This window comes from Nuphar pumila, chromosome 11 (assembly GCF_984573655.1).
Source record: "Nuphar pumila chromosome 11, dmNupPumi1.hap1.1, whole genome shotgun sequence".
Classification (NCBI taxonomy): domain Eukaryota; kingdom Viridiplantae; phylum Streptophyta; class Magnoliopsida; order Nymphaeales; family Nymphaeaceae; genus Nuphar; species Nuphar pumila.
Window position 1 is genome coordinate 75,576,861 of NC_143259.1, and position 72,089 is coordinate 75,648,949.

General features: G+C 38.5%; 1 pseudogene; it reads right to left on the reverse strand.

Moving 5' to 3' along the window:
- Window positions 1-21,117: 21,117 nt before the first annotated feature.
- LOC149822432 (putative alkaline/neutral invertase F pseudogene) lies at window positions 21,118-33,000 on the reverse strand (annotated as a pseudogene).
- Window positions 33,001-72,089: the final 39,089 nt, after the last annotated feature.

The window sequence follows — 72,089 nt, forward strand, 5'->3', positions numbered from 1 at the left end:
AAGTACTTCAGGAAGCTCATAGTAGCAAATACACTATCCACCCTGGAGGTACGAAAATGTTTCGAGACTTACAGAGAAAGTACTGGTAGAGGGGTATGAAACGTGATGTGGCTACGCTTGTCTCAAAATGTTTGATCTGCCAGCAAGTAAAAATCGAGCATCAATGACCTGGTGAAAAAATACAATGGATCGAGATTCCAGAATGGAAATGGGAAGGCATTATGATGGATTTCATTGTTGGATTGCCTCGATCCAAGAGACAACATGACTCGATTTGGGTGATTGTGGACAGACTCACCAAGTCTGCTCACTTTCTGCCAATCAACACTCGGTATTCGACTGAACGATTGACAGAAATTTGCGTTCGGGAAATCGTCAGACTCCATGGAGTGCCGATATTGATCATATCTGATCGTGACCCGAAGTTCACCTCTCACTTCTGGGAGCAGCTTCAGAAAGCCCTGGGGATGAAACTCAAGTTCAGTACAACATTTCATCCCCAAACAGATGGGCAATCAGAACGAACCATACAAACTCTTGAAGATATGCTAAGAGTCTGTATGCTGGAATGGAAGGGTGATTAGGATTCCCATCTAGCGTTGGCTGAATTTGCTTATAAGATTAGCCACCACGCTAGCATTGGGATGGCACCGTATGAAGCCTTGTACGGGCGACCCTGTCGATCACCAATCCATTGAGGTGAAGTGGGTGAGCGAACCTTGGACTCGCCCATTGTGTTGCAACACTACACTGAGCATGTCCACATGATCAGAAAGAAGCTACTGACTGCTCAGAGCCAACAGAAGAGCTACGCAGATCAACGGCGTAGGGAGCTCACTTTTGCGGTTGGAGATATCATTTTTATCAAGGTCTCTCCAACCAAGAGTGTGTTTCATTTTAGAAAGAAGGGGAAGCTCAGCCCCAGATTCGTTGGTCCCTTCGAAATTTTGAACCAGATCGGAGAGACTGCCTACCGAGTAGCATTACCACCACAATACGCTCAAATACATGATGTATTTCATGTATCAATGCTTAGAAAGTATGTTCATGATCCTTCTCACATCATTCAACATGAAGATATTGGCATATGAGAAGACATGACGGTAGAGGAAAGGCCAGTAGAGATCATAGACCGACGGGAGCAAGTGCTAAGAACGAAGGTCATTCCACTTGTTAAAGTGAGGTGGCAACATCATGGAATCGATGATTTCACTTGGGAGCCCGAATCTGATATGCAGAATAAATATCCTGAACTCTTCACTTTGTACTCTTAGCTGAATTTCGTGGACAAAATTCCTTTAAGGGGGTAATGATGTAAGACCCGCAATTTTTCAAAAAATATCTGAATAAATTCATGAGGCATTTTCCCAGTAAAAATAGCAATTTTCTTAGAATGCGAAACGAATCAATTCCTGCGAGCCAGTTATACTTAAGATATTCGTCGAATCACGAATATATGCTAAAACACTCTGGAAGCCATAACTTCCTACTTGAACGAAATCAAAAGATTTCCTCGAGCCAACTTTCTTAGTTATGTCAATACGAAGAGAATGACGCACTCAGAACTTTTCGGAAAAAAATCGCCGAAAACCCAAAATTTTTGCGGGACCAACGAAAATATTGGTGGGACCCACAGAATCATTTCTCAGAAAAACATTCTAGAATATTCTAGAAAGTTCCAGCACCTTCCAGGACCTTCCAGAGCCTTCCAGCATGTTCCAGCACCTTCCATGGATGAAATTCTCAGAAAAGCCAGGGGCATTTGGGTAAATGGGGTTGCTTAGCCCCTAAGCAACCTCCCCTATAAATAGAGGACCCCCCTCCTTTAGAAAATCACCAACCCCTCTCTCTCTCCTCCTCTTTCTCTCTCTAGAACCTCCCCTACCTAGCCTAGCCCACTTGAGTCCACTTGACCTAGTCTGAGCCTGCCTGATCTGATCTTAGCCTGCCTGACCTGGTCCTAACCCACCTGACCTAGGTCTGAACCCACCTGACCTAGCTCAAACCCAGTTGACTTGACTTTGTAAGACCGTCGATATTTCTGAGAAAATTTGATATGAAATATGTTTCAGTGTTGGTAAATCCTTGTATTATTGAGAGAATTGCTCGTAATTTATGTATTTATTGCTTTCTGAGGTTTTGAATCCTGTAAACTTGCCTTACGAGGCGATTCAGGGCAAACCACGATGAATCAAACCTCGATATTACTAGATTAGATCTATAATGTATCTAATTAGACTTACCTCGAATTTGGAACCTAAACAAAAAAAAAATATCTCGTTATTTCATGTATTTTGGTGAAAGGGGTATATCGGTAAATACGAGTCGGATCGAGGCCCGAATTCGTTGGAACTGGAGATCTAAATACGTAATATTGAAATTTAGGTCTTAAAATTATGAAATATAATTTGGAAATAAAGCATTTAAATTATTTAAATCTAACTTTTAAATAAGAAAGCAATTAGGGGTTTTAAAAAACTAAATAGCAATTTTTATAAAACCTAATTGAGGTTTTTCAAAAAGTTTAAAGGAGAGCTTGTCTTTGGCATTATTAGAAAATGGTTAGCATGGGGCCCACCTCAGCCTATGCTACCTTGATTTAAATTAAAAAGAATTTCAAAAAAGTGCACTTTGTTAAGTGTTTTTGAAAAGTATGCAAAAAACTCTTTGAAAGGTTGGTTTTTGGCATTTTGAAAAGTAGTTGGCTAAAAGCCAACGTCTTTTCCATGTGGCTGGGCAACCCTTAGGGTGTAGCCTTGAGCTCCATTTAATGAATTCAAATAAAAAAAAATGAAATTTTAATGGAGCCTCCTTTGACAAGTCAAAGGAGACAACTCCCCTTGAATCAAAGGGAGTTGTTGAGAGTGGTTGGCCCCTCAAGGCTAGGCCTTGAGGGGTAGGCTTTGACCAAGGTGAGAAGGGTGGGGCGTGGGGCTGGAGAGTCTCCCATCTCTCCTCCCCCATTTACTCCCAGCCCTCCATCTCCTTTGCCTTCTTTTTTTTAAAAGGGGTAGAGGAGGGGGATGAGAGAGAAACAAAAAGGGGCGACACCCTTTCTTCTCTCTCTCTTCTTCTTCCCCCTTTTCTATTTTATTTTTTTTGTTGTTGTGTGGCTGTGCTGTGTGTGTAAGAGTGGCTCAGCCCCAGCTGAAGAAAAACCTCCATTGTCTTCCTCAAGGTGAGTAAAGCCCTCCTTACGTGTTCCTTTCTTTGGTAAAATGTGAATGGTTTAGGTATGAAATCCGGTTTGCACTTGCGAAGTGCAAACCGATCCATGGTGATTTCATGCCATGGTTGTGCTAAGCAAGCACTAGGATTGCATTTGAAGCCATATGATATGCAAAAGAAATTTTTTTATGGGTTGCCCTTGAAAACGTAACTAGTTGATTGATTTCGTTTCTCGTTTTTACGAGTTGTCAAAGAACCCTCCGGTAAAATAAGCGTATCTCCCTGGATACATGTCGGATCGGAGAGTTCTTAGGCATTTAGGAAAGCCCAGACAAATTTCCACAACTTGGTAGTTATTTATTTTTTCTGGTTCGGCTTTCACAGCCGACTAAAATCAGCATCTTTGGCTGACATGTTGTTCCGTCAGCAACCCAGGAACGTCCTGAGTGACATCTGGTTTTTTGGCGATATCTCCTGAACCGTATGTCGGATTTCTGATTTATTGGATTCTGTTGAAAGATAACAAAAATCTCTACGAGTTTCGTGTTTGAAATTTTTTACAGAACAGTGTGTAGACTTCCGGAAAATGTCAGCCTTTCGACTGCATTTTTGGAAAAAAATAAATATATATAACTACTTTGTTTTGATTTGGTTCGTTGTTTCTAACGCTTCCTTCACTTTTTTTTTTAGGACCGAGCTACCCGTTCGGTCAGCACCCACATGGGGCAGACCCAACTAGGTGCACCTTGGTCTGAGCACAGGCTCGACCAAGTGCACCCAGCTGGAACCTTTGGCACGGCCGATGGGCGCTAGCCTTACCCGGCTAGCCCAGCCGGCCTGGGCGCCTGGCTGTGAGCTGGTTGCCCCTAGTTCGAACTGGTCTGAACCATAAGTTCAGACCAGTGTGTCGACTTGGCCTGGTGGTCTGGTCCAACGGACCAGACCCCAACCCGTTTCTCCTTTTGGCCTTGGCACGGTGGTGGGTGTCGGGTGCTAGTGCAGCTGAGTACCCTAGCCGGCCCCGTCTCCATTGACTCAAGCCACCCTGCATACTGAGTGCAGTGCCTGGTCTGAGCCTTGTGGGCTCAGACCAGGGGTTTAATTGATCTCGAGGTCTGATCCCAAGGATCAGACCCCGCCCCTTTGGCCTTTGCTCTGGCACAATAGTGGGCTGCGGGTGACTCAAGCAGGCCAGACTTGGCCACGAGCTGAGCTGCACCAAGGGTACAGTGTCCTGGTCTTAGACCAGAGCCCTAGGTGACCCTTGCGGTCTGGTTTGACAGACCAGACCAAGTGGTCCAGCCCGTTTGCCTCCCATTTTTGCCGCCAACCAACAAAACGCGAAAAATCAAGGAAGAAATGAGGGAAAAGCAAGGAAAGGCAAAAAGGAAATTTTTGGGACACCGTGTGCGCTGTCTAGCAGTCCCGGGGAGTACTCTTGGCACTGATGGTGCATGATAGAGATCCGCAAATGTGGCCTTATGGGCCGCGGTTAGTGTTTTGGACACTTTGGCACTTTGGTTGCCGTTTTGGATTTTGCCTAGCGCTTGGTCGGTCCAGAGTGATCACCATGGCCTTCCTTGCCTCGTCATGGCAGTATTAAAGGGTATAGCGTGGCGAGCGGTATGCTGCCAACGTGTCGATAAATGACTCCTACATGATGGGTTTTTCGATTGTTTCGTCAAACCCCATCATTTTGGTATTTTTGAGTTTTGCAAGCGCAGTGACACATCGTGGATGTGCAAATGTAATTCCCATTCGGATGGGATTGAGTTGGATCTTGCTCTCGACACACTTGGGTGTCGATTCCGCGGCAGTCCTTCGTCGAAGGCTTCGTTATGCGAGGTTCGCCGCACTCTGGGGGATTGGAGTACGCGTATTTGGGAAAATACGTATTTCAGGGTCTGGACACTCCTCGCATATACAATGGCTATAGTATATACATTTTTTTTAACCTCGTGCAGCTCAAAAATAATGAATTATGCCATTTTAAATATATTGTTTCGGATCGATACTCGTGCGATTGATTGTGTCTTCGTGACTTTTCTAGTTTCGCACATGCACGTTGACACATCTTGTCCGTCTGTCACTGGCTATGGTTTGTCGAGTGTTACTTGTTGTTTGATTCATGTTCGTGTATTAATGATTGTCTTACGTACCAGAGGCGTGCTTCACACAAACCGTAACATACACTTGAAAGTTGAAACACCATCTGGATATTAACACAGTTTGACCCGTTGAGGTTTGGGACTTGGTTGGAGTCTTTGGGTAGTGGCCCACGATCGTGAGAGAGCTCACGTACTGTGATACCCTAGAATGGAAATGGTAGTGATGTGAGATCGCTTTCACCGGCAACGTGCTCTTCTTGGGTCGGGTGAAGCCGAGCACGTGGGTGACATGGCTAAGACCTCGCTTCGTACCCCACGGGACAGCGAGGCATTTGGAAAGTTTAAATTCGTGCAAGAAGGCACGGGTTGGGTACGCTTGTAATGTTATAATTGTAAATATCGAAATACGATCACTTGTTACTGCTGGGTGGAATGCCACTTAGCCCTTTCAAGTGTTCACACATGACTAGGAGTGAGATATGTAAATATTAACATTTACGGTTGATGGTTGGGCAATTTTACCTCGCAGTTATCGACATGTATGTCATATGGATTGTATGCGACGTCAGTACGCATACGTATGCGGTGATTCATCCTTGGCATTGAGCTAATGCTTATCACATCTCTGAGTGTCATATATGGTTATCGCCTGCGTTGGCAAGGCCCTTTACTATGCTAGTAGTGTTGGAACACGTAAATGTCTGAGTGTGATCTCGACATTTCTGCCCGTGTTGCCCTGCGGGGAACACCAGGCCGGATGGGCCTAAGTACCTCGGAAGGAGGAATTGTGACTGGATACGCATAATTATGCCTAATTGTGGTTTGGTGTACACGATAATTTTCATCATCGTAATGGCTCCTTTAATTAAGTACTTTACTGCTTAAATGTCTGATTAGTTTTGTATGCATATTCTTTGGGCATACGACTTACCTAGTGATCCATCTCGTAAGTACAAAAGGGACTTGTTACGTATTTTAGAAATATATGCTTGTTTGAGACGGATTTTTAGAGGTGATGAACTCCGTGGCAAGTTCTTGTGGGCGATAGACCCATCTCGTGAGTTGAGCTCACCTGTGCTAAGGACGTGTGGTTACACGTATTTTTCCCTTATAAGTATATCCTGTGTGCCTTGGATATATAATTAATGAACATTCATTGTTGCCCTGGAATGTGAATGCTAACCGTTTGGTCATGATAGCGCTGCTCATCCTTGTTCGTGATGCTAGAGTTGTAGCTTCTTTGCTTACTCGCTTAGATGGTTGTCGTCACTGTCTATGTTGTTCCTGTTCGACACTGTCACTTATCACTTAGCAGTATTAGCTACCTTGCTTACTTACTCAGATATTTGACGTTACTGTCTAGATGTTTTAAGGCTTGACTTTGTCGCTCATCACTTAGTATTATTTTTACTTCACTACTCGTGTTAGTATCGTTCTTGCGCTTGTCTTGTGCTTCGTTCCTTAGTTGTTTGTTGTTCAGCAGTTGTTTGGCTCAGCCCTTTGTTTTGCTTAGTTCCCTCGTCTCATTGTTCAGTAGTTGCGTGTTTTGTTTTTCCTTGTTTAGTTCGTTATAGTAGTTGTACTTGCTACTTTCACTGTTGCTTAGACTTGTAACACGTACACTTGCTTGACACACGCACTTGTACTTTGGTTTAAATGTCTCTAACTGTTCCATCATGTTAGCAGTAGCCTGTTACTTGTAGTTTTCAAGCATGACATATCTGTATCCTGTTTCATGCTTTATACCTTATGTGTTTCCTTAGAAATGATAAATGTATGGATGGTTTATCTCACCAGCTCGCAAGAGTACTGACCCCGTTTTATGGGGATACAGGTGTTTGGCTTCTAGTGGTGCGATGGAGCTCGATGTGCGGCGGAGGACTGAACCCACACTCTAGAACTTGAAGATCCTGGCAGTGGTCTTTGGAAAAAGGGAAATGATGTATATTGCTCACGTATCAATTTATAATAAATAAAATGTTTCTTCTTGTTGTTTCTTCTTGTGACCCGCTCAGAATTTCCAACTGTTTTCCCTTGCCAGTTTTCCTTTTTTGCGCAATGCTTTCAAAAAAAAAATTTACTCTGAAAATTTAAGGATTTTCCAAGTTGGGATTTTGGGGCGTTACAGATCTTGGTATCAGAGCTATGTTTTATGAGTGTGGTTCAAGTCTCTGCACGCATCGACCATCGCACTGTAAGTATGCCTCATTGAGTGTAATTGTGATTCTAATGTTTAGTTGTCTTTCCTGCATGCTGGTGGTAGACTTTTCTTAAAAGGGTTTGTGTTGCGCTTGTGGATGTGGGTTCCCGAGCTAGTTCATGATTCTTTTATGTTTTCCAGCTTCATTGGATATGTTCGTAATTTTATCCTTGTTGGAAGATATGTTTTTGGGAGCGATCTTTCGGACAAAAGGTTAGAGCCCTGTCTGTGCTGATTGAATCTTTGTGTTCCTCGTTGGAGGATGTTGTTGTTCCGAGTTGTTCTTGGTGATGAGAACATGTGCACCTAGCAGTGGCTTTTGCGTTGCCAATGATGGCAATCGACTCCTGAGAGGGTCGTCGTTGGGAACAACATAACACTGAACTTCAGGGTGTTTTTGCTCTTGAGGGAAAGATGTGGGAGTTCTTGTCTCCCAACCACAGTCGAAAGGAATTGTGGTGTGATGAGTTGGCTTAGGGTGGTGATTCTCTAAGTGATGATACTGAAGTGGTGACTCTTCAGTATTGCCGTTAGAGTGGTGACTCTCTAACGATGCCGTCAGGGTGGTGATTCTCTGACGATGCCATTAGGGTGGTGATTCCTTAGTGATGCTACTGAGGTGGTGATTCCTCAGTATTGCCGTTAGAGTGGTGACTCTCTAACGATGCCATTAGGGTGGTGATTCCCTAGTGATGCTACTGAAGTGGTGACTCTTCAGTATTGTCGTTAGAGTGGTGACTCTCTAACGATGCCATTAGGGTGGTGATTCCCTAGTGATGCTACTGAGGTGGTGATTCCTCAGTATTGCCGTTAGAGTGGTGACTCTCTAACGATGCCATTAGGGTGGTGATTCCCTAGTGATGCTACTGAGGTGGTGATTCCTCAGTATTGCCGTTAGAGTGGTGACTCTCTAACGATGCCATTAGGGTGGTGATTCCCTAGTGATGCTACTGAGGTGGTGATTCCTCAGTATTGTCGTTAGAGTGGTGACTCTCTAACAATGTTGTTGAAGTGGTGACTCTCTGACGATGCCATTAGGGTGGTGATTCCCTAGTGATGCTACTGGGGTGGTGACTCTCCAGTAATTCCGCTAGAGTGGTGATTCTCTAGCGATGCCATTAGAGTGGTGATTCTCTGATGAAGGTTGTTGAAGTAATGATTCTTCAACAATGTCATTTGAAAAATGACTCTCTTGTGATGATGTCGGAGTGGTGATCCTTCGGACAACATGTTAGAGTGGTGATTCTCTAATGTTGGTCATCAAGAATGGTGATTTTCTGATGACAGCGGCCCTATGTGGCGTCGCTTGAGATATTGCGCAATTAGATTTGTGTTGTGACATTGTTTGATTATGCATCAAGTACTCAAAACTTTTGAAAAATTGTTGTGGTTATTACTAGGCGAACATGATTGCGAAACCTATCGCTTAATAGCTGTTATATATGTTTGTCTTGATAGATGGCCTGGGAAGCCAGGTGCAATGATATCATGGGTACTGTGAACAACCTTGCGAAGGTTGTGCAACAGCAAGTGGTTGCGATGCAACAGATGGGTGCGAACCTTCAGCAGGTAGCCCATGATAGGCAGAACGTTGGTACAACCACCTATAAGCGCTTTATGGAAATGGATCCTCCTGCTTTCTTGGGTAAGACAGACCCTGAAGCTGCCGAGTCATGGCTACGAGAGATTGAACGTATTTTTCGCGTTCTGGATGTTCCAGAGGAGCAGAAAGTGAACTTCGGCACCTATCGTTTGAAGGACCACGCTGAGAACTGGTGGGACACGATCTCTGCGGTTAAATTCCAAAACAGGAATGTTGCGTGGGATGAATTTGTAGAGATTTTTAACTCTGCATATTTTCCCAAGCATGAGCGGAGCAAGAAGATGCAAGAATTTTTGGACCTGCAACAGGGGACGATGACCCTGTCTGATTACATCACTAAGTTTTGATGTTTAGAGCGATATTGTCCGAATGTGTACGTCCTGGAAAAGGATCGAGCAATGAAGTTTGCTCGTGGGTTGAAGCCAACTCTGAGAACCAACGTGTTCACTAATGGACCAAAGTCACTTGACGAGGCCATCGAGGTAGCAACACTGTTGGAAGAAGCCCAGATCGAGGAGCAGAAGAACCAGTGGAAGGGAGCCGGATCACAGACCAAGATTCTCGCGTGTACCAGTGAGAAGGATCCCAGTGGAGATGAGTCCACACCGCCTGCAAAGAAGCAAAAGCGTTAGGAAGACTACCAGAACCGCCAGCAACGAAGTCGATCTCGACAAACAAAGTGTTCAACGAAAGTGTAGACGGTGCAACAAGGATCATGCTTTTGTTGTTTGCCCTCTCTATGATGGCAAGTGTTTCAAGTGTGAACAACCCGGGCATATTGCTAAGTTTTGTCCGAAGGGGTCTATTGGAGATCGTGCTTATGCAGATTAGACTCCATCGACAAAAAAGGACGTGATGATGAACGAGGAAGGCTACCCCAACTTTTGTGTTTATGATTTCACGGACGAAATCCTTTTTAAGGAGGGTAGGATGTAAGACCCTCGATATTTCTGAGAAAATTTGATATGAAATATGTTTCAGTGTTGGTAAATCCTTGTATTATTGAGAGAATTGCTCGTAATTTATGTATTTATTGCTTTCTGAGGTTTTGAATCCTGTAAACTTGCCTTACGAGGCAATTCAGGGCAAACCACGATGAATCAAACCTCGATATTACTAGATTAGATCTATAATGTATCTAATTAGACTTACCTTGAATTTGGAACCTAAACAAAAAAATATATATATCTCGCTATTTCATGTATTTTGGTGAAAGGGGTATATCGGTAAATACGAGTCAGATCGAGGCCCGAATTCATTGGAACTGGAGATCTAAATACGTAATATTGAAATTTAGGTCTTAAAATTATGAAATATAATTTGGAAATAAAGCATTTAAATTATTTAAATCTAACTTTTAAATAAGAAAGCAATTAGGGGTTTTAAAAAACTAAATAGCAATTTTTATAAAACCTAATTGAGGTTTTTCAAAAAGTTTAAAGGAGAGCTTGTCTTTGGCATTATTAGAAAATGGTTAGCATGGGGCCCACCTCAGCCCATGCTACCTAGATTTAAATTAAAAAGAATTTCAAAAAAGTGCACTTTGTTAAGTGTTTTTGAAAAGTATGCAAAAAACTCTTTGAAAGGGTGGTTTTTGGCATTTTGAAAAGTAGTTGGCTAAAAGCCAACGTCTTTTCCATGTGGCTGGGCAACCCTTAGGGTGTAGCCTTGAGCTGCATTTAATGAATTCAAATAAAAAAAAATGAAATTTTAATGGAGCCTCCTTTGACAAGTCAAAGGAGACAATTCCCCTTGAATCAAGGGGAGTTGTTGAGAGTGGTTGGCCCCTCAAGGCTAGGCCTTGAGGGGTAGGCTTTGACCAAGGTGAGAAGGGTGGGGCGTGGGGCTGGAGAGTCTCCCATCTCTCCTCCCCCATTTACTCCCAGCCCTCCATCTCCCTTGCCTTCTTTTTTTTAAAAGGGGTAGAGGCGGGGGATGAGAGAGAAACAAAAAAGGGCGACACCCTTTCTTCTCTCTCTCTTCTTCTTCCCCCTTTTCTATTTTATTTTTTTTGTTGTTGTGTGGCTGTGCTGTATGTGTAAGAGTGGCTCAGCCCCAGCTGAAGAAAAACCTCCATTGTCTTCCTCAAGGTGAGTAAAGCCCTCCTTACGTGTTACTTTCTTTGGTAAAATGTGAATGGTTTAGGTATGGAATCCGGTTTGCACTTGCGAAGTGCAAACCGATCCATGGTGATTTCATGCCATGGTTGTGCTAAGCAAGCACTAGGATTGCATTTGAAGCCATATGATATGCAAAAGAAATTTTTTTATGGGTTGCCCTTGAAAACGTAACTAGTTATTTGATTTCGTTTCTCGTTTTTACGAGTTGTCAAAGAACCCTCCGGTAAAATAAACGTATCTCCCTGGATACATGTCGGATTGGAAAGTTCTTAGGCATTTCGGAAAGCCCAGACAAATTCCCACAACTTAGTAGTTATTCATTTTTGCTGGTTCAGCTTTCACAGCCGACTAAAATCAGCATCTTTGGCTGACATGTTGTTCCATCAGCAACCCAGGAACGTCCTGAGTGACGTCTGGTTTTTTGGAGATATCTCCTGAACCGTATGTCAGATTTCTGATTTATTGGATTCTGTTGAAAGATAACAAAAATGTCTACGAGTTTCGTGTTTGAAATTTTTTACAGAACAGTGTGTAGACTTCCGGAAAATGTCAGCCTTTCGACTGCATTTTTGGAAAAAAATAAATATATATAACTACTTTGTTTTGATTTGGTTCGTTGTTTCTAACGCTTCCTTCACTTTTTTTTTTAGGACCGAGCTACCCGTTCGGTCTGCACCGACATGGGGCAGACCCAACTAGGTGCACCTTGGTCTGAGCACAGGCTCGACCAAGTGCACCCAGCTGAAACCTTTGGCGCGGCCGATGGGCGCTAGCCTTACCCGGCTAGCCCAGCCGGCCTGGGCGCGTGGCTGTGAGCTGGTTGCCCCTAGTTCGAACTGGTCTGAACCATAAGTTCAGACCAGTGTGTCGACTTGGCCTGGTGGTCTGGTCCAACGGACCAGACCCCAACCCGTTTCTCCTTTTGGCCTTGGCACGATGGTGGGTGTCGGGTGCTAGTGCACCTGAGTAGCCTAGCCGGCCCCGTCTCCATTGACTCGGGCCACCCTGCACACTGAGTGCACTGCCTGGTCTGAGCCTTGTGGGCTCAGACCAGAAGTTTCATTGATCTTGAGGTCTGATCCAAAGGACCAGACCCCGCCCCTTTGGCCTTCGCTCTGGCACAATAGTGGGCTGCGGGTGACTCAAGCAGGCCACACTTGGCCACGAGCTAAGCTGCACCAAGGGTACAGTGTCCTGGTCTTAGACCAGAGCCCTAGGTGACCCTTGCGGTCTGGTTTGACAGACCAGACCAAGTGGTCCAGCCCGTTTGCCTCCCATTTTTGCCGCCAACCTACAAAACGCGAAAAATCAAGGAAGAAATGAGGGAAAAGCAAGGAAAGGCAAAAAGGAAATTTTTGGGACACCGTGTGCGCTGTCTAGCAGTCCCGGGGAGTACTCTTGGCACTGATGGTGCATGATAGAGATCCGCAAATGTGGCCTTATGGGCCGCGGTTAGTGTTTTGGACACTTTGGCACTTTGGTTGCCGTTTTGGATTTTGCCTAGCGCTTGGTCGGTCCAGAGTGATCACCATGGCCTTCCTTGCCTCGTCATGGCAGTATTAAAGGGTATAGCGTGGCGAGCGGTATGCTGCCCACGTGTCGATAAATGACTCCTACATGATGGGTTTTTCGATTGTTTCGTCAAACCCCATCATTTTGGTATTTTTGAGTTTTGCAAGCGCAGTGACACATCGTGGATGTGCAAATGTAATTCCCATTCGGATGGGATTGAGTTGGATCTTGCTCTCGACACACTTGGGTGTCGATTCCGCGACAGTCCTTCGTCGAAGGCTTCGTTATGCGAGGTTCGCCGCACTGTGGGGGATTGGAGTACGTGTATTTGGGAAAATACGTATTTCAGGGTCTGGACACTCCTCGCATATACAATGGCTATAGTATATACATTTTTTTTAACCTCGTGCAGCTCAAAAATAATGAATTATGCCATTTTAAATATATTGTTTCGGATCGATACTCGTGCGATTGATTGTGTCTTCGTGACTTTTCTAGTTTCGCACATGCACGTTGACACATCTTGTCCGTCTGTCACTGGCTATGGTTTGTCGAGTGTTACTTGTTGTTTGATTCATGTTCGTGTATTAATGATTGTCTTACGTACCAGAGGCGTGCTTCACACTCACCGTAACATACACTTGAAAGTTGAAACACCATCTGGATATTAACACAGTTTGACCCGTTGAGGTTTGGGACTCGGTTGGAGTCTTTGGGTAGTGGCCCACGATCGTGAGAGAGCTCACGTACTGTGATACCCTAGAATGAAAATGGTAGTGATGTGAGATCGCTTTCACCGGAAACATGCTCTTCTTGGGTCGGGTGAAGCCGAGCACGTGGGTGACATGGCTAAGACCTCGCTTCGTACCCCACGGGACAGCGAGGCATTTGGAAAGTTTAAATTCGTGCAAGAAGGCGGGTTGGGTACGCTTGTAATGTTATAATTGTAAATATCGAAATACGATCACTTGTTACTGCAGGGTGGATTGCCACTTAGCCCTTGCATGTGTTCACACATGACTAGGAGTGAGATATGTAAATATTAACATTTACGGTTGATGGTTGGGCAATTATACCTCACAGTTATCGACATGTATGTCATATGGATTGTATGCGACGTCAGTACGCGTACGTATGCGGTGATTCATCCTTGGCATTGAGCTAATGCTTGTCACATCTCTGAGTGTCATATATGGTTATCGCCTGCGTTGGCAAGGCCCTTTACTATGCTAGTAGTGCTGGAGCACGTAAATGTCTGAGTGTGATCTCAACATTTCTGCCCGTGTTGCCCTGCGGGGAACACCAGGCCGGATGGGCCTAAGTACCTCGGAAGGAGGAATTGTGACTGGATACGCATAATTATGCCTAATTGTGGTTTGGTGTACACGATAATTTTCATCATCGTAATGGCTCCTTTAATTAAGTACTTTACTGCTTAAATGTCTGATTAGTTTTGTATGCATATTCTTTGGGCATACGACTTACCTTGTGATCCATCTCGTAAGTACAAAAGGGACTTGTTACATATTTTAGAAATATATGCTTGTTTGAGAGGAGTTTTTAGAGGTGATGAACTCCGTGGCAAGTTCTTGTGGGCGATAGACCCATCTCGTGAGTTGAGCTCACCTGTGCTAAGGACGTGTGGTTACACGTATTTTTCCCTTATAAGTATATCCTGTGTGCCTTGGATATATAATTAATGAACATTCATTGTTGCCCTGGAATGTGAATGCTGACCGTTTGGTCATGATAGCGCTGCTCATCCTTGTTCGTGATGCTAGAGTTGTAGCTTCTTTGCTTACTCGCTTAGATGGTTGCCGTCACTGTCTATGTTGTTCATGTTCGACACTGTCACTTATCACTTAGCAGTATTAGCTACCTTGCTTACTTACTCAGATATTTGACGTTACTGTCTAGATGTTTTAAGGCTTGACTTTGTCGCTCATCACTTAGTATTATTTTTACTTCACTACTCGTGTTAGTATCGTTCTTGCGCTTGTCTCGTGCTTGGTTCCTTAGTTGCTTGTTGTTCAGCAGTTGTTTGGCTCAACCCTTTGTTTTGCTTAGTTCCCTCGTCTCATTGTTCAGTAGTTGCGTGTTTTGTTTTTCCTTGTTCAGTTCGTTGTAGTAGTTGTACTTGCTACTTTCACTGTTGCTTAGACTTGTAACACGTACACTTGCTTGACACACGCACTTGTACTTTGGTTTAAATGTCTCTAATTGTTCCATCATGTTAGCAGTAGCTTGTTACTTGTAGTTTTCAAGCATGACATATCTGTATCCTGTTTCATGCTTTATACCTTATGCGTTTCCTTAGAAATGATAAATGTATGGATGGTTTATCTCACCAGCTTGCAAGAGTACTGACCCCGTTTTATGGGGATACAGGTGTTTGGCTTCTTGTGGTGCGATGGAGCTCAATGTGCGGCGGAGGACTGAACCCACACTCTAGAACTTGAAGATCCTGGCAGTGGTCTTTGGAAAAAGGGAAATGATGTATATTGCTCACGTATCAATTTGTAATAAATAAAATGTTTCTTCTTGTTGTTTCTTCTTATGACCCGCTCAGAATTTCCAACTGTTTTCCCTTGCCAGTTTTCTTTTTTGCGCAATGCTTTCAAAAAAAAAAAATTTACTCTGAAAATTTAAGGATTTTCCAAGTTGGGATTTTGGGGCGTTACAGACTTGAACCTGGTTTGGTTCAAAGTCAAAGTCTAAGTCCTTTTTCGTCCGAAGTTCAGAGTTGATCCTTTTCGAAGTCGAGCCTTGTTCGAAGCATCGAAGTACCCTGGAGTCATTTCTTCCTCAAATCGAAGTAAGTTCGCTTCGTTAATCCATCTCTCTCAAGTATTTGATTGTTTGTATATAGTATATACTTTCTGAAATAGTATCTTGCTTTAGTTCTTGATTGAGCCCTTTTTGTACACTTCGGTGTTCACCCGCTCGTCTTGTAACTGTCGTCGGATATATATGTTCAAATACGCAGTATATGCGTTCTTCAAAATGGTATCTCACCTTAGTTCTTGGTTGAGCCCTTCAGAACACTTCGGTATTCACCCGCTCGCCTCGGAACTATCATTGGATGCGGATCTAGGTGTATATTTGTTGATTCTACCGACGCGTCCTATATCGCACAGGCTATGTAATTTACCTTTGTCATCGCGTCGTATGATGCCAAGGCTCATGCTTTCTGTAATTTCCTATTATGCATTTACTTATGCCGTCGTGTTGAATGACAGCAAGGCTCCTGCTTTCTGCAAATATATATGTAGAATATTTCGTTCGGTTAAACACCCTGAACAATAGTATATGCATTTCTTTACGCCGCCGTTGTATAAAGCACAAGCTTCTGCTTATACTACTTATATGGCGCGTAAATGAACGTTCAAATGGAGATCAGCTCTAAATCGCCAATGCGATTTCCTTACCGCTCCTCGTTCAAGATTCTGCTTGATGAATGAGCCCCTATTGGAAAGGCTTCGCTTTTTGGCAAAATGCTCTTTACGTAAAGACTAAGTCAATTACGTATGGCCTGGCTATGGCCCAGGGTTCCTGCAACCTTGATGGATGCAAGGTAGGCACAACGGTGCACATCCATTTCCCGAGTTAAGCGTAGCGATTTCCCGCCAAAGAGGGGAGATGCCACTGAAATGGATAAAAGAAACGCATGCTTTCTCCGTTAAAGAGAGGAAGTGCTGCTGAAATTTCTAAAGAAGCCAAGAATGGCTCAGAAAGAACGTAACAGGATACTCTGTCATACAGCAGAGTGCTACCCAGTTCATGGAATGCCTTCTACAACATAGAAGGGTTTGTCGCACCACTGTAGATAGAGCAGGGGAGGTGCTGACGAAATGGTTGGCAAAAGAGCTGCCGGAACCAGTTGAACGGCATAATGATGTCCGTTGATGGAACGATGCCAGAACGACTCGTATCCCTGTGCCTGCAAAGGCACCTTGCTCATAAGGGCCACTGAGCCGGAGTAGAGGTTGCGCCTTGGCTAGGTTTGGACTCGTTGCGTAAAAATACGTCGAGTAGCCGATCTATTTAGATCGAGTCATATGCATGCTTATTGAGAACGGTTACGCAACCAGACTCGTAAGGGCCGAAGAGCCAGAGTGTGTTGTTTCCACCCAAAGAGGTGTGATGCTCGTGGTGGCTGCAGTGCCAAGAGTGGTGTTCTGCATGCATATGAATAAGACTTAAGGTCGCACATACCCCGCGGTTGAAAATTGTGTTAGGGGTACCGCCTCAGTTAATGACTGTGTTGGGGCGGACTGAATGGGGTCGGGTACATACTCCCGTCCAAGTAATTGTAAGGCACGGGCTGCCTGAATGACATGCTTATATCTGTCCAAGTAATTGTAAGACTGACAGACCCCTTTAGGAATTATGCTCACTATGGAATGACAGTGATGGTACAACCTTGAGTGATACATATTTTTCTTTGGACCTGATAGAGTCCACGATGGCCTTAGTCACTCATGGGTTTTGGGGTCATGGTTATCCTTAAGATCTAAGGATTGAACCCAACTACTGCAAGTAGAGGATGCATCCGAATATGGGCCTAGTAGGGTTCTCCCAGTTGAAACACACTGCCCTACTATGGATAGGGTCAACAAGACTCTAAGGTATCTAAAATACATAGAATAATCAACTCCCAGAACATCGAGTTGATGCCCGGACAATTGCTTCGCCTGCGTACCAAGAGTGGAAGAGGTTAATTATCGAAACAATGCATTAGCTTAGGTTCAGCGATACTTGAATGTATGAGTGAATGGACGTTGTTGAGTCAGTCCTGGAGAACCTTTGTGAAGGTGTCATGATCGGTATATGACTTAACCGACTGGGCAAAGACCCGTGTTGTATTCGTACGACTAAGCGAAGCTCGATGAGTTGTCCTTAGATGCGTGGGATACGGATGTGCCAATTATGAAGACTTGAGCTAAACATCCCTTTGAGGCCCGAAAGAGGCCAAGGCTAAGTCGTGGAGACTTAAACGGTTATTCGAATCACAACCTTCAAGAGGCTTGCTCTAAGTCATGAAGACTTGAGCGGATGTTCAACTCATAGCCTTGAGGAGGCTCTTGCGATATACGCTAAGTCTTAAAGGCTTGAGCGTCGTTATTGCGAATTGCGACCCTGAGTGGTCATCGTATGTACTTGAGTTGAATGGATATGTGATTGCATGCTTACCAGACCATCAGTGGTTTTGACTTTGTTTAATGGGGATTTCAGGTGTTGTACCTGCGTGGCGATATGCGGAGCAAGGCGGCATCAAGTTCCAAGGTTTCTCTAGACAGAGTTGTGCTGCTTCCTTTTATTGAACCTATACTACTTTTCCAAGCAGTGATGTTGTAATAAACATGTGGTTTTCGATAAAATGGAACACTTTGATGATCAATGAGTGACTTGTTCACATATCTGTAATGCGCTAGGGTTTTCTAAAACTGACGACTCATTATCGTCTGATTCCGCTGCTAAAAGCTTTTCTAAGTTCCACTGCAAAGAAAAAAAAAGAAATTCATGAAAATTTCAACTTAGCTTTGTTTTGGAAATCTGGGGCGTTACAGGGTCGATAGCCACAATATGATCAACAAGATCCACGCTGGATCACCTGGTCTGGGAAACATACAACCTCACGAGGATTTACCGCCCTAGATGGTTTACCTGGTCTTGGACAGTACACTTACTCACAGTTCACCGTCTCCACGGCTACCCGGTCTTGGACAGTGTATATCCTCACAGAGATTCACCATGTTGTGATTATCGCAAAATTTTTCCTCTCGTTGGTGTTTCTCTCTCTTCCTTTCTCTTTTCCTTTCCAACCTGCATTTTCTCCTTTTTGAATGAAGAAATGAAAAGACAGAAAAGAAGAGAGAAGAGAAAAGAAAAGAAAAGAGAAGAGAAACTCTTTGCGGGGTCTCACTTGACCTTGATTTGAAAATATTTAAGAAAAAATACTCGCCTTCATTTTTTAAATATATTGTGGGAAAATGGAGAGACGGGATTCACTCGTCGGTACGAGGTTCGACCATTTCTGGCACCTTTACCAGGGGTAATCGAACCAAGGATCGAATTTATGCCTTTTTGCTTTGCCTAAATATCATCTAAGAATTTATCCTAAGTCTTAATGCACAAAGAATCATGCTTGTGCAATGCAAGGATGTATGCTCTTTTGAGAAAATGTTTTGAAAATTTCCAAGTTTTGTGAGATGAACTTGATAATGGGGTGAAGAAATGATTTCTGAATGATTGCATCTAACTTAGAACTTTGAGATAGATTAGGAAGGATATTTTGAAGTTCTAAGTCTTTGAAATGATCAAAGTTGGGAAAATAAATCTTTGAATTTGAAAAGAATGATTGGAAGATGAGTGAAAAGGAAATGAAACTTCAAAGTCATAAATGGACTTTGAATTTGAATTTTAAACTTAGATTTAGGAGAGGAAATGAATATTTTAAGTTGAATTGAATTCTAGATTTAAGGTTGGAAATTAGGATAAAATTTGAACTTGAGCAATCTAAATGGAATTTAAAAATAGAAATAGATTTAAGAGGTCCAGATTGGAGTGAAATTGGATTTAAAATCTGGGATCTAAGATGGAATTTGAATCCAAAGTCTGAATCCTAATATGGAATTTGAATCTGAAATCTGAGATCCAAGATGAAATTTGATCTGAAATTTGGATCTGAAGTCTGAGATCCTAAGATGGAATTGAATTCTGGATCCTAAATGGAATTTGGATCTGAAGTCTGAGATCCAAGATAGAATTGGATCCTAGATCCTAAATGGATTATGGATTTGAAGTATGAGATCCAATCTGGAATTGGATTCTGGATCCTAAATGGATTTTGGATCTACAGTCTGAGATCCAAGCTGGAGTTGGATTCTGGATCCTAAATCGAGTTGGATCTGAAGTATGAGTTCCAAGATGAAATTGGATTCTGGATCCTAAAATGGATTTTGGATCTGAAATCTGAAATCCAAGATGTAATTTGGATCTAACTTTGGATTTGGATTCTGAAAGTCCAAATGGGTCTTTTGAAGATGGATCTGGGTTTTAAGAACCCAGATTGAATTTAAAATTTAGGAAGGGTCAAGCTTTGAGATTCAGAATCAATCTCAAACTTTGATTTTGAATTTGAAGATAAGAAGATAAACTTGGTTTTGAATTTGAAGATGAATCAGAAACTTCAAAGTTTAAATTGAACTTTGAAATTGAACTTGGAAATGGAATTTTGAATATAAAATTGAATTTGAAATCTCAAAGTCAATTTGGACTTTGAAATTGAAATTTAAATCTTTGAAATAAGATAGAAGAATGAATTGAAATAGAGATTGAAGAAAGATATTTGAGATCACTTGGAGTTTTGGAAAGACATTTTAACGATATGATGCAATTCTATCCAAAATGATGAATGAATTTAAAGAATTTAAAATTGGATTTTGAAAAGCATATCTTATTCTTTAAATGAATTAAAATAAGATTGAAAATATATTACATTTTTTACTATGGTCATTGAATGTATTATATAATAATCTATATTTAAATTCAGGTGAAGAATAAAACATATTTTTGGTGCTTTTATAGAGTTTAATATGAAATTAATTTTCAATATATCCTGACTATGACCATTGATATATGTATTGAATCAATTTTAAACTAAACTCTGATAAAAGAGGAAGAATATTTGAAAATATGATGAATTTTGAAAAGGATCCAGTGTGGATCCAGTGTTATTTTATAAAAGATAAAAATCCTAAGTTTTGTTTACATCCTGACTATGGCCATTGATGTAAATCATCAACTTAGGATTACCTCTTAAAAAAAAATGGTGCACATGCCATTCATGGTCCCATTCATGAATTTTTGAGAAATAATAAAAGAATAATGTGAAAAAAAACAAATAATCACATAAAAATGCATGTTCATACATTCTAGGCTAGAGCAAGAAATATAACTATTCTCATTAATTCCTAGCTATTACAATATTGAATTTAATAGTACAAGAGTCTCTAACTAGAAATGGACATTTCCATGTGTTTCCTGCAAAAGATGAGTTAGTACATGATGTGTATAGAAAATGATTTACATAACATCACCTTGATCTTATGGCATAATTGATGAAATATTTATACATGTCAATGGAAATGCAATGACAGAATATGCACTGAATGATGCTTGGGAACTAATGAAGGATAGAGATTGCAGTGAAAACATTGATGTAAAGAGATGAAGGAAGAGGCTGCATGCCTGGTTGCTGGTTATGGTCCCTAGTTGAGTCGACAGAGGCAAAGAAAGAGAGCTTCTCATACCAAATGTAAGTTACTTGTGTATAGGTAGATTGGACCAGCATAAACCATTGCTTAAGCAGCTCGCGAAAAAAAAATCCTGTTTGTATGTGGCTCAACAACAAAATGTGGTCAACCGAACAAGTGAAAGTTTGATCTTCTCCTCCTCAAGTGAGACCAAGCTCAGATAGGAAGGATCTTCAACCATCATCTTGGAGACCAAATAACCAGCAATTGACCAGATTTGAATCTTGCGTGATTGTTTGCAAATATACTGACCAGTTTTTCCATCATAATACTCTGGCCAGCCATCCTTGTGAAGCCTACCTTCAGCAAGCTCAAGAGTCTTTCTTGCTATGTCTGGTCTCCCTGTTTTAATGCAAGCTGCTGTGAGCAACCACAGAAGAACTGGCCAAGAGCCACCATTATGATAACCTGTGACTATCTGCCATTCATGACTCTCCAGAGCTGGATAGGTGACCTTAAGAGGCATTTCACCAACAAGATCCTCCCATCTCTTCTCAATAAGATCCATTATAGCCTTGGATTGTTCATGAGTAGTTAATGAGGACAAAATTGTTATGCAGTTCCCCAAAGTGAACCATCTGAAATGCATTCGAGCTGGACTGACATTCCCAATGAAGTATCTACCATTTGTTGGCATGAAGTCAAATAACCAATCTGGGATTGATTCGGGATTAACACTGAACTTGTTAACAACAGTATGAGAGTATTCTTCAGTCTTGTAAAAATATTGTTTAGTTGGTGAAAATCAAGTCAGAAATAATTGCGCAAATGATATCTGAGAGCATGTAATCTTTTGTCTATCACTGCTATGAATCCTTCCCCACCACCTTCTGCCCTTAGAAGCCGACAAGCACACCTCAATGCCATAAAGAACAATGCTTGTATCTCAATAGGATAACCATAAATACCCATTCTACGGTCAACCATACAACAACCATCTGCACAAAGAAGAGTTGGAAAAGTGTCAAATCCCTGAGAAAGGGCAAAGCGATAATATCAACCTCATTCCTGTTTGGTAATCAGGCATTTCTATTAGGGAATGGTCTCATGTAGCTTTTGTGTAAACATGCAACATGAATATCCACCAAAACCCAGAATCAACTGGTGCTACTCTTCCAATAGTAGTTCCTCCAAAATCAACAATTGTTGTGTCAGTACCTCTTGCATGATTGTGGAGAATCTTGAAACTTGCTAGCATAACTCCTTGCCCAAGAGTGAAGCAATCAACATGCTTCGCCAATGACTGAAGTCCAAGGGTCCTCAAAAGGAATTTTTTTTACTATTGCTGGTTCATTAATCATCAAGAAAGCTAAACCACTTGGAACAAAATCTTTGACAAATACCCTCACTTGATGCACTTAGCATCCAACAGTGCCTTGCCTGCAAAAGGCTCTTCTGGGATCATCCAGAGGATTGATCTCCTCACAGCCACTCTTGGCCATTTGATGACTTATAGTTACTGCAAGCACAATACTGGACGAAGGATGCGAGAGCAAGCTGGAATACATCCCAGACATGGCTGACGGAGCTGGAGGGAAAAGGCATCATGCTTTGCATATTTTTTAGCATGCTTATTATGTGAAAAGTCATCAATCTGGTTGCCATAATCTTCTTCTCCCAATGCTCAAACTGTTGCTGCCAAAAATGAGGAATTACCAGCAAGTCATATATCACAGTTTCATCTAAGCCTGACTTAACTTGTGAATCCGGATTCAATAGCTAGAATTTGGTGGTCATAATCTTCCTTTTCCCAGTTAACATCATGGACAACCTTTTCTTACGCTTGCAAGGGATAGTCATCATCATAATAATCATCTTACGGAAATGAATGATCAATATGTAACGTTAATGCTGAAAATTGATGCAGAAGATGAAAATGCATGAAGATGTGAAACAACTGGACAACAGTTTTACAAATGGCCAAACAAAAGAGATAAATGGATGAAAATTCTAAACATGATAAAATAAAAATAATGGAAGCTATAAAAAATTTTAGACTTAACGATGATCTGTTCAAGCAAAGGAACCCCCCATGGACTAGTCCTAAGCATTCTAATGAGGAAAAGAATAGTTGCAATGTAAAAGAAATGTACAAGTTGCTTCTTACAGAATGTTTGTTGAAGTCAATTTGCCTCTCAAATACCTTGGAGTAATAGAGCATCAATTCTGGAGTAGATGAGAAAACAAATGAAAAGATATCAAACTTCCAAGGTGGAATTTTCTGAAGACATCCTTAAGCTTCGGCAGAATGCTCCCATCTGGATCCTATATCTTATAGGATTAGCTTTGTAGTTTGATTCCAGCAGCTCTCTGCTCTTCCACAGCTCGTGAATGCATATTTCCACTTCGATGACGAGTATAAGTGCAAAAGTATGAAGTTCATGTAATCACACAACTTATACAAAAAAAATAAGAGAAAGCAACAGACTAAGAGAAAGTTGAATTTGTTGTTTGTTGAAACATAGTAGGACGCTAATCCTGTAACAATGATTTTGACACAATGATTTCGACGGTCTGATCTAGTACATCAAATCACTAGTAATTTGGCTATTCAAATTCAGAAATTAATAAAAGAGAAAAAGTAAAGAATATGTGCTTACCTCGATTCCCCAGCAGTCATTCTAGACTTCTGAATCATGAACATGCATCCAGACTCAGCTTCAAGCTGTGGGATGTGTGTTTCCAGTTACAGAGATGCAGATCTGTAATTTCTGGGTTCAAATTCTGAAGCAAACAGGTCTGATGGTTCAACTCTCCTTTCTTAATGATATGTTCCACAACCAATCCAGAGTTAATGATCTGCTAATAAGAAGACGCTCAGGAAGGTCAACCGCAGATATTTAGCTTTTTGAATCATATAGAGGGAGATATGTGGGTTTTCTCCCTCAAGTGGACATCGCAGTCACGCCCAACGACAACTAGTTTGCTCAGAACCTTAACTGCCTTCAGCAAATACATATTAATAATGGAAAGGGGAATACGTAGGCATCAATGCTTAGCTGCTAATCAAAAATATAGTTGCAGATATCTGACAAGATATTATTATAGCCATAAGACTCCTCCAAACATTAGAGCATGAAATCAGAAATTTCTAGACTTTTGTAGTAAAACATTAAAATTTCAAGGTTAATTATTCAACACTCATCCACGAATGAAGCTATTCTTGGACTGAAATCATTTTACCGAAATGGGAGGAACGACACCATGTAACTTTTCCATGATGCTCTCTTAATGGATGAGAGGATCTCACTCATTATTTCCTCGCCTTCGAGAGGTCACCGCCATCGAGTTCAGAACTTAGAAAGCAGAAGTTCCCATTGGCCCAGCAATTCACTAATTGATAGAAATGACAGAGAAAGAGCAGAAGGGACCAGAAGCTAACCTAAAAATCACTTGCAGGGTGATAAAACCGAGTAAAGCCAGTATCTACCATGGTTACCATCTAAAAGACAACTTGGTATTAGAGACCTAACCCATTCTCTGGAATGATTCTAGTGGGCGTGTAGGTGATTGCTGGGTAATGTAAATCAAGCATTCTGATTCACCTTCTATGCCCAACATGTCAGATGGTACAGGATAAATGGGAATGACGCAATCCCACAATCAGAAGGCAAATCCAACAAACAAATGAAGTATGTAGATGAATTAATAGTGGTACTAAAACACTAACTTTGATTAGCTACATGCACTGCGATACATGAAACAAAATAAGAAATAAAAAATCTAAATCGATAGTCAGAATGAACATAAAAAAGAAAGAAAGTTAGAGATAGAACAAGGAATCATATATGATGGATAGTTAAAATGAAACAGAAGATCGAAATGGGAGTAAATGCTCAAGAACCTGCAAAAAAATAATAATAATAATAAAAAAAAACTAAAGACATTTAGAAATAGCTAGCAAAAGACTAGAATCAGTGAAATAAAATGCAGGCATGCTTATACCGAATTAATATTTACAGAGGTATGAGCTAGAACATAAATTGATGTTGGGCCATTTTGATAACAGATGAGAAGTGACTTCCTCTCGCTGAACCCAACGAACTCTATGTTGTTCATGCCGTGATGTGAGGGGCATACAAGTGATGAACAAACAACATGAAACCAGAAACGGGATCCTCAGAAAGGTAACAGGCAATTGAGGTTAGCAGATATTTAAAACAGGAAATCTCAAATCAAGGATAGTCGACATATGAACAAAAAATCGAACAAAACCAAATGAGATATCAGAGCTCAAGCCGATTGTAAACAGGAAATTGAACTAATAAAAGGAAAAATGGATCAGAATAAAGAGCAGACATACATTGAAACTGCGATATATAGCATGATTGTATTAAAAATATAAACATTAAAATCAAGCATAAAACACATACTCTAGTGAATGTAAAACAGAGGTGATCAAACAAATGGACGATGCATTTTGTGGTGAATGTGACTCATGAATATAGGGTATATTATAAAAAGGAAAATAATGAGCCGATGATAAAAAATTCGAGGTAACAACATAAGAAATCTGATATTAAGAGAATAGAGCATCGCAAAAAAAGAAATAAATAAAATAAAAAAGAAGAGTGTCATTGTAGCTTAAGGGTGGGTTGGTGTTGCACAGACAACCCAACGCCACCATTGTTGCGTAAATGGGGCTAAAAAAAAAATAGAAAAATCAAAGGGGAGTCAATACTGAAAATGGGAATAAAAAAAATAGACTCAGAGATTCGAAATCAACACAAATCGGTGATGGAAAGACATAAAATTAGGTAATGAATGTTTGTCAAAACCTAAAAAAAAATCAAAGCAAATCGTAAATCAGAATATAATGAGCCATAGGAAATAGCAAGGAATGGAGCCACTTACCTTCTGCTGTAGGGATTTTCGATCGATTGCTTTCGGTTGATGCAGATGAGAACCAGAGAGAGAAATGGTAAAAACAAAGAAGAGGGGAAGAAGAAAGAGGGAAAGAGCGTGAGATGGAGGGGCGAAGAGGCGGTGTCTTCAACAACTTCTTCGCTGTTGTGGGACTTCCAAATCCGAAGCAGGAGAAGGCACTAGAGGGGAAGAAGAAGGAATTAAAAAATCGTGGAGAGAAGATGATGGTGGGGTGATAACGGGTGGTTTAGGGCTTCTCTTGCGCTCCTATTTAAAGAGAGAAGGGAAGATTCTGGAAGATGAGGAGTTCGTTGAAGATGGACGGGAGGAGAATGAGAGTAGGTGATGAAGGGTTTGAAAAAAAAGGGGCGTGTCCATGGAGGATCGGATGATGGAGAGGAAGTCGCACATGGAGGGTTCAGTCATGGAGGGATGAAGGAGGTGCGATGGGGAACATCCTTCTGGAAGGAGGGCGGCGGAAGAAAGGGGATTTTCGAGAGGGAGAGAGTATGATAGAGAGAGAGCCCAAAAACCCTAAAAAAAAATCGTTAAAAACTCTTTTCAGAAAAAAACGATCCTTTTCAAAAGTATTTTAAAAAAGATGGTTAAAAGGATGTTTTAAAAAAAACTATTTTTTCTTTTACTTATATTTTTCATTTTTTTGGTATTTTTGGATGAAATTCTAAGACTTAAGCAGTACGAGAGATAAAACTATTTTTTTTTGTTTTTTTGATAAAAATTTATAAAAAGAGGGGTTTTCTAAAGATTGTAGTTTGATTTCTTCAGAAAATGGGTTTGGACCTAGGTTTTGAGAAAATATTCGAGTTTTAAACATCGAATCAAGGAATATTACACGATGGATCCAAACGGATACCGAACGAACTTGTCTGAGCTCTTCAAAAGTTATTTTGGGAATTTTGAGAATTTGGTTTAAAAAAAATGGACAATGAAGCTCAGATCTGGATTCTGATATCGAATCCAGATCCGAAATCCAGTCAGATATGTAAAATGAATTTAATTTCAACAAAATTGAGAAATAAAATGGAATTTAGATTTAAAACTGACTCAATTACTCAGAAAATGGAATCAGGGGCAAAAGGGGAATATTTAAAAGATTTTGAAAAAATTGGGGTGTTTACACATGCTAGTCGGATTACCCGATCTTGGTCATACTTCCCTCGCAGATACTCCATTAAAGATCAAATCCTTAACAGGCATCATACACAGTGATACATGCATCAATACAATCGATTGCTCAAAACAATTGACCGCACTCAAGGTCAGAACCCACCATGTGGGCACAAGCACGTATATCAGCAAATAGGCATCGTATCACTTCACATGGAAGATCAGAACACAAAATCACACGTTCTTCCAACAGGGTTCTACGAACCAAAATCATGTATCATGTCTAATCAATCATCGCATGCTCTCGATAATTCCATTCAGGTGGAAAAACAATCGCTTCTCATAGAAGATTTACACCACACAACTTATCATTGCCACTATTACATCCTCAAAAGGGACCTCAAAGCATGCGAAAATCAAAGCATGAATTTTGTATACCGAGCATGCAAATAACATATATGAATCAACTAAACTCCAATTCTTGCAGGTGTCTACTCGAATCTGCTTGGGAAACTAGATCCACAAGCACGAACGAACCCTCTAGGTTCTGACAATCGATAGCTTAAGCCCGATATACGAGGCTTAAACATGAAACTGTGTCTCGCATCGAACGACAGTCGAAAACTCACACAAAGTCATCTAATCAAATAGAACAAGCAATTAAACGACAGAAATACAATTCTACTGAAGTAAGAATACTTACAGTGCGATGGCTGATGCTTGCAGAGACTTGAACCACACTTCTTTAACTCTTTTAAAACACATCTCTGATACCAAAACTGTGACGCCCCCAGATTTCCCGACTTGTAAAATCCTTTAAAATCCTTTGGATTTTGGGTAAACTTTTTTTTTTTTTAACAAAAGCTCAAGTGTGGAAGTGCGAAAACAAGGAGAAACAAGCGGCAAACTCCGGGGTGGGTCGCAGGAGTGAAACAATAGTGAAAGAAACAACTTTTATTATATTTACAAAATCTACAACCAAATCCCTTATACAAAACCAACAACTGCCAAGATCCAACAAGGGTTCAGAAGTGTGGGTCCATGTCCGCTGCGCACGCCGAGCTCCATCGCATGCCTAAGCAAACACCTGTATCCCTATAAAATGGGGTCAATACTCTTTCGAGCTGGTGAGAAATCAACCAAACAGTCCATAATATCAATGACAGAGGCATCACATATCATAAGCAAACAGTAACGAGTGCATACTAGTCAAATCAGGTGTGAGCATGCTTCATAACTCAATGCAATAATATGAACTAAGCGAGTAAAGCACAGGTGTGAGCAATGATGCGTGTGCATTATACGACAAGTACGTAAACAAGCTATTTTAATATTGCAGAACAACGTGCCTTACGATGAGACAGTTAGAAACATTTTGCCACGGTAAGGCAGCTCTCGAGCAAATCAAGAGGCGTGCACAAGCATACAAAACACGTATCTTTAACATAAGCTAGCTCGTCTCGCAAAGTGGGTCTACAGCCCGAAAAGAACTCGCCAAGGAATTCTACAATGTGGATACACAAGGTATTGTCGTGCAAACACTTACTCCGTCATGGTAACGTGCTAACTCTTGAATTTTCGTGAATCCCATAACGAGGGTCATGTACATCGGAAAAATGCGCCAAGTACCAAGTGTCGTGAACACTTAGGTGGATACAAAAGTGTTCGAATCATCGAACCAAAGCATTTGGATAAATTGATCTTGTGCAAGCCAATAAGCACACGGTTTCAGTGAACCGTACCATGTCAAGCTTTACTTCGCTTTACATATTTACGAATCCACAAAGTGCATAGAGTGCTAAACTCCAATGCATTTAGGATGTCATTACATGCGTGAAATATTCATATTTAACTATATAATTTCGCTGTCATGGCAGCGACAACGATATTAGTTTGCGATTAGGTAAAGTGGCAACTATGTCGTGCAATAGAGGTGTGCGGCTAGCCAACTAGCGAACTCAAGCAAAAGGCTGCGAAACCACAAGGGCGAGGGCCCGAACGCTTGCTGCCCCAAACTGCAGCAGCAACCACTTAATTTTGGTAGCAACTAAGGCCAAGCTTTGGCTCGAAACCCTCTGCACCACCCAAACTAGAATGCAGCCAAAGTGCTGCCGAAACTCCGAACATATATAAATAGGCTGCTGCTGCCCTGCGGCGTCAAAAAGGCCCGCTGGTCTGGACAACGGTCCAGACCTAGGTAGCTGGACCATGGGGTCCAGAATGGCTCGGTGGCAAGTCTGGACATTTGGTCCAGACTTGCCCGAACAGGCTAACTCACAACGAAATCGCAGTAATCGCGTAATAGTCCTCACTGAGTGCTGCTGCCTTGCAGGCATGCAGCCACTGGCCTGGACAAGAGCCCAGGCCCCAAAACAGCTGGACCATGGGGTCCGAAAACATTGGGTAGCAAGTCTGGAAATTGGTCCAGACTTGCCACATCTCAAGTCCACGAAAACACACCCTGAACCGGGTTGGTTCAGGTGCAGCGAGGTCGGACACAGGTCTGGAACAGACCTATGCCTGTGCCAAAAGGGGCCAGGAAGCCCACGGCAAGTCTGGTCCAGACTTGCACCACGCAGTCCATGCGCAACACCTGAACCGAATTCGGTTCAAGTGCATGCGACATGACTCGGGCCTACTGCAGGCCCGGGTCCAACGCTGGGAGCTAGAGTCTGGTCTGGACGGGCGTCCAGACCTGCGAAGGATGTTGTATGCACCAGAGAAAGGTGGTGCAGGGCGCAACAGCCCGCACCAACCAACGGAAGGCCAGCGCCCAAAGCATTGGCGCATGGCGCATGGGCGCCAGCGCACCCAGGTCACCCGAGTGTTGTCCCAGCACTCGGCGTGCCATGGGCTTAACCGGGCCTTCCCCATCGGTCTGAGCATGTGCTCAGGTTTGGGGAAACCAATGCCCAGCCTGAACCCAGTTCAGTTCAAGCTGAAACCAGAGGAGGAGGGTCGGAAGGGTCTAGGCTATGGGCGAGCCAACCCTTGATCGCACCCACAACGAAAAGGACCTCGTTGCCAAGTGGGGTGGCTGCAACACAGCAGCCCACGCCCAGCTTCCTCTCAAATAGGGGAAAAGAAAAACACATGCAGCCCTCAAACCGCAAAAGAGACGGACCAAACAAGAAAACCAGCAATACATGAACTAGATGCGTTAAAACAAAAAGGACAACATGAAATGAGAAAAACCCGTCTAATCCACCAAAACCCACTTGCATGCCATGGTCGCAAGGTGGTGTGGTTTCATGAAAGGGGTCGAATGCCCCACATCACATCCTTTGAGAAAGGAAAAGATGCATGCATCAACAAGAAAGAAATGCATACATCCAAAATGAAGCGCATGCAACCACAACCCATTCAAAACACGATTTTACAAGAGAAGGCATTACCAAAATCATAAACACCATCTAATCCACCGAAATCTCCATGCATTTCATCAAATGCACAAAATGGAGTTCGGTTTCATTGCCTTACGATGGAAAGAAGAGATATGTGCTTTATTTAGTCAAAAATGAAAATCGTGCAATTAGGAAGAGGTTAGAAATCTCACCTCGAGGCTTTAGGGAAGATGGAGATGTTGTTCACGTTTAGGAGCTGCACCCAACGTGCTGCTACTCTCTAACTCTCTCACACTCACTCACGTTTGGAGAAGAAGAAGAGGGGGAAGAGAGAGAAGCTCCAAGGAAAACGCAAAGAGAGAGACCCCTTTTCTCTCTCTTCAAGTCTTAAATAAGTAGGGCTAAGGCAATGGACGGCTGGGATTAACCCAGCTAGGATGGAGGGCTGGGGTGCTCCACGCCCCCCCCCTAGATGTCCACGCCCAATGCATGTCATGCATTTGAAAATTTTCAGAAATCTTTCAAAAACGCCATTGAAAACGCTTTGAAAAAGGCTTTAAAACTTGTAGAAATTACTTGGAAATGCCCTTAGCTGCAGCCCCTTATGCCCAACAGAGTTTTTCTTTTTGAATTTATTCAAAGATGTTTCAAAAATGCCATGGGGCACCAGCCCCATGCTCTTTCTTTGGAAAGTGCACCCCTCATGATGCTTCATCGTGTGTCTTGAAACAAACCCATGGCCAATCGTGGCCTTCTTTTTAAAATTCATGCAAATACTTTAAAAAACTCCACCCAGCTGGTCAAACCTTGACCCAGCTAGTCAACCAAAGCTAAAAACATCCTCCTAGAGGGCACACATATGGGTTTGGGTCCTCTAGTTAACCCGGATCCAAAATCCAAAATCGCCACATGCTCTTATTTCAAAACAACGCTTATTTTATGCATTTAAATATTAAATTAACTTCAATAAATCATTTACTTCTCTTCAAAACCTTAATTAATATGGAATGCTCGATGCCTTTCAAGAAAATTGCCCTTTCGTTTGCAAGAATTAAGCGTATTATGATTCATGTCCAAACATGGAGCAAAACTTGTAATTCACATGCACTGACAAGGTTTTTATGTCGTATAGGTCCCAAATTCGGGGACAAACTATAAAAATATATTATAAATTAACCCTTAAAATTTCAAAGATTAATTCATCCAGAATTAGGCACTTCTTACTTACATAGTGTATTTACACGATTTTCGAGTCGTGCGTGTAAAGCTAAATCACAAGGCATAGTCAAAATATACTTAATTATGCGATATAACCTCATAAATATATGAAAGCACACATATCAAAACTAAGTAAGTAGTAAATCCTCAGAAAATTTCATGGGTGTTACAAGTCAGAAGTGGTTTATCATTGTTCTTAAAGGACCTTTCCTTCTGCCCCTTGTTCTAATCTACCCTCGGGCCACTGCCACTGTTATTTTTGTTTCCTCTGCTGCTACTGCCATAATTATTGCTGGAGGTATCAGCTGATTGAGTGAAATGCGCCTTCTTCTTTTGGTCTTGGATATTCTTGACCAGAGGCATGCCCTCGTAGAGCCCATTTTCCATTCCTATCTCGAGCCATTCGGCTCGCTCAATCAATTTGATGAAAGATTTCGCGGGGGAAGTGACGATGAGGCACCTCAAGGGTTGAGAAAAATTATTGAGGATCATCTGCAGTGCATGTTCTTCGGGAATGGAAACCTTCATTTTGTTGCAGGTGCTTCTCCACCTGTGGATGAATTCTCTAGCCTTTTCATTTTCATTCTGCTTCAGGTTGTAAAGGTGATTGAGAGTAGGTGAAGCCTCAGTGTTAAATAAGAAGCACTCGATGAACACATTTACCACTTTATCGAACTCTCGTAGTTTGATAGGATTGATGTGGTCGGCATACCACCTGGCCGCTATACCCTCCAAACTGCGGGGAAAGCAAATAAACAGAGCCCTGTTGTCCTTTCTGAAATGGCAGCATTCTACATAAAAGGTGGCTAGGTGAGCCTTAGGATTACTAGTCCCGTCAAACTTGAGGAATTTGCGGGGATGATTCTCCAGGTTATCATCCCCATCTAGGCCATCGTAAAAATCCTCACCAGTGTAGGTCTGCTTACCCTTACTCTTGACTTGAATGTCCTTGATTGCTCGAGTCATCTCTTTCATTTGCTCACGTATCGGGTCCTCTGCTGGAATCCCAAACTTGGGCTTGTTGACAGATTCAGACTCTTCAGCGGCTATCTTTACAAACTGCCGCGGAGGATTCTGGCTGAACACAGATTGTTCTTCTTCTTCTTATTCTTCTTCCTCTGATTCTGTCCCCTCAGAAGTATTGTCAGGTTGTATCTTCTTTTTGATGATCCTGATGTGTTTTTTCACAGCCTTCTTTTCAGTTTGCTCTTAGGAACTACCTTTTTCAGACTAACCTCGGCCTGCTCTGACACCATCTTGGCCATCATCTTCTGGAACAAACCGTAAATAACTGGATCAAAATCATCTCCATTGTCCTGACTCTGTCCTCTGGATGACCTGGGAGAGTTCATTCCTTCTATTTCACTGTCGCTGTATTGCTGAAAAGTCTCCTTTCCTGTCCTCGTCTGAACCATTTTTTTAATACCAATGTTTTCTGCAGAGAAAAGTGGAGGTTTTTAGACTAAAGAAATTTTTGAGAGAAGTTTTTTTGATAAGAGAAGGAATCAGGTTAAGTAGGTTAAAAAATGATATCCCATTACTAGGGATTGAGTCATCACAAAATTCATGACAATTGCATTGTTACTTCCTGGGGAGGAATAAACAACTAGAATATAAAGAAAAATATACTATTTTGAAAAGGATATCTCTTGATGGAAAGAGATTTCATTTATGAAAAAGATAAACAAGAACAATAGAATCAAAAGATACAGGAGGAATAAGAATTTGAAAATAGATGGTAAAGATTTAAAATTTAAAGAATTGCAGGCAGGATCAAAAGAATTTGAAGAAATCAGAAGAAGAAAAGAAAAATACACCTGGGTTTTTTTTAAATCAAAGAGGAAATTTTGAATAATATATACCCAGGGTTTTGGAAAATATAAGGAAAATATAAAATATCACACAATCACAGATATATAAACAAGGATGTACAAACAACACCCCCTAAAGCTGACTCTAAATGCAATATTTGAAATGGCTTGTAGGACTTTAATCCTAACTCTATGGTTCAAATCATCTGATTCCAATCAATGTACGCCGATATACTCAAGCCGAAGCTCGAAGTATGTGGCATAGAAATATTTCTCCGGTTCTAAGGTAATGGCTTCCCAACACCCTTGAGCACCTACCGATATACCTCTGACTATGGCCCTTAGGTACGTGGTAGGGGGGGGCTAACCCAAATAAGTGGTCCAGTTGTGAGGCTCTCTCCCGAACTATGGTTCAGTGAGACAGCCCAGCAACGTGAAGACCAGGACAATATAGGTAGGGATGTTTTTGAAAACATGTTCAACATGCAATAAAACCAGAAAGCTCTAATGCAAGTCCTAAAAGAGATAGAATTTAAATGAATAGAAGCATACACTCACATACATTGTTTGCATTCAAACCCTAGAATTGAGGAGAGTTGTATTTTAGACCTAAGTCTAAGTGAACATGGAATAATCTCCTCAATATGGTCCTACCAAACCATACTTAAATCCTATATGCATTATATCAGCTTAGGACATAGTCTAGGCTCCTAAGGTTTGCATGGAAATGAAGCTGATAGTTTGTGATCATCGCAAAATTTTTCCTCTCTTGTGGTTTCTCTCTCTTCCTTCTCTTTCTCTTTCCAACCTTTATTTCCTTCTTTTTGAAGGGAGAAAATAAAAGACAGAAAAAAATAGAGAAGAAAAAGAAAAGAGAAGAGAGAGAGGAACTCTTTTGCGAGGTCTCACTTGACCTTGATTTGAAAATATTTAGAAAATTACTCACCTCCATTTTGAAATATTGCGGGAAAATGGAGAGACGAGATTCGCTCGTCGGTACTAGGTTCGACCATTCCTGGCGCCTTTACCAGGGGTAATCGAACCAAGGATCGAATTTATGCTGTTTGCTTTGCCTAAATATTACCTAAGAATTTATCTTAAGTCTAAATACACAAAGAATCATGCTTGTGCAATGCAGGGATGTATGCTCTTTTTGAAAAATGATTTGAAAATCTCCAAGTGCTTGATAATGGAGTGAAGAAATGGTTTTTGAATAGTAGAATCTAACTTAGAACTTGAGATAGATCAGAGAAGTTCTAAGTCTTTGAAATGATCAGAGTTGGGAAAATAAATCTTTGAATTGGGAAAGAATGGTTTGAAGATGAGAAAAAAAGGGAAAAGGAAAGAAATTTCAAAGTGAGAAAAAATGGACTATGAACTTAGATTTAGGAGAAGAGATAAAATTTGAAATGGAATTGAATTTAAAATTTAAAGTCAGGATGGAACTTGGACTTGAACAATCCAAATGGAATTTAAAAATAGAAATAGATTTAAGAAGTCCAGATGGGTTTTGAAAGTGGAATTGGATTTGAAATCTGAAATTTAAGATGGAATTGAATTCTGAATCCTAAATTGAATTTGGATCTTAAAATGGATTTAGGATCTGAAATCTGAGAAGATAGAGTTGGACTCTGAACCCTAAGATGGATTTTGGATCTGAAGTCTGAGATCCAAAGTGGAACTGGGTTCTGGATCCAAAAACGGAATTTGAATATGAAGTCTGAGATCCAAAGTGGAATTGGATTTTGGATCCTAAAATGGATTTGGATCTGAAGTATGAGATCCAAGGTAGAAGTTAAATTTTGGATCCTAAATAGACTGTGAATCTAAAGCCTGAGATCCAAAAAGTGAAGATTGTACTTGGAAATCTGGATCCAAGTTGGGATTAAAATCTAACTTTGGATTTGGATTCTGAAAGTCTAAATGGGATTTTTGAAGATGGATCTGGGTTTTGAAAACCCAGATTGAATTTAAAACTTAGAAAAAGACTTGAATTTTGAGATTCAGAATCAATCTCAAAACTTGGATTTTGAATTTGAAGATAAGAAAATAATCTTGATTTTTGAAGAAGAATAAGAAACTTCAAAGTTTTAAATTGAACTTTGAAATTGAATTTGAGATATTGAATCGAATTTGAATTTAAATTTGAATCTTGAAAATGAACTTGGAATTTCAAAGTTGATTTGAATTTTTGGATTTGATTTAGAATTTAGAATATACAAATGAATTTCAAAGTCAAATTGGACTTCGAATTTTGAAGTTTGAATTTGAAGATGAATCAAGAATTTTAAATTGAACTTTGAATTTGTTTGGAGTTTTGAATATAAAATGGATTTTGAAATTTCAAAGTCAAATTGGACTTTGAAACCGGACTTCGAAAATGAGATAGAATTTGATGATTTGAAATAGAAATTGAAGAAAAAATATTCAAGACCACTTGGATTTTGAAAAAGAATTTTAAAAATATGATGCAGTTCTATCCTAAATGATGAATGAATTTAAAGAATTTTGAAATTGGATTTGCAAATTTTATTTCATTCTTTAATTGAATTAAAATAAGATTGAGGATATAATACACTTCTGACTATGGTTATTGAATGTATTATATAATAATCTATATTTAAATTCAGGTAAAGGATGAAAACATATTTTGGTGCTTTTATAGAGTTTAAAATGAAATTAACTCTCAATATATCCTGACTATGGCCATTGATATATATTTTGAGTTAATTTTAAGTTAAACTCTGATAAGAGAAGAAAATATTAAAAAATATGATGATTTTTGAAGAGGATCCAGTGTGGATCCAATGTTATTTTATAAAAGATAAAAATCCTAAGTTTTGTTTACATCCTGACTATGGCCATTGGTGTAAATCATCAACTTAGGATCAATTACCTCTTACGAAATGGTGCACGTGCCATTCGTGTTTTACCATTGTGAGATTTTGGAAAATAAAGGTAAAAAGCATGAAAATAAGCAATTTATGATATTTACAATGTTCATTCATTCTATCTAAAACAAGAAATGTAAATTCTCATTTGAGGATCTAACTATTACATCATGGATGTGACTCCTGAAGGGATGGAAAATATCTAACTTTAAGAAAGGGAAATCTGGAGTCCTGCAAAACAGGATTAACACTTACAAAGGCATAAAAATATAGAAGAAAATCATGCTGAAAGTGATATGCACATTGATCACTATTAATGAAAAGATGTCTATACTATATATAGTACATGGTGAATATGTGATGTAGGTGATGGTGATGTATTGCAATATGAGCTGCAAAGGGATACTATTACAATGAATAGTACCATTTGCAGAAAATGCAGATGAGTGATGTTGGTGTTTGCAGGTAGCAGATATGAGAGGTGTTGTGTGCATATGAAGGGATTAGGCTAGAATATATGTAGATGGTGTGTGCTGAAGATGAAAAGGGGGCCGTAACAGGTGTTACGAGATCCTAGTGACAGTAGTGAACTAGTTGGGAGTTTGTAACAGGGTATGAAGTGTAGGTTTAATGAATAGTGATGGGCTGTAATATGAGTGAACAGTACTATTTGCAGCAATGATCGTGTTGTTGTATCAGCACTGGTAGTGAATCAGGGATGGAGGTATGTATGTGGAGAGGACATGGTTTTACAACAAGGGTCTAATGAGATATAGAGAAGTGGACATAATAGTATGAATGGAGGGAACCACTGTGTGTATGCTGGGGAGTTAGTGGATGGGATGTATTCACTAAGATGTCGCAGGTATTGCAAGGGATGAGGACTGCTATGGAGGGCCAAGACTGCAATGACTAGGACAAAACTGCAAGACAGGAATCTCATTGACTCTGGCTGGGTTACTTGTGAGGAGAAGGGTGCTATGATTAAACTGTAGATCTCTTCTGTAATCGGGTGGAAGCTGGAGCAAAGGTAATATATTGATGCGAGTTGATGGAGATACAAATAACAGGAACCTGGTGCTGCAGATGGGGCTTTAGCAGGTGCCCGAGTGTTGGAATGAAAAGGGGTGGTGCTGCGGTGACAGCCACAATAGGGTAGCAGTGGATGTAATTGTGAAAGAAGCTGGGACGACTATTTAATGGTTGGAAAAGGAAAAGAACAAAAAATGTTGGCAGCAAGGGGAATCGTAAGCGTTAGTATAAGTGCAACCACCATCCACCTTTCTTTGATCAGAATAATTTGTATAGGCAAGAAAGAAAATTCTGGGGTTAGCCTAAGCCTAGAGCCTATGTACAATATAAAGCAAAATTGCGATATTCACCATCAATTCCTCTGTCTGAAAGAAGCTTGCAGGGAAGGCTATGTTGGAAAAAGTACATATGAGCCAAATGAATGACTAAGGTAATAATCAAGGGAATATTGCAGGCGTGATGCTGAAGATGAAGAAAGAGGTGCATGTGCTGGGTGTGAGATACAGAATGAGATATTTAACAGTAGCTGAAAGTATTTCAAACCTGGAAGCTTTGTTTGGAGGTCAGCAGATTTTTATGAGGAATTAAATACATACCTTATTTCAGATCAACAATATAGGCAGTGATATATGTATTGAAGCAAGAGCATTGGAAATGCAGATAGTGAGCTGGAAGCATTGTCTTGAGATCTTTTTCAAGATTGACAGTAACACAAACTACTAATATAACAGTTTCATGCACTCTTTACTTGTGAAACTTTAGGGTCCAAGCATGGCTACCCCAGCCTCAACACTAACTTAGCAAGGAAACATCTCGTGATGCTTCATTGCCTTACGGATCTGAAAAGAAGGAGTCATGATATTTCAAACATAGAGATATTAAATGAAATAAGATGGGGGGGGGGGGGGGTGGAAGGTGTGATGTGGGTGCAAGAGGTGACAGAAGCAATAGGTGAGTGAGTGCAGCAGTAATATGCAGGTGCAAAGGGTCAAGCAATAGAAAAAGTGAGTTAACATAGGCAATTTGCAGTAAAAATTATAACCGAGTGTGAGACAGGAGATTCATACTTAGAAACATTTTCTGGTTTTGTTGGGCTCTTCATCTACACTCATTAAGCTGACCATTTAAAACTCACCATTTTCGACTCCTTTCCTATGAAACACATATGCCCACTCGTCAGCTCCAATCAAGCTTACTATGGTGCTGAACAGTCTCAGATCATTTTGCAGGGTCACCTGCTAATTTTTTTTTTTGTTATGATTTCATCTTTGTTTGGATATAATTCAAAACCTTCATCCAATGCTCTTCTAAACACCTGATGTCCAAAGTTCCAATGGCCCCCTGATGACTAATATGCTTGTAATTTTGATAGGAGCCCCAGGTGCCAGCCTGCTTGCTAAAATCGTATCATTGAGTGTTATAATTGATGGTCTGAAACACTCTCACGGTAACTGTCATAATAGCTTTGCCATCACTCTAAGATGAGAGTTAAAGAAACTTTGCGTCAGTGAGTTGATCTGCATAGATCAATTGGAACCATTAATTCCAGCACCTTGATTGTTATGGTATCAAAACAGGGACAAGGGTTAGAAATGACAGGAAACCAACACAGGGAAATGGGGATCAAGACACAAAGAAAAGGGAAGATCCAAAATGGCCTGAAGGATAACAAACACAGAGGAAGTTCTTTTTTTTTTTTAGCTACACAATCCTATTCACAACCAAATTAATGTTTGCTATGTGATCAACAGTTTCAGCTTGAATCCGAGTTTGAGGGGGAGCCATCTAAAATGAAGCTTTCCTTACCCTGGTAATAACCTGTTCGAGCCTTGACAACAGCCCCAGGATTATGTTGGCTGGAAGTAGCTTACCTTTATTTAACGCACTGGAGATCTGCTGGGAGAGGGGCGAGCCATTGCAAGAGGAGACAAGCTCGCTCCTGATGCTGCCTATAGGGATATGGGAGGATAACAGGGGCATACAAATGCAGAAAACACGATGCACGTGAAATGCAAAGTGCCAATAAAAAAATTATGCAGGAGAATATGCTGCTGAACATAGACGATAATGAGATTTCTATAGAGGATTCAGATCTTGGGAAATCGTTGAATCCATCTGAGATATATAGGTTCGAGAGTGCAATATATATATAAAAAAAAGAGGGAAAACATAAACCGAAAATCAAAGAGGAATAAAAGAAAATGTGAATCGGCTACAAGGAAGTAACGATCAAGATGCAGAGTATATTTTCACATTAAAAGGACTTGAATCATAAAATGAACCAATAAAACGATTTATAATCTTAGGAGAGAAAGAAATTCAATGTAACTGATTAAAATTTCTACAAAATGAATCTGATCTGATACGGAATCAGATCGGATGTCATAGCAGAGATCATTCTAAATGTAAAAGGGATGCAGATGGATTTCTCAACAGCTTAGGCTCAGATAAAAACCATGATTACGCTAATGGCTAAGGGAGGTCGATCGTGTTTAATAGAAGTAAAATGGAAATGCAATCAGTAAAGAAAGAAAAGAAATACAGCAAGGAAGAAGCAGAAAGGAGAACAAAATTGAAATAATGGTGTACAATGAAAATAAGAAATCAAAAGAAAAACTTGTAACAAATGAATGAAAGTGTAGGAATCTGAGGATTCCCACCAATCTTGCACAGGGATGGGTTGGTGTTGCACAAGCAACTCAACACCACCAGAGGTGCGTCAACGGGGCCAAAATTGAAAGTTAAGAACAAGAACAGAGAAATAAAAGGAAGATATAAAGAAAACAAAAAAAAAAAATGAACCACTTACCTCTGGCTGTGGCTGCTGCTGGATTGATCTCCTTCAGGCCATTGGGGCAGGACCATAAGAAGAAAAAAAATGCAGAGGGGAAGAAGGAGAAGCGTGAAAGGGGGTGAAGACGATCCTTCTTGCTAATTGGGGAAGACCAGTAGAAGAGGGGAAGAAGGGGCAGGGGATCGATAGGCAAGGAATGGATGAAATGGATGATGTTATCGACCCCCTGAGGGTCGATTTTATAAGAGGTGGCGGTTAGGCCCATCTTAGATCGGGTCCCCTATTTTAAAAAATTTCTAAAAAGAGGGTTTTAACGAAAGTTTTTCCTAAAAAGTGTTTTGTTACAAACTTGATTTTTCAAAAAAGGGTGCTTTTAAAAGCCTATTTGTGTTTTCTTTTTTTTCTTTTTTTCTTTTTTTTTTCTTGACATTTCCTATATTTTTTTGTATTTTTGAAGACAAAACTCTAAAAACTAGGGAATTTAAACTACTTTTACAAAACTTAAAAATTTTTACAAGAGGAGTTTTTCTGAAAAGTCAAGGTTATTTTGGGGAAATTTCTTCAAAAGAATGGGTTTGGATCCAGGTTTTGAGAAAATATTTGAGTTTTGAAACTCGAATCGAGAAATACAACGCGATGGATCCAAACGGATGCCGGATGGACTGTCTGAGCTATTTAAAAACTATTTTTGGTATTTTATGTAATTTTAATTTAAAAGTTGGACAACAAGACTCATATTTGGATCTGGACAATAGATCTGGATCCGAAATCAAGTCAGATATATAAAATGAATTTAATTTCAGTAAAACTTGAGAAATAAACTAGAATTTAGATTTAAAAGTGACTAAATTGCTCAAAAAATGAATCAGAGGCAAAAAAGGGGATATTTAAAAGATTTTGAAAATTTTGGGGTGTTCACAGATGCCTCTCTTTGCTACTAAGCCGGTTGAAAGCCGAGCTTAGTGGCAAAGAAACACTCCAAATTTTGAAAAATGCCCCAGTCAGCAAATCTAAACTGGGTGTGAAAGAATTTATTTGAAAGACATGGTTTTCAGGCTTAAAACCTTATCCTGAATGGCTTGAGGGAGACGAAATCCTCGAAAATGATATGACTGAATAATAGAAATGAGGAAATCGTGATGGGACTTTGGGTAAAGATCCCAAAAATCGTGAAAGATAAGAATTTTGATCAAGTCTCATGGGTGAGACAAGATCAACTTTTTTTTTAATGACTCAGATTCAGCCCTTAACCCGGATGGGACGAACATATATCAAGATGAATTGAATGGGGAAATGAGCATAAGCGGACCTTGATGAGACATTTTTGGAAAATGCCTCATGAGATGAATCTCAAGTGGAAATCCTATCCTGGATGGATATACAAAGTATGGGTTCCTCGATGGGAAGAACCATGATTTGACTTGGAAGAAAACACCTCGTCAAAACGAGGAACCTCGTTGAAACGAGATTCAGGTTTAACCAAAACCTGAAAAAGGAAGATACCTCAAGGGGCGAGGTTCAGGCTTAACCCTTAACCTGAAGGGGATTACCAAATGGAATCCTCGAACGAAGAAACCATGATGGGACCTTCGGAATTTGGATGAACAAATCCGAAAGGAGGTCTGCGAAAGGAGAGAAATGGGGTTCCCTAAAGCTTGGAAAAGGGATGATCTTGGGCGTCTCATTGCTGAGACTAAATTAGCTTTTGAAATCGATGACCTCTCGCAGAAAGTACATGTTGTGACCCTTAACGTGAGTGGGAACGACCATACAGAATCCTCGGATGAAGAAACCGTGATGGGACAGGAAGAGATACTTCAACTGGATGAGGCAACTCTTCTAGAAGATATAAACAACTCTAGGTTGCATCAAAATGAATATTGAAGATTTATTTCACCCTTGGAATAGCTAGAAAATTTTGCCAATAAGATAAAATTATAGTTGACTCAAATGCTTAAAAATGCGCACGTATGTGCAAAAAGACATTCCCTCTTTTACCTAGAGTATTTTCTCCAACGAGGTTAACTCCTCGGTCTTAAGAGTTAAATTCAAAATTTTAGCGTTGATGACTTTCTTCAAGGAAGCTATCCATTTCCCAGATATGAGAAGAGAAGAAATATTCTTAATCTCATAAAAGCAAGTAGTGAAAAGACATTGATAAAAGAATTTTGCATGAGAAAAGATGACTTCTGGTAATTTTGGCAGTTTGATATTTGGGTGTTTTTCCCATGATGATCTTTTTGCACTCCTTTTTAGTCATTGGGCATTCTCGGGGTTTTTACATCATCCTTCATTTTGGAGATGTCCTAACTTTTCTCTCTTTTTCAGGAAAGAGTACGTCACAAACTCCTTCACCTTGGAGATGTTTCGATCCTTCATTTATCTCAGGTATTGATGATATAGGCTCAAAGGGTCTTTTGATGATAGCAGAAATCAAATATCTTTTAGGGTTTGTCGGTAGGTCCATCACACTCGCCTTCATCTCGACGGTGATCTGAACTTTCCCTGGAAGGATCCTTCACAAACTCCTTCATCTCGGAGATGATCCAAATCTTCTTTAGCCCCGGGGGTCTAACTCGCCTATTCGTCTTCATCTTGACGACAATTGAGAGATCCCTTTTGCAAATATTTGATTGCAGCTTTAAATGAGTCCTCTTTAAACATGCGTCACAACCATGATTAATATCAATTCGCTTCTGGCTTTTCAACATCATTGAATATTTCTTTCGCTAATCATACCGAGGATATTTCTTTTATCCTTTTGGTTGATCAACAGGGAAAGATTTGAATTTTACCTCTTTTCGCAAAAAGTTTCACCTTTTTTGGAAAGGATACTAGAGGTAATCTGAGGTAATTCTTTTGTGTAGTTAGAATATTGGAATCAACTGTTACGACAATGATGCCATACATGATACTTCAAGTACAAGGTTTTGATGATGAGCAAGTGGAATCAACTGCATTTCAGCTAAGGCTATGAAGAAATTGAAGAATTCAGTGAAGAATCTTTGAAGACTAGTGTGCATATGTTTAATTCATTAAAAGTCTTAGATTCTTGTAAGAGCTATACTTAGAGTGCATATTTAGGTTGCATTTCACCTTAAAAGTCTTTAGAAAAAATTTTCTAAAAGAAACTCTTTTGAAAATCTTTTTAGAAAACTCTTTTCTTAAATTTTCATGTTTATTAGTTGACCAATAGACTTATCAGTCGACTAATCCTTTCGCGCCATATTTTCTAAAAAGTCATTCTTGTCAAATTAGTCGATCGAAGGTTTTATCAGTCGACTGGACAGAATGTCTGTTTTCTAGAAAATTAGCAGCAGTCGACTAATGGTTTTATCAGTCGACTGAACAAAACATGTGTTTTCTGAAAAATTTAGCAGCAGTCGACTAATGCTTTTTATCAGTCGACCGAACATAATGTTTGTTTTTCAGAAGTTTTTAGCAGCAGTCGACTAAAAGGTTTTTCAGTCTACTGATGATATTATCAGTCGACTAACTTTTCTCAAGTCGACTAAGTTTCAAAAGTTCAGATTTTCAAACGGCTCGATTAACAGATCAGTTGACCGACGATAACTGTCAGTCTACTAATAACTAACTATTAGTCGACTAACTGATGTTTCAGTCGACTAATTTTGCCGTTTTCCTGAAACTTCAAAAAAAAAAAGGCGTGTCTTTTCATTTTTCAAACGTTTTGATCGTTCAAAATGGACAGTTTTGACACCCTTTCATACTCTCAACGTATGGAATATTTTAACTATAAATATGAGTGCATTCTACACTCAAAAAACAAAATCAAATTCAATAGAATTATATTGAATTACTTCTTGCTTTTCACTCCTATTCATTCAAGTATTTGTTTTCTCACTCACGTGATATTTTCACTTCAGTTTTTCACTCAAATCACTTTGAGAGATAGTGAATTCGTGAGTAGAGTGTTTCAACAACCTCAAAAGCCAATTGCATCTCATTTGCATTCAAAAGGAAGGCTCATAGGTTGTATTGTAAGTTGTTATTTATTTTCTGTAAAAAGGACTCCTTGGTGTAAAGGAGTTGTTTGCTTTCAGTGGGATTGTTACTGAAAGTGGGACTGGTTATGGTCTGTGTGATCTTGTAGTTTACAAGGTTGATAGTGGAAAATCTCAAGCGGGTTTTGCTTGGGGACTGGATGTAGGTCGGGTTTGACCGAACCAGAATAAAATCTTGTGTTCTTTGTGTGTTTGCTTTAAGATTTGCAAAATCATTCAATATTCCGCAGAAATTTTTTAAAAGCACTATTCACCCCCCCTCTAGTGCTTGTTGCCTCGATCCTAGTGCACTTTCATTTGGTATCAGAGCAAGGTTTGCTATTACTTTGATTTGACCATCATCTAGCATGGCAACTACAATATCTCAGCACAAAGAAGGAAGCTCCTCTGTTCGTCCTCCTCTCTTCGACGGAACAAAATATGGATACTGGAAAGTAAGAATGACAATATTCCTGCAATCCATGGATCTCGATATCTGGAGAGTTGTTTCAGAAAAGTACCAAACTCCATCAACGGATTTCAGCCGATGGACCGTTGATGAAAAGAAGACTGCTTCACTTAATGTCAACGCAATGAATGCCTTATATTGTGGCGTTGACAAGGTAGAGTTCAATCGCATCTCTCAATGTTCTACAGCTAATGAAATATGGCATACTCTTCTCGTAACACACGAAGGTACGTCAAAGGTAAAGGAATCTAAAATTGCTTCTTTAGTTCATAAATTTGAATTGTTCAAAATGAAGCAAAATGAATCTATATCGGACATGGTAACTAGAATGACCGATATAACTAACACTTTGAAATCCCTTGGAAAAGAATATTCACAAGTGGATTTAGTCAGAAAGATTCTAAGGTGTTTAACTCCTGAATGGGAGAGAAAAACCACTGCTATTGAAGAAGCAAATGATCTCAATACTCTCACTCTTAAAGACTTAGTTGGTAACCTAATGGCATATGAGGTCCAACTTCAAGACAAACAAGAAGAAGAGCTTAAAAAGAAATCTCTTGCTTTTAAGGCTACTTCTGACTCAGAAAATTCTGAAGAAGATGAAGATGAAGATATTGCCCTCATCACAAGACAATTCAGAAGATTCATCAAAAAGGGAAGATTTCAAAGAAAGGCAAAGAAAGCAGATTCTTCCATTCCCAATGAAGTAAAGTGCTTTAACTGCAAAAAGGCAGGACATATCAAGAAAGATTGTCCTCTTCTCAAATTCAAGCCCAAGGACCAATTCAAGAAGAAAAAGGCATTTCAAGCCTGTTGGGATGATAGTGACTCCTCTTCCGATGAAGAATCAAATGAAGAAGTCGCCAACATGTGTTTTGTAGCACAAGAAGATTCGGTAAGTCAATTTGACTATGATGAGTTACTTGAAGCATTTAATGATTTATATGCTAAATTTAAGAGTCTTAGTTCTAAAAATAAAGAGTTAAAAACTGAAAATTTAACTCTAGACTCTCAAAATAAAGTGTTACTTCAAGAAATAGTAGATCTCAAGAAGGAAAATTCTTGCCAAGCACTTGAGATAAAAGAAATTGGAGTTAGAACCAATCTCTTACAAAATGAAATATTTAGTCTTAAAGAAAAGTCAAATGATCTTCTTTCTATAGTGACCAAATTCACAAATGGTCAAGAGAATCTAGAAAAACTTCTTGGTTCTCAAAGATGCTCGGTTAATAAAACCGGATTGGGATATAGCTTCTTTGATACTCAAAATAGACCAAACTATGTGGTGAAAAATCAAAGACATTATTCTCAACCTTTTGTTCATAAAACTAAACTTTCTAGTTCTAATAGAAATGCATCTAGAAATGATTATTCTAGAAATGTTTATTCTAAATTCTTTTATAGAAAAAATATTTATTATCAAAGGAAACCAAAATTCAAATGGATATGGGTTCCTAAGACTAACTCTCATGGACCCGAAAATAGAAAGGGGTCAAATGCTCTGTTTTCTGATTTTGTTGTAGGTACACAACATAAGGAGCAAATGGATATTGGACAGCGGCTGTTCCAAACATATGACTGGAAGGCCAGAGTTATTTTCCACCCTCCAAAATAAGGATGGAGGAACCGTCACCTTTGGTGACAATAACAAGGGAAAAGTGATAGGTATTGGTAATATTGGTAATCCAAAATTTCCCTTGATAGAAAATGTTCTTTTAGTGGATGGTTTAATGCATAATTTAATATCTATTAGTCAATTATGTGATAAAGGTTTTCATGTTTCTTTTGAAAATGATTTATGCTTAATTTCTGATTTTCAATCTAAAAAGATCATTTTTAAAGGTAAAAGAAGAAACAATGTGTATGAACTATATCTAGATGAATTACCCTCTTTTAATGAAAAATGTGTTATTGTTTCAAATGAAATTCAATCGTTATGGCACAAGAGACTTGGACATGTTAATTTTAAAAATATTTCAAAATTATCCAAGAATGATCTTGTAAGAGGCCTACCTAGAATACCATATAAAAAGGATCACTTATGTGATGCTTGTCAAAGGGGTAAACAAATCAAGAGTTCTTTTAAAGCAAAAGATATAGTTTCAACAAAACGTCCTCTTGAACTTTTACATTTAGATCTATTTGGACCATCTAGAATTCAAAGTTTGAATGGTAGCAAGTATGCTTTTGTTATAGTAGATGATTATTCTCGGTTTACATGGGTGATTTTTCTAAAAAGCAAAAATGATGCTTTTTCAGAATTTTCCAAACTTTGTAGAAGAATTATAAATGAAAAATCTACATCTATTATTAAAATTCGTAGTGATCATGGTGGTGAATTTGAAAATGAATCTTTTCTAAAGTTTTGTGATTTACATGGTATATCTCACAACTTTGCTTTTCCTAGAGCGGCTCCACAAAATGGAGTTGTTGAAAGAAAGAATAGAACTTTGCAAGAATGTGCTAGAACCATGCTTCAAGATAAAAATTTACCAAAATATTTTTGGGCTGAAGCAATTAATACAGCATGTTATGTCTTAAATCGTGTTCTTATTCGACCAATTTTACATAAAACATGTTTTGAATTGTATTATGATCGTATACCAAAGATCTCATATTTCAAAATTTTTGGTAGTAAATGTTTCTTGTTAAATACTAAAGATAATCTTGATAAGTTTGATTCAAAATCAGATGAATCAATATTTCTTGGATATTCTTCTAGAAGTAAAGCATATCGTATTTTCAATAAAAGAACATCTTGTATTGAAGAATCTCTATATGTTGCATTTGATGAGAATTGTGAGCAGGTTATTCCTCTAAGCGAAGAAGAAGAAGCAACACTTCAAGAAGAACCCTTGATAGAGAGTACTTCTCAAGAAAATATTCCTCTTCAACCGGTTTGGAAAGAAGTTCCTAATCATCCACATGAACAAGTTATTGGTGAAATAAAGAGTGGTGTCCAAACTAGAAGGCAGTTAGAAAAATATATTGCAAATGTTGCTTTCATATCTAAATTAGAACCAAAGAATATCAATGAGGCATGTGATGATGAATTTTGGCTTTTAGCCATGTCTGAAGAACTTAACCAATTTACTAGGAATGATGTTTGGGATCTAGTTGATAGACCAAAGGATCATCCAGTAATTGGAACAAGATGGGTCTTCCGAAATAAGCTGGATGAAAATGGTGAAGTCATTCGTAACAAAGCAAGGCTAGTGGCACAAGGCTATAATCAAGAAGAAGGCATAGATTTTGATGAAACCTATGCACCAGTGGCTCGATTAGAGTCAATTCGTATGATGCTTGCTTTTGCTAGTTACATGAACTTCAAGTTATATCAAATTGATGTTAAAAGTGCATTTTTAAATGGATACATCAATGAAGAAGTTTATGTAGAGCAACCTCCAGACTTTGAAAATGAAAAATATCCAGAAAAGGTCTACAAATTGAAAAGAGCTCTGTATGGACTCAAACAAGCACCAAGAGCGTGGTATGAAAGACTACGAAATTTTCTAGAACAATCTGGTTTTTCCATTGGTCGGGTAGACTCCACTTTATTTATTAAACATTTTAATTCAGATATTCTTATTGTGCAAATTTATGTTGATGACATAATATTTGGTTCTACTAATGATTCTCTTTGTAAAGAATTTGCTAAGGCTATGCAGGAAGAGTTTGAAATGAGCTTGATCGGCGAATTAAACTACTTCCTTGGACTTCAAATAAAGCAAACTGAAGAAGGAATCTTCATCAATCAGGCTAAGTATACAAAAGAACTTCTCAAGAGATTTGGGATGGACTCATCGAAATCAAGAAGGAATCCTATGAGTACAACTACTTCTCTTGATAAAGATGAAAATGGTAAAAGTGTAGATACTAATCTCTACAGAGGTATGATCGGATCTCTATTATACTTAACTGCTAGTCGACCTGATATTATGTTTAGTGCTTGTATGTGTGCAAGATTTCAAGCTAATCCAAAGGAATCTCATTTAACTGCAGTAAAACAAATTCTTTGTTATTTGAAAGATACTTCAGATTTCGGTTTGTTTTACCCAAAATCATCTTCCTTTGATTTAGTTTCATATAGTGATGCAGATTTTGTAGGAAGTAAATCTGATCGCAAGAGTACTAATGGAACTTGTCATTTCTTGGGAAATTCCTTAGTCTCTTGGTTTAGTAAAAAGCAAAATTCAGTATCACTCTCAACAACTGAAGCTGAATATATAGCGGCTAGTTTAGCATGTTCACAAGTACTTTGGATGAAACAGACCTTAAAAGATTTTGGTTTAAACTACTCCACAACAACTATTTATTGTGATAACACTAGTGCTATAAATCTTTCGAAAAATCCTATTCAGCACTCAAGAACTAAGCATATTGAAGTTAGACATCATTTTTTAAGAGATCATGTGTTAAAAGAAGATATTTCGTTAAATTTTATTTCCACTAAAGAACAACATGCCGATATCTTCACTAAACCTCTTAAAAATGAAGATTTTATGAGAATTAGGAGAGAACTAGGTATTTGCTCGTTTTTGGATTTATAAAAATGTTGATTTTTGAACAAAATCTCAAAATCGCACTATATTAGTCGACCGATAAAATTTTAGTCGACTGGTGTTTTATATTTTGGAATGTATCGCATCATATTAGTCGACCGATATAGTTATAGTCGATTGATGATATTTTTAGAATAAGTCGCACTTTTTTAGTCGACCGATAAAGTTTTAGTCGACTAAATTTTTTAAAAAAAAAATTTAAGTGAAGGGACCCGACACCCCTTGGATTTGTTTTAAAACCCATTTTTTTAAAAAAAAAGAGGCATCGTTTCACTTTGTACCTTTTCGTTTTTTCTTAAAAACGAAACCCTTAAACCCCTCTTTCTCTCTTGCCTCTCTCTCTTCCGAAAAACCCTCAGAGTGTCGTTCGACTCCATCTTCGTCGGGATAACAGGGAGACGCCGGAATCTTCTGACCGTGATCTTGAAACGCCGGAATCCTCTTGCAGTGACTGGCGCATCTTCAAAACACGCCGGAACTCTCTTGCCGTGTTTTAAAATAGAGATACGAGTTAAAAGTCTATTTTGCTTATGCTATTTTTGCCCTTACTCTTTTTGATTCTGACAAAGGGGGAGAAAAAGATAAAGATAGCATTACATTGAAATTGCAGGAGATCTTGAGAAAAAGATGATAGCAATTACATTACAGGAGATCTTGCATGAGAAATGCAAAATTAAGAGAAAAAGAAAGCTTTGAATGAATCTATTTATAAATACATGAAGAAATGATGAATGGAAATGCAAACCAATCAATATGTGATATATGTGCTTTAAATGTGCTAACTTTTAATGTTTTGCAGCATATTGATAGGGGGAGTAAAATCTCCATCTATGCATCTAAAAAGTTTCATCTTTGATTAAGTTTGTCATCATCAAAAGGGGGAGATTGTTACGACAATGAAGCCATACATGATACTTCAAGTACAAGGTTTTGATGATGAGCAAGTGGAATCAACTGCATTTCAGCTAAGGCTATGAAGAAATTGAAGAATTCAGTGAAGAATCTTTGAAGACTAGTGTGCATATGTTTAATTCATTAAAAGTCTTAGATTCTTGTAAGAGCCTTACTTAGAGTGCATATTTAGGTTGCATGAAACTCTTTTGAAAATCTTTTTAGAAAACTCTTTTCTTAAATTTTCATGTTTATTAGTCGACCAATAGACTTATCAGTCGACTAATCCTTTCGCGCCATATTTTCTAAAAAGTCATTCTTGTCAAATTAGTCGACCGAAGGTTTTATCAGTCGACTGGACAGAATGTATGTTTTCTGGAAAATTAGCAGCAGTCGACTAATGGTTTTATCAGTCGACTGAACAAAACATGTGTTTTCTGAAAAATTTAGCAGCAGTCGACTAATGCTTTTTATCAGTCGACCGAATAGAATGTTTGTTTTTCAGAAGTTTTTAGCAGCAGTCGACTAAAAGGTTTTTCAGTCTACTGATGATATTATCAGTCGAATAACTTTTCTCAAGTCGACTAAGTTTTAAAAGTTCAGATTTTCAAACGGCTCGATTAACAGATCAGTCGACCGACGATAACTGTCAGTCTACTAATAACTAACTATTAGTCGACTAACTGATGTTTCAGTCGACTAATTTTGCCGTTTTCCTGAAACTTCAAAAAAAAAAAAAGGCGTGTCTTTTCATTTTTTAAACGTTTTGATCGTTCAAAATGGACAGTTTTGACACCCTTTCATACTCTCAACGTATGAAATATTTTAACTATAAATATGAGTGCATTCTACACTCAAAAAACAAAATCAAATTCAATAGAATTATATTGAATTACTTCTTGCTTTTCACTCCTATTCATTCAAGTATTTGTTTTCTCACTCACGTGATATTTTCACTTCAGTTTTTCACTCAAATCACTTTGAGAGATAGTGAATTCGTGAGTAGAGTGTTTCAACAACCTCAAAAGCCAATTGCATCTCATTTGCATTCAAAAGGAAGGCTCATAGGTTGTATTGTAAGTTGTTATTTATTTTCTGTAAAAAGAAGGACTCCTTGGTGTAAAGGAGTTGTTTGCTTTCAGTGGGATTGTTACTGAAAGTGGGACTGGTTATGGTCTGTGTGATCTTGTAGTTTACAAGGTTGATAGTGGAAAATCTCAAGCGGGTTTTGCTTGGGGACTGGATGTAGGTCGGGTTTGACCGAACCAGAATAAAATCTTGTGTTCTTTGTGTGTTTGCTTTAAGATTTGCAAAATCATTCAATATTCCGCAGAAATTTTTTAAAAGCACTATTCACCCCCCTCTAGTGCTCGTTGCCTCGATCCTAGTGCACTTTCATCAACAAATGCTTTTAGCAAATTGGCAAAATTTTCACGAATTTTATGTGAAATAATCACTCAATATAGATTTTGATGTGACCTTGAGCTGAATCTATGATTTTGGACATTCTGACCAGTAAAACTGGGACCTTTCATTTAACGACTAGCGAAGTAGCTGGAACCTTTCATTTAACGACCAGTAAAAACTGAGACATTTCATTTAACGACCAGCGAAGTAGCTGAGACATTTCATTTAACGACCAACGAAGTAGCTGGGACATTTCATTTAACGACCAGCAAAGTAGCTGGGACATTTCATTTAACGACCAGCGAAGTAGCTGGGACATTTCATTTAACGACCAGCGAAGTAGATGAGACATTTCATTTAATGACCAACGAAGTAGCTGGGACATTTCATTTAACGACCAGCGAAGTAGCTGGGACATCATTTAACGACTAGCGAAGTAGCTGAGACATTTCATTTAATGATCAGCGAAGTAGCTGGGACATTTCATTTAACGACCAACGAAGTATCTAGGACATTTCATTTAACGACCAGCGAAGTAGCTGAGACATTTCATTTAACGACCTTTGATTTAATGATTTTGATCTAGGATTGAGAGTTTCTGAGAGACAAACAGCACGAGGACTAATGAACTTGATCTTTAGAATTGAAAACTTAGCAAAATAACCAATGCGAGCACCGGATTTTCCAACTAAGAGTTGGGAAAGAGACCGACACTCTAAGATATTTAGAGATTAAAGTAGGAATGATTGTCGGGTTTTCAGGATTATCCCTTATCCTGAAGGGAAAATAAAATAGACATTTGAAGAGAATTTAGAAAAAATGATTCAGATTTATCCCTTAACCTGAAAGGGGAAAAGAATAAAATTTATAAAAGTGAAGAAAAATTGAATAAATTTATGAAAACTTTGTTTTTGAAAAGAATTCTCACAGGTAGCCTTGTTGCTTCTGTGAGGGGGTCTCAGGATTATCCCTTATCCTGAATGGGAAAATAATAGAATTTAAGGAAAATAAATGAAGAGAAATGGATATAAATTTAGAAAATCAATAAAGGTTGACGAAACTTGTATTTACAATAGAATCCTCATAGGTAGCGGTATTGCTCCTACGAGGGGTCTCAAGATTACCCCTTATCCTGAATGGGAATACCTCAGACAACGAGGGTCAGGTTTATCCCTTAACCTGAGGGAAAGTAGAATAGACATTTGATGAGAATTTAGGAAAAATGATTCAGGTTTATCCCTTAACCTGAAAGGGAAAAGAATATTTTTGTGAAGAGCTGACCTGAGACTTGAATTTAGAAGGGATATGACAAGATTTATGATTTATGATTTATGATTTATGATTTATAATTTATGATTTAGATGGACCAGCAGATTTGGTTGTATGTGTTCCGATTTTTCAGGATTAACCCCTTATCCTAAATGGGGAAAAAGAATAAAATTTAAAGAGAAATTGATATAAATTTAGAAATCAATAAAGATCGATAAAACTTGTATTTGCAAAAGAATTCTCATAGGTAGAATTATTGCTCCTACGAGAGTCTCAGGATTATCCCTTCCTGAATGGGAACACCTCGGACAACGAGGGTTAGGTTTATCCCTTAACCTGAAAGGGTAAAAAGAAGATTTAGAAAATACCTCATGGGAAAGAGGCATCAGTTTTATCCCTTAACCTGAAAGGGTAATGTGAAAGAATAGAATTTTGGGAGAAAATTAATAAAGAGAAATTAATAGACATTTATAAAATCGAGAAAATTTGAAAAAGAATCCTCATAGGTAGCATTATTGCTCCTATGAGGGGTTTCAGGATTATCACTTATCCTGAATGGGAACACCTCGGACAATGAAGGTCAGGTTTATCCCTTAACCTGAGGGGAAACACCTCGGACAACGAGGGTCAAGTTTGTCCCTTAACCTGAATGGGAAAACACCTCGGACAAGGAGGGTCATGTTTATTCCTTAACCTGAAAGGGTACAATGAAAGAATAGAATTTTTTGGGGAAAATTAAAAGAGAAATTGATAGACATTTACAAAATTGAGAAAAATTGAAAAATTGTCTTTACAAAAGAATCCTCAAAGGTAGCATTATTGCTCCTACGAGGGGTTTCAGGATTATCCCTTATCCTGAATGGGAACACCTCGGACAACGAGAGTCAGGTTTATCCCTTAACCTGAGCGGGAAAAAGATTTGATAAAATTTAATAGAATTGAGAAAAAAATGATAAAACTTGATAAAACTTTGATAAAATTGATGTAAACTTGATAAAAATATGAATAAAATAAATGAAACTGATAAAGATAACAAAATTAACTGAAAATTTATAAGATTTGAGAAAAATGAGTTTTTCTGATCCTGCCTGCATATGGGATCTTGAAAGAAAAATGTTTATTTAAAAGATAAGTGAGAAATCATTTTGGGGAAGAAAATCCACCGCAAGAAGAATGATCAGCGCGAGACCTGATCCTTTAAATCAAACATGAGAGGTCATCATGAGGGTCAATTTTCGAAGGCAACGATTTGAAAACCTACCTTTTGAAAAAAAGATCAACAATAGATCTGATTTCTAAAAATAACAGTTCAAAATTGATAATAAGATCAACACAAGGGTTGATTTTTTAATATAAAAATTAATCTTGGAAGATAAGACCAACACAAGGGTTGATCTTTGAATACAATGTTTAAAAACCAATATTGGAAGATAAGACCAACATAAGGGTTGATCTTTTTTAATATAATGACTTTAAGCCCATTTTGGAAGATAAGACCAACACAAGGGTTGATCTTTGAATATAATGTTTCGAAACCAATCTTGGAAGATAGGATCAAACACGAGGGTTGAATTTTCAATGCAATGGTTTGGAAACTTATTTTTGAGAATATGATCAACACGAGGGTTGATAATGGTTCGAAACCCCTTTTTGGAAGAATGTGATCAACATAAGGGTTGATAATGGTTCGAAACCCATTTTGGAAAAATGCAATCAACACAAGGGTTGATTTTTGAAGAAGGTTAGACCAAAGAATATTTGAACTCTTTGGTTATCATAATGAAGCCTTTCAAAATTTCATGATTTTTGGAAAACCCTCATAGGTAATATCATTTCTCTCATGAATGATGTCAGGATTGTCCCGCATTCTGAAAAGAACAGGAATTTAAATGCCCCAGTATGGCAAAAGAGAGAAAAAAAGATAAAAAAGAAAATTGACATTTTATTGATAAGCAAATGCTCGATAACAAGACTGAATATTTACAATAACTTTGAAAGAAAAGATTCATAAAAGATTGGGCTGACTTGCCCCTACAAGACGACTAACAAAAGGAAATGACAGTGCAGAAGAAACTTGGGCATCCTCAATTCTTTGAGTGATCTTGAAATGGCTCTGTCAGGACTGTTGGACGCTCTTCTTCCTCGTCCTCTATCAGCTCACTTCTGTCAATGCAGTCTTGTATCATATGTTTGAGGATGAAGCAGTGTTTTGTATCATGCCTCGTTGCCCTGTGGTACTTGCAGAACTGGTCTTTGAATTTTCCAAAGATTACGGGAGGGTCTGCGATTTTAGGGAGTTTGATCATCCCATGCTTTAAAAGCTAATCCATAATCACTTCTAAACTTTGATCTAACAGAGTGAAGACTCGATCTTTCTCCCACTTGATATACTTGAGCTTCTCTTGAAGATCACCCTTTTGTTGAAGGCCAACTGGAAGTGGTTTGTCATTGTTCTTATAGGATCTCTCCTTCTACCCCTTGTTCTGATCTATTCTCGGGCCACTGCCACTGTTGTTCTTGTTTTCTTTGCTGCTACTGCCAAGACTATTGCTGGAGGCCACAACTGAATGAGCAAACTGCGTCTTCTTTTTCTGGTCTTGGATATTCTTGACCAGAGGCGTGCCCTCATAAAGTCCGTTTTCTATTCCTGCTTCAAGTCATTCGGCTCGCTCAATCAGCTTGATGAAGGATTTCGCCGGGGAAGTGGCAATGAGGCTCCTTATGGGCTAAGAGAAATTGTTGAGGATTACCTGCAATGCGTGCTCCTCTGGAATGGGTACTTTCATCTTATTATAGGTGTTTCTCCACCTGTGAATGAAATCTCCTGCTCTTTCAGTCTCACCTTACTTCAGGTTGTAAAGATGATTTAATATAGGTGAGGCTTCAGTGTTGAATAGGAATCGCTCAATGAACAAATTGACTACCTTATCAAACTCTCATAGTTCGATAGGATTGATGTGGTCAGCATACCACCTGGCCGCTACACCCTCTAGACTGCAGGGAAAACAGATGAACAGAGCCCTGTTGTCTTTTCTGAAATGACAACATTTTGCATAAAAGGTGGCTAAGTGGGCTTTAGGGTTGCCAGTCCCGTCAAATTTAAGAAACTTGCGAGGAAGATTCTCCAGGTTATCGTCCCCATCTAGACCATCGTAAAAGTCTTCGTCAGTGTAGGTCTGCTTAACCTTACCCTTGGCTTGAATGTCCTTGATTGCTCGATTCATCTCCTTCATCTGTTTGCTCATCGGGTCCTCTGTTGAAGTCCCAGACTTAGGCTTGTTGACAGATTCAGGCTCTTCTGCAGCTATTTTTACGGACTGCCTCGGAGGATTCTGTTTGTAGACAATTTTCTCTTCCTCTTCTGATTCTTCCTCGACTGACTCTGACTCCTCAGAAGCAGCGTCTGGTTGTACTTTCTTTCTGATGATTCTGACTTGCTTTTTTACAGGCTTCTTCCTCAGCTTGCTTTTAGGAACTGCCTCTTTCAGATTGGCCTCGGCTTGCTCTGACATCATCCTCGCCATCATCTTTTGGAACATACCATACATAGCGGGGTCAATGTCATCTCCTTTGTTTTGACCCTGTCCCCTGACTGACTTAGGAGAGTTCATCCCTTCCGCCTCACTGTCGCTGTGTTGCGGAACTGTTTCTTTTCCAGCTCTGGTCTGAACCATTTTTTAATATCAGCGCTCTTTATAAAGGAAAGTGGAGATTTTTAGACCGAAGAAACTTTTTTGGAGAAGTTTTGACAAGAGGAAGGATTAGGTTAAAATCTAAAAAAATTGTATCCCACTACTAGGGATTGAGTCACCACAAAATTTGTGACAATTGCATTGTTCACTCTACGAGGGCTAAAATACGAAGAAAAAATGCTTATTTTAAAAAGGATATCTCTTGACGAAAAGAGACTATAAACAAGAAAAATTAGAAGAAAAAATAAGAGAAAAAATGAAATTTGAGAATAAATGGTAAAGATTTAAAATTTAAAGAACTTGCAGGCAGGATCAGAAGAATTTTGAAGAAGTTTAGAAGAAAAAGAGAAAGGAAAATACACCTGGGTTTTAAAAACAAAAGGAAAATTTGAATAATATATACCCAAAGTTTTGGAAAATATAAGGGATATAAAATATCACACAATCACAGATATACAAACAAGGACGCACAACAACGCTCCCTAAAGCTGACTCTAAATGCAATATTTGAAATGGCTGATAGGACCTTAATCATAACTCTAAGATTTATATCATCTGATTTTAATCAAGGTATGCCGATATACTCAAGCCGAAGCTCGAAGTACGTGGCATAAAAATATCTCTCCAGTTCTAAGGTAATGGCTTCCCAACATCCTTGAGCACCTACCGATATACCTCAGACTATGGCTCTTAGGTACATGACAGGGGGCGCGAACCCAAATAAGTGATCCAGTTGTGAGGCTCTCTTTCGAACTATGGTTCAGTGAGACAGCCCAGCAACATGAAGACCGGGACAATATAGGTAGGGATGTTTTCAAAAACATGATCAACATGCAGTAAAATCAGAAAGCTCTAATGCAAGTCCTAAAGAGATAGAAATTTAAATGAAAAGAAACATACACTTGCATACATTGTATCCATTCAATCCCTAGAATTGAGGAGAGTTGTATTTCAGACCTAAGTCTAATGTGAACATGGAATAATCTCCTTAATATGGTCCTACCAAATCATACTAAGATCCTATATGCAATAATGTCAGCTTAGGACAGAGTCTAGGCTCCTAAGGTTTGCATGAAAATAAAGCTGACATTTGAAGAATAAAGACTTAGATAATATCAAAGCAAAGCAAAAAAAAAGCACAATTCGACCAGACGAAGACGAATGTCCCATCACGGTCGCCAAAACTGTGATCATTGCAAAAATTTTCCTCTCTTGTGGTTTCTTTCTCTTCCTTCTCTTTCTCTTTCCAACCTTTATTTCCTCCCTTTTGAAGGGAGAAAATAAAAGACAGAAAAGAAGAGAGAAGAAAAAGAAAAGAGAAGAGAAGAGAAGAGAGAGAGGAACTCTTTTGCGAGGTCTCACTTGACCTTGATTTGAAAATATTTAGAAAATTACTCATCTCCGTTTTGAAATATTGCGAGAAAATGGAGAGACGAGATTCGCTCGTCGGTACGAGGTTCAACCGTTCCTGGCGCCTTTACCAGGGGTAATCAAACCAAGGATCAAATTTATGTCTTTTGCTTTGCCTAAATATTACCTACGAAATTATCCTAAGTCTAAATGCACAAAGAATCATGCTTGTGCAATGCAGGGATGTATGCTCTTTTTGAAAAATGATTTGAAAATCTCAAAGTGCTTGATAATGGAGTGAAGAAATGGTTTTTGAATGGTAGAATCTAACTTAGAACTTGAGATAGATCAGAGAAGTTCTAAGTCTTTGAAATGATCAGAGTTGGGAAAATAAATCTTTGAATTGGGAAAGAATGGTTTGAAGATGAGAGAAAAAGGGAAAAGGAAAGAAATTTCAAAGTGAGAAAAATGGACTTTCAACTTAGATTTAGGAGAAGAGATAAAATTTGAAATGGAATTGAATTTAAAATTTAAAGTCAGGATAGAACTTAGACTTGAACGATCTAAATGGAATTTAAAAATAGAAATAGATTTAAGAAGTCCAGATGGGTTTTGAAAGTGGAATTGAATTTGAAATCTGAAATTTAAGATGCAATTGAATTCTGGATCCTAAATAAAATTTGGATCTTAAAATGGATTTAGGATCTGAAATCTGAGAAGATAGAGTTGGACTCTGGACCCTAAGATGGATTTTGGATTTGAAGTCTGAGATTCAAAGTGTAACTGGGTTCTGGATCCTAAAACGGAATTTGATTTTGGATCCTAAAATGGATTTGGATCTGAAGTCTGAGATCCAAGGTGGAAGTTGAATTTTGGATCCTAAATGGATTGTGAATCTGAAGCCTGAGATCCAAAAAGTGAAGATTGTACTTGGAAATCTGGATCCAAGTTGGGATTAAAATCTAACTTTGGATTTGGATTCTGAAAGTCTAAATGGGACTTTTGAAGATGGATCTGGGTTTTGAAAACCCAGATTGAATTTAAAACTTAGAAAAAGACTTGAATTTTGAGATTCAGAATCAATCTTAAAACTTGGATTTTGAATTTGAAGATAAGAAAATAATCTTGATTTTTGAAGAAGAATAAGAAACTTCAAAGTTTTAAATTGAACTTTGAAATTGAATTTGAGATATTGAATCGAATTTGAATTTAAATTTGAATCTTGAAAATGAACTTGGAATTTCAAAGTTGATTTGAATTTTTGGATTTGATTTAGAATTTAGAATATACAAATGAATTTCAAAGTCAAATTGGACTTTGAATTTTGAAGTTTGAATTTGAAGATGAATCAAGAATTTTAAATTGAACTTTGAATTTGTTTGGAGTTTTGAATATAAAATGGATTTTGAAATTTCAAAGTCAAATTGGACTTTGAAACCGGACTTCGAAAATGAGATAGAATTTGATGATTTGAAATAGAAATTGAAGAAAAAATATTCAAGACCACTTGGATTTTGAAAAAGAATTTTGAAAATATGATGCAGTTCTATCCTAAATGATGAATGAATTTAAAGAATTTTGAAATTGGATTTGAAAATTTTATTTCATTCTCTAATTGAATTAAAATAAGATTGAGGATATAATACACTTCTGACTATGGTTATTGAATGTATTATATAATAATCTATATTTAAATTCAGGTAAAGGATGAAAACATATTTTGGTGCTTTTATAGAGTTTAAAATGAAATTAACTCTCAATATATCCTGACTATGGCCATTGATATATATTTTGAGTTAATTTTAAGTTAAACTCTGATAAGAGAAGAAAATATTAAAAAATATGATGATTTTTGAAGAGGATCCAGTGTGGATCCAATGTTATTTTATAAAAGATAAAAATCCTAAGTTTTGTTTACATCCTGACTATGGCCATTGGTGTAAATCATCAACTTAGGATCAATTACCTCTTACGAAATGGTGCACGTGCCATTCGTGTTTTACCATTGTGAGATTTTGGAAAATAAAGGTAAAAAGCATGAAAATAAGCAATTTATGATATTTACAATGTTCATTCATTCTATCTAAAACAAGAAATGTAAATTCTCATTTGAGGATCTAACTATTACATCATGGATATGACTCCTGAAGGGATGGAAAATATCTAACTTTAAGAAAGGGAAATCTGGAGTCCTGCAAAACAAGATTAACACTTACAAAGGCATAAAAATATAGAAGAAAATCATGCTGAAAGTGATATGCACATTGATCACTATTAATGAAAAGATGTCTATACTATAAATAATACATGGTGAATATGTGATGTAGGTGATGGTGATGTATTGCAATATGAGCTGCAAAGGGATACTATTACAATGAATAGTACCATTTGCAGAAAATGCAGATGAGTGATGTTGGTGTTTGCAGGTAGCAGATATGAGAGGTGTTGTGTGCATATGAAGGGATTAGGCTAGAATATATGTAGATGGTGTGTGTTGAAGATGAAAAGGGGGCCGTAACAGGTGTTACGAGATCCTAGTGATAGTAGTGAACTAGTTGGGAGTTTGTAACAGGGTATGAAGTGTAGGTTTAATGAATAGTGATGGGCTGTAATATGAGTGAACAATACTATTTGCAGCAATGATCGTGTTGTTGTATCAGCACTGGTAGTGAATCAGGGATGGAGGTATGTATGTGGAGAGGACATGGTTTTACAGCAAGGGTCTAATGAGGTATAGAGCAGTGGACATAACAGTATGAATGGAGGGAACCACTTTGTGTATGCTGGGGAGTTAGTGGATGGGATGTATTCACTAAGATGCCGCGGGTATTGCAAGGGATGAGGACTGCTATGGAGGGCCAAGACTGCAATGACTAGGACAAAACTGCAAGACAGGAATCTCAATGACTCTGGCTGGGTTACTTGTGAGGAGAAGGGTGCTATGATTAAACTGTAGATCTCTTCTGTAATCGGGTGGAAGCTGGAGCAAAGGTAATATATTGATGCGAGTTGATGGAGATACAAATAACAGGAACCTGGTGCTGCAGATGGGGCTTTAGCAGGTGCCCGAGTGTTGGAATGAAAAGGGGTGCTGCTGCGGTGACAGCCACAATCGGGTAGCAGTGGATGTAATTGTGAAAGAAGCTGGGACGACTATTTAATGGTTGGAAAAGGAAAAGAACAAAAAATGTTGGCAGCAAGGGGAATCATAAGTGTTAGTCTAAGTGCAACCACCATCCACCTTTCTTTGATCAGAACAATTTGTATAGGCAAGAAAGAAAATTCTGGGGTTAGCCTAAGCCTAGAGCCTATGTACAGTATAAAGCAAAATTGCGATATTCACCATCAATTCCTCTGTCTGAAAGAAGCTTGCAGGGAAGGCTATGTTGGAAAAAGTACATATGAGCCAAATGAATGACTATGGTAATAATCAAGGGAATATTGCAGGCATGATGCTGAAGATGAAGAAAGAGGTGCATGTGCTGGGTGTGAGATACAGAATGAGATATTTAACAGTAGCTGAAAGTATGTCAAACCTGGAAGCTTTGTTTGGAGGTCAATAAATTTTTATGAGGAATTAAATACATACCTTATTTCAGATCAACAATATAGGCAGTGATATATGTATTGAAGCAAGAGCATTGGAAATGCAGATAGTGAGCTGGAAGCATTGTCTTGAGATCTTTTTCAAGACTGACAGTAACACAAACTACAAATATAACAGTTTCATGCACTCTTTACCTGTGAAACTTTAGCTGCCAAGCATGGCTACCCCAGCCTCAACACTAACTTAGCAAGGAAACATCTCGTGATGCTTCATTGCCTTACGGATCTGAAAAGAAGGAGTCATGATATTTCAAACATAGAGATATTAAAAACCAGAATTACCTTGTGAGATGCAAGTGTAGTAAAAACGCACAGGGAATGAAATAAGATGGGGGGTGGAAGGTGTGATGTGGGTGCAAGAGGTGACAGAAGCAATAGGTGAGTAAGTGCAGCAGGTGCAAAGGGTCAAGCAATAGAAAAAGTGAGTTAGCATAGGCAATTTGCAGTAAAAATTATAACCGAGTGTGAGACATGAGATTCATACTTAGAAACATTTTCTGGTTTTGTTGGTCTCTTCATCTACACTCATTAAGCTGACCATTTAAAACTCACCATTTTCGACTCCTTTCCTATGAAACACATCTGCCCACTCGTCAGCTCCAATCAAGCTTACTATGGTGCTGAACAGTCTCAGATCATTTTGCAGGGTCACCGGCTAATTTTTTTTTTTTTTGTTATGATTCCATCTTTGTTTGGATATAATTCAAAACCTTCATCCAATGCTCTTCTAAACACCTAACGTCCAAAGTTCCAATGGCCCTTTGATGACTAATATGCCTGTAATTCTGATAGGAGCCCCAGGTGCCAGCCTGCTTGCTAAAATTGTATCATTGAGTGTTATAATTGATGGTTTGAAAGACTCTCACGGTAACTGTCATAATAGCTTTGCCATCACTCTAAGATGAGAGTTAAAGAAACTTTGCGTCAGTGAGTTGATCTTCATAGATCAATTGGAACCATTAATTCCAGAAACTTGATTGTTATGTTATCAAAACAAGGACAAGGGTTAGAAATGACAGGAAACCAACACATGGAAATGGGGATCAAGACACAAAGAAAAGGGAAGATCCAAAATGGCTTGAAGGATAATAAACACAGAGGAAGTTCTTTTTTTTTTTAGCTACACAATCCTATTCAGAACCAAATTAATGTTTGCTATGTGATCAATAGTTTCAGCTTGAATCCGAGTTTGAGGGGGAGCCATCTAAAATGAAGCTTTCCTTACCCTGGTAATAACCTGTTCCAGCCTTGACAACAGCCCCAGGATTATGTTGGCTGGAAGTAGCTTACCTTTATTTAACACACTGGAGATCTGTTGGCAGAGGGGCGAGCCATTGCAAGAGGAGACAAGCTCGCTCCTGATGCTGCCTATAGGGATATGGGAGGATAACAGGGGTATACAAATGCAGAAAACACGATGCACGTTGTAAACACCCCAAATTTTCACCCTCATCTAGTGTTTACATTTCATATATCATCGCAATATCATTTCATTCATTTGACATGTCATTTCACTGTATTGCATGGCATTGCATGTCATTACATCTCATTTTCGAGATCCAGCACTCATGTTTTCAAAATATTTAATCCAGATTTGAGTTTTAAAACTTTTTCTTTCAAAAATCAATTTCAAAACCTGGGTTTTTACTCAACATTCTGTCATTTTCCAACCCCAGGACTTTATATTTTGAAATATTTTCTCAGAAAACAATCTGGATTCATTTCAAACTCAATTTCAATTGATTTCATTTCTCAGATGAGACCCATTTAGGTGGTGTCGCTTCTGGATTCCTTTACTTGTCAAAAATCTCCAAAAATTTCAGAGTCCTAGTTGGATCAAAACTCTTTTTCAGAGTCCAGTCGGATCAAAACTCTAATTTTCACTACCTTTTTACATGTCTTTGAAGAAAACCTTTCAAAATCTTCTGTTTTGGCCAAATTTTCAGAGTCCTAGTTGGATCAGGACTCTTCTTCAAGAGTCCAGTCGGATCAGGACTCTTCTTCAGAGTTTAAATTGGATTGGGACTCTAATTTTTTACAGCTATTTTATCCATTTTCAATCAAATCTTTCAAAATGAGTCAGAAACTCAGATTTTCAGTCAAAACAAGACTCTGTTCAGAGAGTCCTAGTTGGATCAGGACTCTGATCCTGATTTCAATTTTGAGATAAATCTTTTAGAAATCTTTCAATATACCAAAACTATTACACTTTTATCAAAGAATTTCAAAATTCTGAGATTTTATTTCAGAGTCCTGATCAAATCAGGACTCTACCCCAGAGTCCTGATCGAAGTAGGACTCTATCCAAAATTGATTTTCTCACTTCATTTTCACTGGTTTTCAAAAGCATTGCTTAAAATTCATCATTTGCCTATCAGAAAAAACCAAAATTCTTAGAGTTCTGATCGAATCAGGACTCTTTCTTAGAGTCCTAATCAGATCAGGACTCTGAACCAAAACTTCAATTTTATCCTGTTTCTAACTGTTTTTCAAAATTCTCTCATTTGTTTTCTCAGAAAATCCAAAAATTTGAGAGTCTTAGTTCAATCAGGACTCTGTCTTGAGAGTCTCAGTTGAATCAGAACTCTATTCTATTTCAATACTTGTTATTGTTTTCACTGCTTTCACAAGTTCTTTCGTCTGTTTTTCAGAAAATACCAAAAAAAATCTAGAGTTTCAGTCCGATCAGGACTCTGTCCCGGAGTCCTAGTTCAGTCAGGAGTCTGTTTTGAAGTCTGTTTTTATTTCATTTTTATTTATTTTCATTTGTTTTTCAAAAATTAGGTCATTTTGTAGAGTCCAGTTAATTCAGGACTCTATTTCAGAGTTCTGATTGAGTTAGGAGTCTAACCCTGACTGTATTTTCTGACTTGTTTTACCATTTTCGATGAAATCTTTTCAAAAATTCCTTCATTTAGCTTTTCAAATCCAAAATCTCAGAGTTCTAAGAGTTCAGGACTCTAACCCGGAGTTCCAGTTCGCTTGAGACTCTGTTTTCAAAAATCTTGAATTTCAATTATTGATTTTAACCCCTTTTAAAAGCTGTTTTCAGTGTTATTTCAAAGATTTCAAAAATTAATGTGGGCCCACTCAGTTGGAACCATATCCAGAGGAGTTCTGACCCAGTTAGAACCCTTTGACATTTCAAAAATTTTAATTTCAAAGTTTACTTTTGAAAATCTTTTGAAAACTTTCTTATTTTCAAGTTTTAAAATCATTTTTTTTGGAAAAACTTGAGTAGGGCCCACTTGGGGTGGCGCCATATTCGAGTAAGTCAAGGCTAGACTAGGGTTAGTCAGTTTCTTGGTTAGTGTTAGAGGTTTAGAGGAGTCAAAATCAATTTTAAAAATCCATTTTATTTAAGTTTTAAACCATTGGTTTTTAAAGGTTTTAAATTCAGGTTTTAAAAACCAAATGTGGGTCCATACTAGGTGGTGCCACATTTGGACTTTCTAGGGTTTAATAATGTGTTAATTAGGGATTAATTAGAGTCTATTTAGGTTAAAATTCTCTAAAAAAATTGTCCTCCCCATGGGGTTTATCAAAAACAATTAAAAAGAGTCCAAAAAAATCAAAACTCTTCCTAAACAAATCAAAAAAAAAAAAATTCTATAAATAAGGGGACCTAAAGGGGGTCAAAAGAAGCTCTTTTTCTCTCAAATTTTCATGGCTTCTCTCTCCTCTCCAGCACCTCCACCTTTTTGCATTGCAGCTGCATCCCCAAGGTGAGTTATTTAATATTATTTTATTATTTTTTTATTAGTTTTTTATGATTGTTCAATAGATTTCACCATGGAAACTCTTGTGTTCATGGATTTAACCATAGATTTCATCCAAGAACCCCAAAATCAATTCAAGAAGATGATCTAACTCTATTCCATGCTGTTTTTCATGATTCTAATCCATTAGAATCGTTTATTACATTATTTTTTATATTATTAACCAATAAAACATGTGATTTACCCTTTTAATGGGTTAAATCCATGCTTTTAAAGGTAACATCAAATTTCAACCATTCATTCCCTATATTTTATTTATTTATTTGTTTATTCATGTTTATTATACGTTTTCCAGCATAGAAATAATTTTCATTTTACTGTTTTAGTCTTTATTTTATTGTTTTTCATTAATTAATGCATGATTTCCTAAGTTTCTTAGATTTCTATGTGTTTTTAAGTTTAGAACAGAAAAGAGCATGCTATTTCGTATGGAAATATTCATTGTTAATTGCTGATGTTTTTATATGTGATACATGCATATGTAATTGAACTACTGTAAAAAAATTAGAGTTTTTAGGATTCGAGAACCTGGTCAAAAAAATCAGACATCAAATTGGGTTTTTAAAGCTTTAAAATCATTGTTAAAATCAAGAAGGTAACTTGCTGTTATAATATTTTTCTCATCTTATATCTGATTTGAGATCTGTAATCTGCCATGGATTCATATTGATTAGATCTATCTACTGTGAAATTTTGAGATTTTTTTATTTCTGTTTAGTATTTTTCCTCTGTCAGAGAATATGATTTTAAATTTAAAACTCGTTAGGGTTTACCAAAACCCTAATCAGACTTATGTTGTTTATATATCCTAAACCACAGATCCGATTTGTGATTTGTAAAAAGTGAGTATTGTTATCTTTCCGTTCACTGTTCACGGCTAAAATATCAGATATTTTTCATGAACATTGATATTTATTCATGTATTTTAAATCTGAAGTAGCTGTTTTAACCCCTGTTAGGTTTGTTAGATTTTAGTTCAGATTGCCAGAAGGGTTTCTCCCTAACCGGAGATGCTTTTTCCAATCTGTAAATTGGAAAATCTCTGTTTTTCTTCCTAGTTTGTATCTGTAAAAATTCAAAAGTTTTCATGGAGAATTGACCCCTAATTCGGGTCTAACTTTGAAACTGATATGTGACCTAGGTTAAAAATAGCTTATTTTAGGTTGTTAATGCAATTTTCGGATTAAAATAATGTCAAAAAATTATTTTTGCAATTTCAATCTGATTTTAGAGTTATAATAATTGTCTGTGCCAATTTTTATGAAATTTAGAATTCATTTGATGTCTGAATTAATAAAATTGCAAAACAGGATACCTGAAAGATCCAAAAACACTGATAAAATCACAATTTTGGTGATATTTCTTGATTTTCGTATATAATTTCATGTTTTTAGGGTTTGTTCATGTCTAAAATCATATTAGGGTGTTTCATGTTTGATTTTGTGTTTATTTCTATTATAAATCTCAAGTTTTATCAAAATCTATTTCAGAAAACCCTGATTTCAAGGCCATAGTCTTGCTATCGGGGGCAATTTGGTCATTTGACCTCAATTTCGAAATTCTAAACCCTAGTTTTAACATTTTTAAGCATGTCACATAATATTTAGTTTGATTTATTTTCATTTGAACTTCAAAACTTGCATTTTACCAAATATCTTTCTAAAAACCCTAATTTCAAGGCCATAGTCTTGTTATTAGGGGTATTTTGGTCATTTTGACCCCAATTTCGAAATTTCAAATTCCATTTTCATATTCATTACATCTTATTTCATATTTTATTAAGTTTATACAAGGGAATCATGGCAAAATGGCTTATATCTAGCAAAATCCAGTAATTTCTAGATATTACTGGATAAATCTAGAAAAGCCAACATATTTTCACTAACCAAGTTTTCTAGTTTTGCAGAAACATTGAAGACTTTATTTTCCTTTATTTCTTGTATTTAATTTTCAATAGTGATGTAATTTGTAATTAAACTTTGGAATAAGAATTTACATTTCCTGCATAGATTAGGATTTGCATTGCATATAGTTTTGAACTTTGATATATAACTGTTATGCTTGTCATTCATGCACATATTTCCAATTCACTATGGTCTACACGAATGGCATGTGCACTAGCTCTTATGGAGCTGACAAACTTGGTGGAATTTGTATTTATGGCCATAGTCAGAATACGAATGATACCCAGATTTGTAATCTTTGTATTAGCCACATTCAGCCTACACTCTTAGGCTAACTTCAAAATGCACTGCATTTCTCAAAAATACAAAAGGATTTTCTTAATTCTTCAAAATCAAGTCTTTCAAATCCATATTCATTCATTTCATTCATTTACAAATTCCAATTTCAATTTAGAGAAGTCAATTTTCTCAAAATGTTCTAAGTCTTATTCAAAAATTGATTTTTCTCAAATCTTTGAGGTTTCAAATGGTATTTCAAGCATTTTTCAAAGTTCAAATCACGATTCTCTAAGTTATATCCTTTATTTCCAAGTTCTAATTCAGAGAAATCAAATTTTCCAAAGTTATTGGGGTTTTCTCAGAAATTGATTTTCACAAAACCTCTAAATTTCTCAAGAATCGATTTTCATTTTCCTCAGAAATATTCTTTCACCATGGTTCACGATTTTCCAAGTGTTATTTTTTCCAAAAATTTCCAAGTATTTCAAATCTTGAAGCAAACATCATGTTTTCAAACCTGCATTTTCAGAAAATTCATAGCACATGCCTGATTCTTTGTGCATTTAGGAAATAGAACATGATTTAGACAAGTTGAGCAAAGTTAAGCACATAATTGATCCTTGGTTCAATTACCTCTGGTAAAGGCGCCGAGAACGGTTGAACCTCGTACCGACAGGTGAGTCCCATTCTTTGGAATTATCCCGCATTTTAAAACGGATGCGAGTTATTTTCAAAATCTTTTTCAAAGGTCAGTTTGACTCGCAAAAGTAAAAATTTTACGATGATAACAGGTTTGGCGACCGTGATGGGACCTGTCTTCGCCTGATCAAGTATGTGCTTAACTTAGTTCAAATTGTCAAAATTGTGTTCCAGGGAATGTCAACTTTTATTTCATGATATCATGTGAACCTAGGAGCCTAGACTTGAACCCAACTGACATGGATTGCATGTAGACTAGGCATGGTTTGGTAGGACTATATTGAGGAGAATTATTCATGTTCACATAGACCTAGGTCTAATACAACACTCATCAATCTAGGAATTGTATGAAAACAATGTTTGCTTCTTCAAAATTTTTAAAATCTCTCTCTTTAGGTTTTAGAGCCTTCTGATTTGCTTGCATGTGATCATGTTTTCAAAAAACCACCCCACCTACTTTTGCCCGGTCTTCACGTTGCTGGGCTTTCTTCCAGAACCATAGTTCGGAACAAAGCCTCACAACTGGGCCACCTATTTGGGTGAAAACCCTCTGCCACGTACCAAGGGCCATAGTCCAACGTATATCGGCAGGTGCTCAAGGATGTTGGAAAACTTGAACCTAGAACCGGAGAAATTGATTTTATGCCACGTACATCGAGCCTTGGCTTGAGTATATAGGCATAGCATGATTGGACACAGATGATCTGAACCTTAGAGTTAGGATTAAGGTCCTACAGCTATTTCAAAACTTGTGCATCTAGAGTCAGCTTTTAAAGAATGTTGTATGTGCATACTTGTTTGTGTAGAATGTGTTATAGTCATTTCCTTGTTATTTTCCATATTTTCCCAATTTTCCAAAATACTGGACGATTTTTCAGAAATCCCCAATCCATTTCCATATACTGTCCATGCTTTAAACCTTGGACGATTTTTCAAATGCTTCATTTTCCATTTTATGAAGTATTCCTTCATATTTCATCAAACCCTAGACGATTTTCCAAATTTCCCTTAATTTCCTTCAAAACTCTAGGTGATTTTTCATCCTTTCTCTCTTCTGGATCTCGAATTTCCTACTTCATTTTATCATGCCTACATTTTTTCAAAATCTCTATATTTTCCCAAGTCTTATTCCAATTTTCTATGTCTTCCAGTCTGATGGCATCCAGTCAGCTTGATTCAGCCTTCCCTGAGGGTCACATCGCCTACGAGGTGCGACAAAGTCTTCCCAAGCATCGAGTCCTCAGCACCGGATCCTTCTTTCCCCGGTGGTACTATTCATGGTTCAAGAACTTCTCTCGTATGTTTCCGGATCACTTGGACGATTGTGGGTTAGAACTGGCGTCCGCAGTGGGAAAGCAAACAGTCAACGACAATTTGATCCATGCACTAGCAAAACGGTGGAATCTGAGCACTTCTACTTTCTGGTTCCCATGGGGCGAGATGACAGTACTGATAGATGAATTTTCAAAAATCATGGGATTGCCCGAGCCAGCCGGTCAGCCTGGGTATCTATTGGAGAAGCAGTTTTTGATTAATGTCAAGGGTCTGGACCCCCGAGATGCTTTAGCTCGCATGACAGGACGCAAGTCTTGGACATTGATCGAGGAGGATGGAAACGAATATGTGGACCTGCTCGAAATCTACAAACAGTATGGGGCATTTGTGGAAGTCAGCTCATTATCTCGAACAGCTCGAGAGAGAATCCAACATGCGATGGTCTTATGTATTGTGGGATTAACTCTCTTTCTTGATGGACGAAATTACATAGATATCAGGATAGTCCAACTTCTGCGAAGGTGGGGAAGTCGACAGACCAGCCGCCTCTCTATAGCCATGGCCGCACTCGCTTTTCTATACTGAGGGCTGACCCGTTTCACACTTGAAGAATCGATTCTGGTCGAAGGGTGCACCTACGCATTACAATCTTGGTTCATCCGGCATGTGCCAGCCCGAGCCAGCTCATTCAAATACAATGGTGAAAAACTTCTGCCAGTTGCGCGATACCGGTTCTTGATCGACAACCTTCAGGAGGAAGAGGTCGTGTGGGACTACTTTGATCGTCAGGAATCACCTCCCAGATATACTTATGCATATGGCAAGCGGTTCAGGTTACTTAGCCCATTCTTCTGCGCATACTACCATCCAGAGCGGTGTGTCAGGCAGTTCTCTCAGAGACAGAGGCACATAGAAATTCGCCCACTATCAGGGGTCTTGCCAGAGTTCGGTCTCACATCAGATCAGTGGTCCGGAGCATACCATTCTGCCAAACATGACTGCGATTCTTTTGTCACTCTCACTATTTTTCCTGGTCCTCGAGTGTCCTCTGATTATCAGGAGTGGTGGAAATTTGTCTGTCCCCCTCCCCTCTGTCAAATGTATTATTAAAATCATATTTTCAATAAAATTCCTTTAATCTTCATTTCACTTTGGTTTGACGACCTCACCTAGGTAACAAGGCATATTTTCAGTTGTTTATTTTGCAAAGAATAGCAGCGCCATTGTCGTAACTCCAGCGACGACTCAATCCCTAGTAATGGGATATTATTTCAATTGTCTACCAAAATTCTCAACAAATATTCTTCTTCAATCAAATCTCTTTCAAAAGCCTAACTATCAATTTTGCCCTGCAGAGAGTATTCGTGATATTAAATGGTTCAGACGAGGTCAGGAAAGAAAATTGCATCAGTCGAAGGCGTCGCATATTCAGTAGCCTCAGAAGAAGAAATGGACTCACCTCGATCAATCCAGAGTCAGGGTCAGCAGGCGGATGATGGCATCGATCCTCAAATGTATGTCATGTTCAAAGAAATGATGACCAAAATGCTGGCAGAACAAACCGAAGCTAGTACAGAAAAGATTCAGGTCAGGTAGAGGGCAAAAGGTCGGTCAGTCAAGAAATGTTTGAAGCTATCCAAGAAATATATCCAACATGAAGATACATCTGATGAATTAGGATCGGTAGGTGACACCGATGAAGAGTATGAAGTTCAACAAGCACTTCAAAGATCCTCTCATAGACAAGGGACAACCTATAAATTGAAAAATCAAGCAATGGATGATCCAGTCCAAATACAAGAGAAGAAAATGGCAAAAAAGATTAAAGATTTGGAAGCCCGTGACAAGGGCAAGAAGGTCTTCACAAGCAAAGACCTCTACAAGAGCATCACCCCCGTCAGGAATAATCAAGATTCAAAAAAGAAGACGAATCCCGCCTTCCTTGTCAATGCCAACCACGATGGGTGCAAACATAACAAAGGCTATCATACAAGTCAGAAAGAGAAATCTTTAAAGCAAAGTGGAAAATTGAATCAACAGAAAGAAAAGATAAAGCGGGACGGTTGGGATTGCAATCGCCAGTTTACTCCTCTCGAGCAGTCTCTCGATGAAATCCATGAATATATGTTGGCCGAGGAATTGGTAAAGCTTCCAAGAGTCATAAATCCTCCTACAGTCATGGGAAGATTCACAGACCAGTTCTGCAAATTCCATAGGCGGTAGGGCATGATACCGACAACTGTTTCGTCTTCAAGAACATTGTCCAAGATCATATCGACCAGAATTTCTTCGTTGAGAATAAGAAAGAATACCAGTCGATTGTCTTATCCAAGTCTTAGCAGAAATCAAACACTCGACAAGAGGTGCAGCGTGATGATCCGAACCAGGATCGCAAGATGGCCCCATTGGATCAAATATTCGAGACTTTTCTGGAATATATGCTTGCAAAAGATACAGTCGGATCTCTGAAGGCTCACTTCACTCTTTCTGCCAATGATAGCAAAAGCAACAAGAATAATCATGATCACTATTCAGAGGTATCTAAGGGCCAAAAAGGAAAGTTCTCCAACAATGATACGCCTCTTCAATCTAGTCCTCAGCATAAAGAAAAAGATCAAGAAAAGCCAAAGTGCAAGGATTGGAGTACGGATCGAAAGTTCACCCCTCTGGACCAAACACTAGAGAGTGTTCTGGAATACATGCTTGCAAAATATATGATCCGTTTACCTAAAACAGCTGATCCCGCAACAATCATGGGCAGATTCAAAGAAAGATTTTACAAATTTCATC